This window comes from Lotus japonicus, chromosome 1 (genome assembly GCF_012489685.1).
Source record: "Lotus japonicus ecotype B-129 chromosome 1, LjGifu_v1.2".
In the NCBI taxonomy this organism is placed as follows: Eukaryota; Viridiplantae; Streptophyta; class Magnoliopsida; order Fabales; family Fabaceae; genus Lotus; species Lotus japonicus.
This window is the reverse complement of record NC_080041.1, coordinates 511,495-562,731: the sequence shown is the minus strand read 5'-3', so window position 1 is coordinate 562,731 and position 51,237 is coordinate 511,495. Positions and strand designations below refer to the sequence as shown.

Sequence of the window (51,237 nt, the reverse complement as noted above, 5' to 3'; positions counted from 1 at the left end):
AGGATAGTGGAGCTTCTCGTGAGGGTTAGTTGGAGGAGCTAGTCTTTCATTTATGGTTTAGTTAGGGGAGTCATGCTCTGTTATGTAACACCGGGGAAAACGTTTAACTTTGTATCTTGATGTTAAGAGTTATTTTATGAACTCTCTTTGGATTATGATTTATCTTGGAGTTGAAATAAATCCATTGTGCTATGCATATGAAGTTGAGACATTAAAGTTGGAAAATTTATATATTTATTATGAGCATGACAGGTGTTTTGATTTATGGTTTTGGAGAATAAGTGTGACACCCTCTGTGTTATGCTTTTTACTCTGATTTAAGCTATAATATTTATGCGGGGTTAAGAGGGTGTTACAATTGTGATTAGGGAGACTGATGAATTATTTGAGAGTTGCTTAATCAGACGGGTGGAAGAGAGCTTGTGTATACTACAATACTATGTCCTTGAGCGTTGAGCCTAATCCCTTAGCAGAGAGTTGAGCGTGTCCATTCATTGGGCTAAAGAGTCGTTGACTTCCGAAAGGGGGAGGGGGGACGTGGTTATTTTTGAAATATATCAAGTTATCCAATTGCTAATGATCGTTGGTAAGGGGTGTGGGCAGTCGTGTCTAGTAGTAGGTGATCGATATGTTTGTGTAGTTCACATCGAGACAATGGTGTGATGTTAGTCGGAAATGCCTCTGATTGAGATGTACATAGGATGACAAGAAATATACTTTTGATGGGGCCGCGGTCGACTACGAGTGATCAGTATGTCTGTGAACAAATGTTCGGTAGTTGTCGGGCTTATGCCAACGTTAACAATTAAAAGGAGATGTGCTTACGTATATATGTGGTTCTTCGACATTTGGCAATCAACGTGTGCTCCTTTATCTATCCAATGGTTGTTTAAAACTTGTTGCTTTTTGTCTAAGAATGCATGCCATGATCCAAAACCTAAGTTGTGACTGACGCACATTTCTTAGCATGACAAGTCTGTTTCACACAACTCATTTCCCCAACATAACTTTACAAAATAAAGATATTTTCAGAGTTTTTATAAAAAGGCTTAATAGCTTTTTTGGTTCATCACTTATCACGATTTGACAGTTCTGGTCCCTCAAGGAATTTATTAGTCTACAACGTTCCTCATGTTTACTAAATGTTGCAGTTTTGGTTTTTCGTCAACTTTCATCCAATATTTAACGGTTTTAATTAAAAATAAGGATTGAATAACAGTTTTATGTTTTCTAATAAACAATTTTATGGTTTTTGGTTATTTTAATTGATTTTTTTATAAAAGAATTCGTTAAATATTGAATGTAAGTTGAAGGAAAACCAAAACTGCAACTATTAGTAAACGTGAGGGACATCGTAGGCTAATAAATTCCTTGGGGGACCAGAACTATCAAACTGTGATAAGTAAGTGACAAAAAATACTATTAAACATGATAAAAATCAGCAGATTATCATCTTTATTTTCAACATTTTCAAAATAATCAAACATGTAAATAAGATTTGAATCCAATAAGAACTGCAATGATACACATATTTAGTGTCGAAGTAGCAACATAATCCATATATATAAAAAAGTAGCAACATGATCCAATACATCATAAAATGTTTTTTTTTTTGCAAGGAAGGGGATCTATCCCAAAACACAAAACTAAACAAGGCCTATAGAAGGCTCAGCACCATGAGAAGCATCCTGCTGCAAGAAGAGATGACACTCTCCAAAAGGAGAATCAAAGTAATGAGGTCCATATGGGAGATCAAGGCCTAACTTAGTCAGATAATCTGGTAGGGAGTTAGCAGTTCTCGGTGCATGTTGGAGCAGTAGGGATCCATGGTCAGTCTTCAAGTGGATGATATCTCGAACAATCTGGGCATATCTATGCGGACGATCCTCGGAGTGAAGGACATTGAAGACTTCCATGGAGTCTGTCTCTATGATCACGTTGTGGAGATCAAGACTCATGACTAGTTCAATTCCTGTCTTTACTGCTAAAAGCTCCACAAGGAACACATTCGTGGAAGAGAAGTTACCCAAGTTGCAGCTAAAACCCTTCACCCAGCTGGCTGTGGTATCTCTAATGGCTCCCCCGCAACTGGCGGATAGATTTTAAGAGATGGCCCCGTCAACATTGAGCTTGAGCCAACCTTCGTCTGGAGGGATCCAACCGGTGGTCGTAGGGGTTCCTTGACTGCAATCGAAGACTCCATGATAAGAACTAGTGGCATTGGCGGACAATGGAGAATTACGCGACAAAGAGCCAAGCTGCTCTGTGCCAAGGGATTTGAGCAGGGACCAAATTCGTGTTGAGGAGTGATGCACCTGGTTAAACACTAGATCATTAAGCATGCGCCATATTGTGTATAAGTCAGAGGAGAAAAATCTAGGCCAGTCAATACCCGCGCCACCATGAGTCTCGCCAGTAATATTACCCGCAAGCCAAGTGCTCCAATCTGAAGAAAAGAACGTCGTTATCTGGTTCACAGGAAGAGCGGAGTGCTAGAAGGAAGAAACCTCGCTGCAGTCACGGAAGAGGTGAGTATAAGTTTTTGAGAATGAGTGGCACAACAAGCAAAGGTCAGTCGTGCTCATGTGGCGTCTTTGTCGGACAACATTCGTAAGGACACCATTATTGCAAAGTTTCCATAAGAAAACTCTAATTCTTTCCGGACCTCGAATCCGCCACACTTTCTTCCAAAAGTCGTCCACGTTCCGGTTGGCTTGCGAATTGGTAATCATATCGAAAGCAGATTTGGTGGAAAAAATGCCAGAAGTTGTCCATGACCATGCAACCTCGTCCTTACCGTTACTTGCCCTCACGTCATGAAAATAAGTTATTTCCTGGACCGTGGCCTCAGGAAGAAGGTGATCGAACATAGAAGTGTTCCATCCTCTCCCCTCATCATAGAAGTGAGCGAGAGTGAGGTCTTGTTCATGAAGCGGGACTTGGTGCAACGCTAGGTTGATCAGAATGTGGTCCGATAAAATCCAAGAGTCTTTCCAGAATCTAACAGTAGTCCCATCTTCCACCTGCCAATTACAACCAGCCACCACTTTGTCCCAAGTGCTGCGGATTCCCTTCCAAACAAGAGATTCCCTGTTGCAATGTTTAACCAGCGGGAGTATGTCGTTCCCACATCCATATTTCCCTCTCAGGGCACGAACCCACAAAGAGTTAGGTTGGTGGATTAAACCCCAGCCTATCTTCATTATTTGCGCTTCATTAAAGTCGGAAGTATGCCGGAAACCAAGTCCACCTTGGTTTTTAGGGCTGCAAATTACCTCCCAGCTAACTTGACTAACTCTGCGAGTTCCATTTTCAGATCCCCAAATAAACTTCCTTTGCATCTGATCATGTTTGTCACAGACACCTTTAGGGATCAACATAATTTGCATGCAATAAGAGGGGAGGGCAGCCACCACAGACAATGATACACTTTACCCGATTTTAAATGCCAGTAATATTAGTGATTATCAGATTTTTAAAACGGGGGATGCTATTTAAATTTAAATCAAACTCTAAAAACCAAGTTTACGGAGTATAAATTGCAAAAAAAAAAGTGTAGCTGAAATAATATTTTGGAACCTATTTTGAGTTTTAAGTTTTAACCTACTACTAAGTTCTAATTCTCGGTACCTTATAACAAAATGTGTAATAAACTTTAGATTTTAAAAACAATTAATCGTCTGTAATAAAAAAAAATTAATCGGAGACTTTTTTTTTTAAAAAAAGTTTATCCAGGTAAATGCATGAAGCCAAGAGACATTTGGAAAACAATAATAAGAAAAATTAGTAGCGAAGGTTTAATTAATTATACTCTGTGGGCAGTGACGGGATTACTAGTAGAAATTTGTTATCATCGTCGTCGGATGAAGTTTCTTTCTGTGTGCTTCTGCTTCTTACCACCCCACTCCGCCCCGCCCTAATTCCCAAGCAACCAGGTATTATCTTATCTTATTCATTCTTGTTTGTTATCATTTGAAATTAACTCAATCAAACTTATCTCATAACCTGCCTGCTCCGTTTTCTTGTTTTGTTTTGAATTCAAGATGACGTCGACTAGTACTACCGCCACCGCTGAATGTCCTTGTTTTAACCGCCAAACCCATAACTTATGCAACCACCGCCGCAAACCTTCTTCCCTCACTCTCCTTTATGCCCTGCGCCACCGGGAGAGGGATTCCCACCTTTCCACCACCCTTACCCTTCGCGCTAAACCCCTTTCCGTTCCTTGTTTTAGTTCTCCTCGCGTCGATGGACCTTTACATCAACAACACTCTCTGCTCACTGATGATTCTGACTCTGATAAGGATCACCCTACAGTCCCTACTCATACTCACGAGTAAGTAAGACTAAGCTCAATCAATTCACTCATGTATCTATCAGTTACTTACTAATATTACTATTTATTGCTCTTTCTTTCAAATTCTTGATAGTCAATTAGGAATCAATCCAAATCAAGAAAAAATTGATGTCAAACGTGAGCTTTTGATGCTGTCTTTGCCTGCACTTGCTGGACAAGCAATTGACCCCTTGGCACAATTGATGGAAACTGCTTACATTGGTCGGTTAGGTGAGTTCCGTTTGCCTCCTATCAATGATCAATCTCTCTTCCTTTATAATTGCCACCATCAACACACCGTCTCATATTTATTATTCATAGGTACACTGGAGTTGGCTTCTGCGGGTGTTTCCATCACCATCTTTAACATTGTTTCAAAGTTATTCAATATTCCCCTTTTAAGTGTTGCTACTTCTTTTGTTGCCGAGGACTTAGCAGCCAATCTTTCTGCTTCAGGTTAATTTTGTTCAACTTCTCCTACTATACTATACACAATTCACAATTCACATCACTATTATCTAATGACATTAATTTGCCGAGCAGATCATACTGCTTTACAAAATGATGGCAATGGAAAACCTCTGGAAAGAAAGCAGCTATCCTCTGTCTCTACTGCTTTGCTATTAGCACTGGGGCTTGGCATTTTTGAGTCCTTAGCTTTGTATCTGGGATCTGGAACGTTTCTTCATATCATTGGTGTATCAGCAGTATGTTATCTTCCCTTATCATTGACATCTCTATTTGTTCTCACACTGGATACTTTAAGTTGTGATGTCAATATTACTGATTACAAGTCTATAACATGTCTCTTGTACCCTCCTAAAGTATGCCAATTATAATCTCCTTTATGAATTAATTCTTTTCCACAGGCGAATCCAACACGTGTTCTTGCTCAAAAATTTCTCTCATTAAGAGCGGTTGGTGCTCCTGCAGTTGTGCTTTCTTTGGCTCTTCAGGGCATATTCCGTGGTTTTAAGGATACAAAAACCCCTGTTTTATGTCTAGGCAAGTGTTTTGTTTAATGTGTGTCTCTTTGATAATTTGCTTTTTAGAATGCTTGATATATTTTTGGGGTCTATCTTCTATGCACTTTGCCTTTCTTTTATCATCTTGAAAATTTTCAACATTTTCTTTTCCTTTTGAAGGCTCTTATTATACTCATGTTTCATGAATAAATTATGATTATTATTTAACGAGCTCTCATAATTCACTGAAAAATAAATTCCCCCTCATTTGAACATTTCGTGCTTTGGCAATAAATCACTGAAAAACTTGACATTTTTAAGCACTTTGAGTGCCTTTCTTATAGTCATGATTCTTGATTTCAGACTATATTTAATTTGAATTTTCTAACATGCGCACATAAATCACTGAAAATTTAATGATCCATATTGGCCATTTTGCCCAATCTTTCATATTGCTAGCATGTGGTTGTAACTTGTACGGAGTGCTAGCTAACACAAAAGCCTTTCTGTATCAGGGGTTACTCATATAGTCATATGTTATTGAAAAAGCTAGGGGTGGGGGGTGACTGTCAATTGTTTGTACGTGATAGAAAGCTTCCTATGACAAGATGAGGAAGACCAATTTGTTTAATCATAATAGAATACGTTTATACTGATCACTGAACTTCAATTTAAAAAATAATGCATTAAGTTTGCTCAATCACGTATTCAGAAAATTATGTGTACAGCTTGAGATGGACATTTTCTTGTTAATTTTTGTGGTTATAAATTATTTTCTTTGATCCTACATTTATCATCGGTGCATGCAAGTTTAGGGGAAAAAACAAAATGCTTGTGGTATGTGTGTTGAGTGGAAAACAGGGTGGTATTTATATTTTAATTGGTTCAAATACTTGTGACTTGATCTTGAAAAATGAAGAATAAATTTATATCTTGATGTCTTAAGTGTGCTTGTGCCTATAGTTTCTTTCAAAGAATGATTAAATTTTAAAATCATATTCATGATATTGTGAGTATCTGTGTTCTAACTTCTAATATATTTATGAAATTTCAGGCATTGGTAATCTTTCAGCTGTCTTTTTATTTCCCTTACTTATGTATTACTTTCAGTTGGGTGTAACTGGTGCAGCCATTTCCACCGTTCTCTCCCAGTATGTACTTTCCAAAACCATTATTTTCTTCCTTTATTTATTATCTTGATTTATAGTTAACACTAATTGTGATTAAATTTTCATACCTCAGATATATTGGTGCCTTGTTGATGATCTGGAATCTGAATAATCGAGCTGTGTTACTTCCTCCAAAGTTGGGAAGCCTGCAATTTGGCAGTTATATTAAGTCTGGTAAGCAGTTTTCTCTTTTTTGGTGCTTTCTGCTTTCTTCTTATTTTGGCTTTCCCCCTAAAATAATATTCTCTCCCTAAAAACGTAGGAAAAAAAGGAAGTAACAACTAGATGCTACATGAAATCTCAACAGCTCTTTCCATGCAAGCTCACTTCCATTTTTTCATGCTCTTGCTTGTAAATTTAAAGGCAATAGCATTAATAGAACAAATTGTGTTTGATGATTTTTTGTTTTTTTTACTAGCTTTTTACATTTATCACCTGATGAAACACAATACTGTTTTGCCAGCCTTTTGCAGTACATTCTTTTAACAGTTTCTATCTTGCATTTTCTATCACTTTTTCTTTTAACTGTAAACAATTATTAGTTCATGTAATTTTCTCTTTTCTCCTTTACTCTGCATATATTTAACTTTTTGTTAGTGTTAAAATATAATATAAAACCATTAAAGTGGCCCTTACCCAACAGCTTAAGCTTTTGGGATTAAGTGGTTATTTGACAGTTAGGTTAATATTGTTTCTGTTATGATATGTGGGCTGCTATAGGTGGTTTTCTTCTTGGAAGAACACTTGCTGTTCTTACAACCATGACATTGGGAACATCAATGGCTGCTCGTCATGGTCCAGTAGCTATGGCTGCACATCAGATATGTATGCAAGTCTGGTTGGCAGTTTCCCTTCTTACAGATGCATTGGCTGCATCTGGTCAGGTATTAAAACTACCCCTTATGTAAATCATGTTCATTTTCTTAACTTTCTTTCATTTTAATTTTTCCCACGCGTTGTGGTTTCTTAAATTTCTTTTGAACTTGTAATACTAGGGTGTTTAACTAGTTAAGCCAACAATAGACTGCCTAGAATGGAATATGTATAAATTTCTGTTGTCATTACTTTAATTGAAACAGGCTTTGTTCCACTTCTTGGGATAAGTTTCAGTTTGTTTGAGTACGGCACTTTATAATTCAAAATCTTAGTTTCCTTTAAGCTTGGCAAATTACTTGCGTTATTGCTGTTTTCTTGTTTGCATATGCCTTTTTTCCTTATACCGAAATGCTATTATTTATAGGCCCTTGTTGCAAGTTCTCTATCTAGACATGAATACAAAGCTGTGAAGGAACTTACTAATTTTGTATTAAAGGTGAGTATTCTTTTTTGTGCATTGAGTTTTGAGCATTTGGTGCTTCATTATGTGAACCTGATGATGTCTTTCCAGATTGGACTGCTGACAGGTATCTGCTTGACTGCAATTCTGGGTGTATCTTTTGGATCTTTAGCTGGCGTTTTTACCCAGGATCTTAAAGTCTTGCAGGTTGCCAGAACTGGAGTATTGGTATGTATGATATTGCTTGTTTTCTGCAGTGTTTCTTTGCTTTTGTTTCCATGTCTGGCTTAGATATTAGTTTACACTGTTATCTGTGATTGTTGCCAGTTTGTCAGTGCTTCTCAACCATTTAATGCGCTGGCTTATATTTTTGATGGTCTCCATTTTGGTGTTTCTGATTTCCGCTATGCTGCTTTTTCCATGGTAAGTTTGTTTGTCTAAATTTGGTACAATGTTCTTGTCCTGGTACATGTGTTTTTCACAAGGTTAATTTTTATGATATTGCTTCGTAGATGTTTGTGGGGGCAGTCTCCTCAGCATTTTTGGTATTTTCCCCTTCACGTTTTGGCCTTCACGGTGTATGGTTGGGCTTGAGTCTCTTCATGGCACTTCGTGTGGTAGCTGGTTCTGTTAGGTAAGATAACACATTAACGCTGCATGCTTGCATGTGTGTGTGCATTATGAAGAAATGTTTCATGTTGTTTATGTCTTGTCAAATACTCTATCCATTTTAGATGGCTACCTTAACTTTAATGCGCAACTATTTATCCATCTTAGATTTTGGAATATTTAGCCTATGATGGATATTGGGCTGACTACTCATTTGATCTGTTGGTATTTATGTGTCCAAATATGCATGATTAAGCATACTACACCAGTATAGTTTCTTTGTGGATTGTACAAACACCATGATTTCAATCCCATTTTGTTGACATGCTCATTCTGAAATTCTGTGTCTAATAGTGGGTATCATTTACATTGGTTGTTAAATCTCGAAGTGAAATTGGAAAGCATTTGACAGAGAAAAAGATAGTATTATCCTGTCTTTTTGGTAGATTTTCTGATACTAGAAAAACATGGCTTCGTTATTGCGCTGTCTGGCTGTACCTGTAAATTTTGGTTTTTATTTTTATTTTTGTAAGTTTGGTTGAGTCATTCATGCTTTTACATTTTCAGATTACTATCAAAGAATGGCCCTTGGTGGTTTCTTCACAGGGATTATCAAATTGCAGAGGTCAGTGTATATTTGTATAATTCCTAAACCGTGTGGGATTTTTGAATTACTAAAATGTAGTGTACATTATTCCTGGCATTTGTTTTTCTATCAACTTGTGAGTATCTTATTGTTATTCTTATCTTTTTGTACTTGGCTTTACTTATCTATTTGCCCGCTGTCGATCATTACCCTGAAAAGGTTGAGGAGAAAACATAATTTAGATTCTGAGGAAAAATAACCGTTACCCTGTAGGAGTAGCATTTGTTGAGGAGATGATATAAACTTGGATCGTTGGGTCATGTCATGTGAATCAAATGCAAGATAGTTCAATTAAAGGAGGTGAAGGAAGGAAGACCCTTGAAAACTTTTGGTGAAAACGTTAATAAAGGGCTTGCTCTAGATGGAGTTATGGAAATTTTGATTTTTGATAAATTTCAACGACATCATCTAATCTACGTAGATAACTCCACCTAATGAGATAAGACTTGGCCTGAGTATCATCATTGACCGTCAGTCAATTCTCTGATTTGGAATTTTAAAGATAAACTTTAGTTTGATCGGAAATGATATTGACTGTAAATTTGAACATAATGTGGATGTTGATTAGCCTTGTGTCCTGTTTGACAATGTCGCTAAAAAGAGCAAAGATATTATTATATGGCATAACATGGCAGTGTTCCCATTTATGAAGAGGTAATTTTTGCTTCTTGCTAGTGTACTATACTCCCTTTAACAAGACACTGAGAGAAACATTGCTAATTTATAAATTCTCTCTGATGATTATGATTAACATTATGTGATGAGCTTTTCATATTCTGCATATAAATTCATATCTACCTCAGACATTTGGTACCTTTTATCTTTTAACTCATGTTTGCAGATGGTTTCGTAAGTCTTTAGATGGAGAATATGGATGAGACCGCGGATGGAGCATTTTGAGGATGATTCTTTGCATCAGATGCAAAACTTAGATGTTAACTTAGAATTTTTGTAGAAAATATCAATTTGTAAGCCGTTGCATTGAAAGCAATAAATTCTGTCCATCCATTAGTGTAATCATGGGACAATTTCTATTAAAGGACTTTTTCCCCTGTAATTGTTACTCAATGTAAAGGAAAATAGTGCCAGTTTAAATTGTTTTTGAGCCCATTGCAGATTAGGTGCAGGCGTAGTTTAGTCAAATTGTGTAGAGGTATCAGCAGACCATCCTGGTTATTTAATCCTTGGCCTAAGTACTAATGCACCCTTTAAGAATTATGTTGCTTGTAACCACATTACTTGGTTGAATTATAGTAGATGATAAGAGGCCAATTTGCTGGATTGAAACATGAGCTGTCCAACTTTTCTAACGGTTTGATTTGCTGATTACACTGCACGGTTTTTTTACTTCACCAAACCTGAGTCCACCTTTTCAGTGTTTTCACATTTAAATTCCAATTCTATCATATACGGTACGTGAGGGGGTGTAATACATGAGATGTCTAATTGAGCTATATCCAGGTATACCCCATCGTTTTTGTGAATCTATAAATTTCGCCATTCTCTTCTAGGTCTAGAGCAGTGGAAGAGTTAGTTATTAGCTTTGAAGATATTTCATAGAAGAGAATGATATGAATATATGGAGTGACGTGAGGAAAAAACATGTGAGAGAAGAGAAATAAAAGACAAATGCTAACGTATAAAAACAAAATTCTTAACGACAAAATATTAGAGAGGAATTTATTACGTTGCAATTTTTATCATTATATTGAACCAAGGATTTTGTGGCCGATTAATTTTCCGTTGCAAAAAAACCAATGTTGGTAAATTCATTTCAAACAATATTTTTTTTGATAAATTGTTTTATTTTTTACATTATTTTTTTGTTTTAAAAAAAGAAGCCCCTAGTATTTGTTTTTGCTTTGGAACATCCACTTATGGAAAGATAAATTCCAATTTCCAACACACCAAAGGAGTTGGCTCCATTTACTTTAAAGTAAACCTAACTCACATAAAAACACCAATAGTCATTTGTACATTTAAAATAAAAAAGAGAGAAATGAAAGATTGCTTTGTGATTAAGCAAAACTAAAAGGCATGTATCATTTTAATACTATTATTTAATATTTTTCTCTTTTTAAACGTAAAGGTAAAATGGAAATATTTATTGTTTTATAAAATAAAATAAAAAAAGGAATTGAGTGCATTGATATCTATCTGTTTAGGCTTAATCCTCAAATTAGTCTCTGTCCTTGTCTCACCAGTCTGAACCAGGTCCCTGATCGGAAAAATTTGTGGAAAAGCTCATCTTCTTTGTAAATCGTTTGGAGCAAGTCCTCGCCGGAGTCCGGAGCTCCGGCGAGTGATGAAGTGTCACGCTGACTATATTAAATTTGCTTATGTGGATTTTAAAAATAAATAAAAAATAAATTACACATCAGAAAATTAAAAAAAAAACCCAAATTACCCCAAATTAATTAATTAAAATTAAACTTATTAAAAAAGCTACTTGATTACATATCTAAATTCAGCCAATTAACTTGACATCAGACCAAAAAATACCACAACAGAGGCAAAACCCCCAAATAAAGGAACCCTAAATCTCAATTCATCCAATTTCAAATAGCACAGAAACCACAAAGCTACGTTTAATCATAATTGCCATCATTCAAACATTGATTTGGAATTAAGAACAAAAACACAAACTCTTCCAAGTAGAACAAGAAACAATGGCTTGATGATGGTGATTTGGGGTTCACCCTTGCTGGATCTGGACAAAAAAGGTTTTCTTTGCTCATCCTTTTCCTTGTTCTTCATCTTGTTGGAACTTGGATGAACAATGGGAGAGAAAAGTTATTATCTTTCTCAGATTTGGGATGAGAACGTGAGCAAGTAGAAGAGACGTGATGGTTTTTTTTTTTTGGGTTTTTTTTTGGATTGGGTGAGAGAGGGATTAAGGAGGAAGATGAGGAAGAAGTTGAAGAACAAAGTGGGAATTGAGTTTCTGAGTTTTTGGGTTTCTAGGTAGGATGAGGTTGAAGGGGGGAGAAATCGATGGTGGGGTTCTGACTCAGAATCTCAACACCAACGCTTCCTGTGAAATACCCCAAGTTTCTGTGTCACCACAAGAACCAAAAAATAGTGCAGAGAAAGCAGAGCACCAAAACACGAACATGGTAAGTAAAGGTGAAGGAAGATGACACTGCTTTTGAGTTAGCACAGTAAAAATATTTGAGCTTTGTAATTTGTTCATGCATGAGATGAAAAATGAAATCCTTGTAGAAAAAGGGTAGTTTGAATAGTTGAAATTTGAAGTGAGTTACCTGGTACAGAACTTCTGGGCTTTGAGTTTGAAGATGGATGAAATATTGATGAAGATTAATAAGGTTAGGTTTAATTAACTAATTTGGGGTAATTTAGGTTACTAATTTAATTTAATTTTCTGATTTTTAATTTATTTTTAATTTTTAATTTATATTTAATTTATTTTAAAAATCAACATAAGCAAATTTAATACATTCAGCGTGACACTTCATCCCTCGCCGGAGCTCCGGACTCCGGCGAGGACTTGCTCCAAACGATTTATAAAGAAAAGGAGCTTTTCCACAAATTTTTCTGATCAGGGACCTGGTTCAGACGGCGAGACAAAAACAAGGACTAATTTGAGGATTAAGCCATCTGTTTATTACAGAATAGAGATAGTAGTGAAAATCAAATCAAATGAAACAATGTGTGTGGTAACGAAGAACAGATACTGGGTTCTGAGGCATGGCAAGAGTATTCCCAACGAGCGAGGACTCATTGTTTCCTCCATGGTTAGGTTTCGTTTTATTTCGTTTCTTGTTTTATGCAAACCAATCTTATCATTTGTGATTATTAATTGGTTAAATAAATGGATTGAAATCACAGGAAAATGGCATACGCCCTGAATTCCAATTGGCCACCGACGGTGTTAGTCAAGCACAACTCGCTGCCAAATTATTCCACAAGGTATGTATGTTGTATATTTATTTATGAATTGCAGAAAAATCAAAGTAAAACTGAAGTGAACCAAAGACCATGAGATTTGATGTTGAAAATGGATCATGCAATCACTCAACCTAAGAACTCCACTCCCATGTCCCAAATTTCAATTAATTATACCACATCATCTTCTCTATATGCAATGCATTATAGAATACCAACTAGTCTTAAGGCTTAACTAACAGTACGTGTTCTGGACAGGAACTAGAGGCTAATGATGTACCACTTGCTAATGTACGCATTTGCTACTCCCCATTTTCAAGAACCACCCACACAGCAAAGATTGTTGCAACTGTCTTGAATCTTCCTTTTGAAGGCCCCCAATGTAAGGTCAGTGAGAGCCTTTCAAATTCAACCAACCAATTTGTTACTTTGGTTGCCATTTGCCCTGTATAATGCAGCACGAGAAATACCCCAAACCTCTCTGCTCATCCTTAACTACCACTTCACCACTTGCTTATTCATGTGCTTTTGCCCTCAAAGTTCATGATTTTTTATTGATGAATATCATGTATCTTTTTTCCTGTTAGGTCATCGAAGATCTTCGAGAACGCTTCTTTGGTCCTTCTTTTGAACTTCTGTCGCATGATAAAGTAAGTGATGGTCAATGAAACTTTGTCCATCCGTGTTGCACTTCACCATTTAATTCTTTGCATTATATGTGGTTGTAGAAGAAATATTGTGACTATTTCAAGGCCATTCGGCGTCACTATTTAGATATTGTGTGCATTAGATATGCTAAAACCTTTTCTGTAACATTGATTTTCTCTTTTCATTCATCAACAGTATGAGCAAATTTGGGAACTAGATGAAAAAGATCCACTTGTTGGGCCAGAAGGAGGGGAAAGTGTTAAGGATGTTGCCTGTAGACTTGCAAGAGCAATGGCTGTTATGGAATCGGAATTTGAAGGGTAGTGATTTTTGTCTTAAATATCATTTAAAATCTTGTAGCGTTATTGTTTCTTCTAGCACAAATCTGTGAAGCAAATCTATTATGGGTTTGTAGCTAGTGCAAACTGCCACAAGGGAGACTTCGATAAATGCATTCAAAATTTAGAAAAAGTTTTTTTTTTGATTCTGACTTGTCTATGAAGCAGGTATTTGATCTAAGGTTACAAAATATCATTCAACATCGAAATGTTCTTATTTCTTAAAGCATGTTTGGGTCTTTTTGTTCATATTCTATCAACTAAATCAATTCTGTTCCACATTCTGCAGATGTGCAGTTTTGGTTGTTAGCCATGGGGATACCCTACAAATCTTGCAAACAATTCTGCATGCAGCTAATCAACACAAGGAACCCGCTTATGATGACTTAGCATCAATACTAAATGCAGTTCAGGTGGCACCAGTCTTGTCACAACACCGCAAATATGCTTTGCTTACCGGAGAGCTTAGGGGAGTCCTTTGAGATTTTGACTATTTGAGGCCTAGCAGAAAGGCAACTGTTTTTTGTTGGAATTGGATCCCCTATTGTTGCTAAACTATTAAACCGGGTTAATTGTTAAATTAGTCCCTGATTTTGTAAGCGAGTTTGGTTTTAGTCTCTCGGCAAGAAAATGACATTTAGTGGCAATAATTTATGAATTACTGGCTGTTTTTTACCGCCACTAAACGTCACTTTTCTGCAAATGACTAAAATCAAACTTTCTTACAAAATCAGAGACTAATTTGATCATTAACCCTATTAAAGCAACATGTGTGCATGTCTAAGATTTTGAGCAGGCCTCGTACAAAAAATCACGTGAGAGAACTTTCTGATTACATTTGAACATACTAAACAGCCTGCAAATTTTTTGGAATGGGGATGTAAATCCATTTTGGTTGCTCCCGTTCAATTTATCGGTTTATTATCATATCCAAAACTTCAAAAGTAATTTTCTTATGGAGATAATGATCCTCTTTCTGTGGAAAAATTGCAGTTTGACAATGATTATATGTTGGATCTTTTTTTGGTGGTTTAGAGTATTATTTTACCTGATAGAGGAGAGACTAAACTCAGTTTTGAATTCATGCATTGAACAATATCACACTCTTAAGAGATCTAACGTTTTTTTTACTTGGACATATATTGGATTTAGTATGAAAAAGAAGGCTCCATTTATGTTCCAATCTGAATTGTAGTTTTAGTAACTTTAATCTCCAAAAGAATTACTTTATTTCCTATTTTCTGCTTATATTGGCTAGGAACTACTCAACACATACAGTAATGATTACTAGTAACAATAGAAGTATAACTTATAGCAACTTGCCATTTAATAGAAGTATTCTAACTTTTCACCACTTAACACAACCTGATATATCAACTTAACAGAGGTATTGTCTCTTTGATAAATAGCTTAGTGAGAGTGATTTTTTTTTTCAAAGGTGCATATTAACATTCAAAGATTGTCTTACGACATTTACATGCAATGCACAATCAGATAAGAAATTAAGCTCACAGCATGTTCACTCATGCTGATCTAAGAAACCAGACAAACTAAGAAAAATCATACAGGGTCTAAACTCCTAAGAACACCAGCACAACTTGACTTTCCGAGCAGTAGTTAATCTTCAATTATAAATAACCGCTCCAATTAGCAAATCATCCGACTCTGCCGGAGTTGCGCAAGGCCTTCAAAGAAGCGTACATCAAAGCTTCAATGACAGTACCAAGAGGAGTCCAGAAAGCACTGGCACTATGGAAGATTGGGAGGTTGTAGATCTAGCCAGTAGCAGAACAAGACAGAGGGGGAGGGGATGGTGGCAGATGCGGAGAGGAAATAGTTGAGGCACAGCGACAGAGGTGGCACGACGGGCGCATCAAAGCTTAGTGAGAGAGATAAAGATGTTTCCAAATAATTGGGTTTGAATGGCACCCTCCAAAAACTAACCCAGCCCAGCCCCAATCCCCTCCCCCTAGACAAAAAATAATAAATAAATTAGACAAGCCTGCCTGTTACTAACTTTATTTATTTAATTTTTTTTTTTGTCAATTACTACTAGTCTACTACTACTACTACTACTAACTTTATTAAAGTTCACAAATTTTAACAATGCCAGCCACACCCATGATCACCAAGCTGCCACCATCGCACCTTTCTCACTCCTTCCATGGCTCCATCACAGCTTAGTGATCTTTTTTTTTGGTCGCTACAGCTTAGTGATCATGGCCTGCCAACTTGACAAACATTGGTTGTATAGTCGTATTGGGCTGACCAGAGTGATGGTGGACCATATAGTGGTTTGGGCCGATCACAACAAGTTATTAGCTAGTTACTATAAATCAATTATTTCCTTTTCTGAAATGTCATGTGTTCATCACTTCAGCTAATCACTTTGTATTTATTTCTTAGCAAATTATGGGCACCTAAAAGCCTGAAAGTTTCCTTAACTCTACTATAAAAATATAATTAATTTTTTTCTTTCTTTTGAGCGTTGAAAATCATATTTTTTTTTTTGCTACATCGGAAAATTAACAATTAAACGAAAAAACTAAGGAAGAGCCAAACGATCCCTCAAGACAAGGATCTCTAAGTCCGACGGCGGGGTATCTAGGATACACAGCACCATGGATGAAGTGAATGCCCCTCTCCTGGCTAGCTAATCCGCTGGTTGATTGCAGTCCCGACTAATATCAGAAATAGATACCTTCCACTGTCTACTGATAAGTTCTCAGATGTGGCTAAGAATGGGGGAGAATCTGTGGTTGTCTTCATCCTCCAGCGTCCGAACCAGTTCGCTGCAATCCACACTGCAATATACCTCCCTGAATCCGCGATCCCACACTAGCTGCAAGCCAAGTTTCAACGCCCTTGCTTCCGATAGCAGAACACTGCCACCCGCAAGATAACTGTGAAAACCGCAGACCCACTGCCCTTGATGATCACGAACTAGTCCACCAGAACGCATAAACCTGCCAGCGTGATTAAAGCTTCCGTCGACACAGAGGCTAATCGATCCTTCCAGTGGTGGCAGCCACTTTCTCAGCATCCAATTTCCATCATCATCGTTCATCCCCTTCTTGATTTCATCGTGATCCTGGCACACCGGTTGAAAATCATATTATTTCTATAAAAATCATATAACACTCGTTTTCATTTCCCCAAAAATTTGTAGCCGTCCATGTTGGAGTAAATAAATAGGAGCTGTCATTGTATAAAAATTAGAATCGAGAGTGACGGCAAGGTTACATTCTTAAATGAAGGGAAATCAAATCAGCTTTTAAGGATCTGGGTATGTAAAAAAAGTGCCGCAAGTTTGGACCGGCAACAAATAGCTGTGCGACAAAGTGCCCTCGTGTTTCTCCCGTTTTTAGCACCAGAAAAATTGTTATTTTAGCCCCTTTCTAATTTTTTTAAGAAATTTGTTGTTATAGAAAACTAATGTTTATGTTCCTATAGGATAGTTTAAGTGGTAGGAGCTAGGGGGACATATATGGGTTGGGTGGGAGAGGTTTAGGTATCAATTTTTTGCGGGAACAATTTATCTTTCCGATGTACAAAAAAAGAAAACTAATGTTTATAACAACTTTTATGTATCAACTACATTCTTTTCTATTCAAAGATAAAATTTTCATTAAAAAAAAATTATAAAATTTAATAGTTGCACATAAATGTACTGTTAATAATTAATATTGTATTTTAAAACTGATTGCCGTGAAAATCATCTCTATCCAATTTATTGAATACCGCACAACAATTTAAGGAAAATCAAATGTATCATTAATATGCAATTCACTTATACTTGGCTAAAAATCAAATACGAGTTTTATAATGTCTCCCGTAGGTAAATGAATCAATAGATGTCTACTTATTTAATAGTATTATGTATGAGCTCAAAATGGTTAGTCTTATAACTGCAAGCATGAATATGTCATTAATTAAAAAACTGAACCAAATCAACCAAGGAAGGATACGAAACTCGTGAGTGAATAGAGTACTTTCAAATCTATATAGCCAGACAATTCCTTGTTCAGATCAAAGTTTGAGTATCAGATTTGATAATATAAATCTGATTCAGATGTATTTAATTGTTCTTTATTAGTCTACCTGCCAAGTTTATGTCCCTTATAATATAATTTATTATTTAAATAAAGAGGAAAAGTAATAAAAATATTTAAATAAAGAAAAATGAAAATAAATTAAATCTAGGACGTAGGCCAAGTTTTCGTCTTACTACTAATAAAATAGAAAGAACTCTTCAAAATATATAAATATAAAAGAAGAGAATCTCTATTGCATATGTAATATAGATTCATTAATATCGCCGCGGGTCCCCATTAAAGATTCAATAGTTTATGGGAAGTTTATAGAAATTTATACATGTGTGATAAGGTGGGTTGATATTTAAGAGAAAATGGTGTACTAGATTTAAAATTGGTCCAATCTATAGAGCATGTAATAAGATTTCTTTTTTTTACAAAACTAAATTCTGATTATCCTTTCAATTTATAAACAACCACATTCAGAACAAGAATCTAATCAATAAGAAATCATAAATAATACTCAATTTTAAACTAATCAACTGACATGATGATAACTCGTAAATCTTAGGGTAAACAAGCAGTCTAGCTCTCCAACTTTTGTCGTTGCCGCTGCCATAGTGGGAACCACCACCTTCATCTCCATAGCCACAGTCTTTGCCTCCACCGTAGCTGCCGCCGCCTCCTCCTCCATATCCATGGCCACTGCCACCGCCATATCCACCTTCATGACAACCGATGTCGCCTCCGTATCCAATGTTATTACAATTAACATTTATTACATGTTACTTATAATATGTTTCTTATGAGATAAGTGTCTTTTCAGAAAATCATTTTCACCAACAACAATGTTTTTTTTATGAACAATAGACAAAGTCTTACATTAAAACAATTACTAAAACAATGTCATCCATATATGTCACTAAACTAAGATCAATGGATGAAAGGGTTGTCTAGCATACACCATATGATGTCAAAATTGCTATCGAATTGTTGTGAATTAGTGACACGTATAGAAAATTCGCAGCTATTTGAAAGTTAATTTTCAGTCAACTATTTTTAAAATTACAAGTCATATGATCACCTAGTTACAAATTTCATGCATGGTTGTTAGTTACAAACGGTGTATCAGTAAACCACCCAAACATATGTGGTGGTTGCTAGACAATTAACTATAGATAAAATGTGTTCACTGATCTATCATTTAATTTATTATCGCCATGAAGTGTGAGGAAATTAATTTTTATCACTTTTAATTAGCATCTCAAGTTCTGAGTTCAGAGCATGCTGCAGGTGCCTTGGATGTACTCTGTAAAAACTCTAACATTCATATCCACAATATCTCATGTAGAGTAATGATGTTGCAATAATGATATATACACACTTCATTTTCTAAACATTCAATTTTCACCTTTTTTATTTTTATCTCTCTCCTCTTATCATCTATCACATCTCATACTTTCTCTCTTTTACTTTTTCTTTTCTTCATATCTCTCTCTTCATTCCACCTCTCTCTACCTCAAAGGGAGGTGTGAATGAAACATTCAATAATGTTGTTTTCACACCCTCTTTGGAGTAGAAAGAGGTGGAAAGATGAGAGAGATTGAAAGAAAAGAAAAAGTAAAGAAGAGAAAGTATAAGATATGATAGATGATCATAAGAGAAAAATAAAAATAAATTATGAAAATAAGGTGTATGAATGAAGTGTGAATTACATATCATTATTGCATGTGGAGTATACAACTAATATGGGGTAAAAATATACTCCCTCCGCTCCAGAAAAATCGTTGTTTTAGGCACTGATGACCCGGATTTATATGATGTTTTTAGGGTTTTTACTTGTAGGTTTTGAGTCTTTTTCTTGTGTCTCATGTAGTGTTTCATGCATTCTCATGCATTTTTACTTTTATTTGTGCATTTGCATTAGTTTAGTAATTTTGTAGTTTTATAAGGGCTTTAGTTGCATTTGATTAGAGTTTAAGAGTTATAGGCAATTTCCACTTGTTTTAGAGCCTTTGTGCAAAACTAACCTCTGAATTTCTAGATATTTTCCTAGCTTTGTCATCAAGTTTTCAGGTTGTAACAGCTGAAGGTGGAGTGTCTAGAGGTTTGGAGAATTGAAGGGAGGCTTAAAGAGGAGTAAAGAGGAGTTAAAATGAAGATCAAAAGGTTTTCCAGCGAGTCAGAGCGCCTAGGCGTGCTCCATTGGCGCCTAGGCGCCAATTGCTTTTTCCAGGGTTCTGGAATTGGCGCCTAGGCGTGCTTAATTGGCGCCTAGGCGCCAATTACCTCCAGGGGCCATATTTTCAGCATGGAATTGGCGCTCAGGCGCTTTGAATTGGCACCTGAGCGCCCGGAACAGCCCAAACTCGTGATTTTTGCCTATAAATAGGATTTTAGTCATTTTCTTTTGTAACTTTTGATACCCATTCCATTTTTACATAAGTTTAGAAGGAGAGAAACATCTAGGAGAGTGAGAGAAGGCTTCCAAGCTTGTAATTCAGGTTCTTAGCCAAGCATGGCTCTTCTTGGCTAATCTCTCTTCTTTTACTTTGGTTTTCTTGTAAGGCTTTTTCCTTTTAAGTTATAATCTTAAGTTCTTTCCCACATGTTCTTCTTCTTTCCTTGAATCCCATATCTATGCTTTATGTTTCAAGTTAGAACATGTGCTAGCTTTATACTTTTCTATAATTAGAACGGAAGTTTGATATAGATTAGGGAACTGATTTGGGATTGCCCCTTCAATCTTGGCTACTAGGAATAGAGGAAGGGTTGTGGTTTGTTGGCCTGAACTTTATAATCTTTATGCTTCAAACAAATGTTTAAGTACACAAGGAATTGGGCTTATCTTTTGGTTTGAAAGAATTATCTATGTGAGACATCGATAGGTAGTTGCTTAGGCTATAACATCAAGGAGAGATTCATGAGAACATGTGCTTAGAATGATGTGCTTGAATCGATTAGTTGAGCAAGAACCCAAAGTAAATCACTCTTTCTTTTCATTTTCTGTTTCATTTCTGAATTTATATTTTCTTTTTCCTTATTACTACTTCGACATATGTTTGCCTCAATAAAATAAACCTTCAAACTCGAGGCTTAAACCGAATCTATTCACTCACAATCCCTGTGGTTCGATATTTAAAACCCGGAGGTATTCGTACACTTGCGAATTGACAAACAGGCACTCTCCTATTTTTATCAAAAAGTTTGTTGTTTTGGAAAATTAATGTATTTGTTTCTAATTTTTTTTCCATTTATACTTTTATTTAATAAATTTTCTATTACTTATCACATTTCATATTAGGTAACTACAATTCTTCTCTATCAACTACATTATTTTTTATCCAAGGTAGACTTTACAGTTGCACATGTTACTAATAAAATTAAATAAGGGTGTTTTAGTAACATTGTAATATAAATAATTTTTATCTTACTTTTTATGTCACAACTTTAAATAACAATTTTTTTCTGTAGCGGAAGAAGTATATTTTACATTTTATTATTATTTCATGTAATGGTCAGAGACCAATTCTACAATTATTGCTGAAACAAAAGACTAGTCAATTATTATTTTAAAAAATGAAAAGAAAAAAACAATTGTTGCTAACATCCCTATAAGATATGGAAATCCAAAACATAGCTAGCAAACTGTATCTATGATTAAATGTGAGAATCTAATACATTACGATTGTCTATCTCATAACCATGCATACTTATCTTACTTAAGCAGATCTCGTTAACATTGATCGCCGGCATACTAAACTTTAGTTTAATTTGTTTCCTGTTGATCAGACATGTTGTGTTGCTGTCAAAGGTAATTTTACTAATTAATTAAACAATAAACTATAATTATGTGCTATGTCAAATCTATAGTTTCGTGTGCCTAATCTAGATTGCAATATGAGGGAATTTGGAACTCGAGGAGTAACGAGTAGAGGAGGAGATCCCAGCCTCCAAGGGGACCTTACAAGCACCTTCCAGCTGGTCCACAATTCAAACACATACCCTTATTTTAATTTTCTTGCTTTGCCACATGCACTTGTGGAACAAAAATTTCAATAAAATCATTTGCAGATTAGATTGGATTGGTTGATCATCCAATTTGATTTTAAAAGTAAAACCATAATTTATTTGAATGCGTATCATTTTAGATCGAATCAAATTTTTATTTGTTTTACATCAATTAAAACGGTATATGAATTAGGTTTTAAGGCCCTTTAACCCGAGTAAAAAATCTTGTTGTATTTCGTATTAAAGTGAACATTCTATTACAACAAATCGTTTCTCCTTTTATAGAAGTGTCGAACTCTAAATATATAAATTGGACTTTAGTACAAAATAACTCATACAAATATAACTTACCTAAAATTAAAGAGGATGAGGGTCACCTAAAACTCTCAATTATACATGAATTGTCAAATTAAGGAGCGGTGAATACACAAAGGCAAGGCGAGATCCCCCAGTTAAGAAAGAAGTCACCTCAGAAGGAGGTCGATTGTGACTAATGACCCACCAAATATAGAAGTCACAAGGCAGGTAATAGTGTTGCTTGCAAGATATATAATAGAGTCGCTTGCCAAGTAGGGGAGTCGCCAAAGAGTGGTTAAGTCACCCTGACCAATCCATAAGAGCATGAATGCGAAGTGTATCTTAAATGATATAATTAATATAATAACTTCATATTCTTATCATTTTTAATCAAAGTTTAGATTTTTTATTGTAATATGTTAAAAATTATATATTTATTATTTTACATAGATTTCAAGATGTTGACCTATATAATGATTTAAACATACAAGTCAACTTATAAATGAACTTATGATCAATTTAAGCAATTTATACTATGAAGTAGAATTTTGAATAAGTTTTCACGCCTTAAAAAATCCAACAAAACTCGGCCATTTCCGTCCCTATATGCTAACTTGTAGTGTTGTTGACCTGTATATATTAGTAATAGATAAACTTGATTTTGTGTTTTAGCCGGTTAGTTTATACACTTAGTTGGCCTATTTGCGCACATAGGTTTGTTTCCCTACTCAAATTTCTTATTATGGAACATATCATTAAATAGACTATCATGTAAGATCATATCTTCAAGAATATCAGGTCATGTCTGAAAAAACTTATGTGTTAAGAGTAAGTCTCAAATCTTGAATTTTCAAGTAGGCCAATTTTTATTTTTATTTTTTTTGAACAGAAGTAGGCCAAATTTATTTACACAAAGTTAGCCTTAGTCAATTTTCACCCTTAATCCTAATTCGTAAGAATAGTTTTAATTCATAAGAAGGTGTGGTAGGCAAAATCAACTTTGGGCTAACATCGTGTCACTTTATTTGGATGAATTTCCTAAATGGGAGGGATATTCCGATTATCTTTTTAATTTAATAATCATGCAGCTTCTGTTGTTCAAAAAATACAATTTTACGTTACTTAAATGTAGCATCAATTAAACCCATTCCACTGGCTCGTTTGGTGTTCAGGATATGATAAGAGTAGAATATGATAAATGATTGGATAATGACATAATATAATAAGAGCATGATATATTCTTATCCTATCCTGCGTTTGAGGTGGACATGGTATTAATAGGATATGATAGAAACAATGAAAAATGTATCGAATTTTCCTTTGAAATAAAAACTTCATAATATTCATAAACGGATATCCTATCATGTCAGGATAATTTATATCATAACTCTCTCCTTATGATAACTTTTACATATGATGGACATGATATGATAAGAGACATGATTGTTACCTATCCTGCTGACGCAACAAACAACATATTACAGCAGGATGTGATTACTGCTATCTTATCATGTCTGCTTATCATGTCCACCAAACGGGCCCTACATGTCATACAAGCCAACCCTAAGTTATTTTATGATTTGACTATATAGAAAACTCATACCATTTGGTTCAATTGTTGCGTCGGTTTGACCGACGTTAATTTGAATGAAAATTATCTCATGGGTTGACATTTTGCAAACTCGAACTAATTACTAATACGGCTCTTACCTAATTAACAAGTTACTTCAATCTTTAACATCCTTATCAATTTGAATCACTTTCTTAAACTCATATTCATAGTAGAAGATGTTAGTTATAAGGTGCAAACTTTATCATGAAGGGCCTATATATTATATTATATAATGCGTGCATACTGCTTACCAATCTCATATAAAATAAAATTCTCTGTTTTGATTCTCTATCTTATTACGTGAGGATCTTTCGTTAGTGAGACAACCCCGATCTTCTATTCCTTATTAATTGCTTGAACTGCAACATAAATAGACCTACTTCGGGAATTAAGTCCCACAAAGGGAAGGAGTGATTAAATAACGAAAAAAATAATTAAGTGGGTTTCAGTTGTTAATCTGACTGGGTTCTAACGTCAGTAAAAATAAATGATTGGTTAATTGTCAAATCATTGAAAGGTGCATGTGGAAGGGTCAACCTCTAAAAGGATATATCATCATAAAAAGCATAAAATAGTAAGTGGACCATGATTTGGACACCCAATACTTTATTTCGACACAGTTAATCAGCAATTCGCCGCTTATAATTTCAACATCGAATGACTTCATAGGGGAAGAGATTCTATTCTATCAACAAATTAAATAAATTGTTTAATAGAAAACACAAAAGCTATTATATATTTCCACTACAATAATTAATAAAAAGCAATTATAAATTAGGATCAACTTTTTTATTCTCAATGTACTCCTACACCCGACCGACAGTTATGAGATTAATTTTTTGAATTTCTAAAATTATATTAAGTGATATAAAAATTTCATCTAACAATATTTTTCCATACGCACAACAAAAAATCGAACTGTGAATAAATTTGGATTGATCCGCTATCAATGTAACTCATTGAATGATGTTTGTTACATCTGAAAGTAAATTCCAATTTTAAATACTTCATTCGTTCCTGATTTTTTGTTATTTAAGGTTATGCACATTGTTTAAGAGTGCAATTATTAATATATTTGTTGACATAAACACCTTTATTGAATGTTGAGTTAGAGTGAAGAGGGAGAATAATAGTTATTAGTTAAGAAACTTATTATAATTTTAATTTGTGAATAATAGGTCGTAGTGAAAAATATAATATTAAATGAGAATATACATATGATAAATTGACCGAAAAATACATTCACAGTTTAAATCAATGCGACATGAAACAATTAAATGAGAATGAAACAATTAAATGAGACTCTAAATGGCAGTACACCTTTTGTCAATTTGTTATTTCAATAAGTGAAAATCCAAGAATGGTGGCCCATGGGAGTCTATTTTAAATGTGAAAGAGTAAATTGTTCATGTAGAAGAAACACAACCTCTCTCTTTTGGCGGTCAAGTTACTTAATCACAAATTACTTAATCAACTTAGTATCGTATTTATGTTAGGTACCCTTATACCCTTTTTATTGAAAATTATTGGCTCATCAAAAAATAGTCTTGAAATGGATTAATATGTGATTATTATATTATATAGTTGGAGAATATATTATATACCTTGCCGTGCACCAAAACATTAGCATGCTTTTCTTAACAAAAAGAAAACCAAATTGTTGAAGATGATAGACTGCGACACGACTCATAATCGTGGCTGACAATAGGAGATCAACATGTATGGCAATAATCATATATTAAATTACTAAATGTATTAGCGATAACCATTATTTAATATTCTTTTTTTTATAAGCCATTATTTAATATTCTAATGTTATTAGCTTGTAGATATTTGATTATCGTGATGCCACATTGCCGGCCACAGTTTTTTTTTAGGGGCCCGGCCATAGTTTTTTGGGGGGTTTTTACGTTTTTTTTCTTCTTTCAATTAATCAAATGTTAATTTTTTTTTTTTTTACATGGAGGGGCATGGTTCCAAAAGCGAAAAGGCGCTAGACTACAAGAGCATGGAGGGAGGCTATTGCCTCATTCATGTCCTTTACAAGAAGGCTACGACACTCCGTTAATGAGAAGTGCAATACCTGAGTTCTAAAACTAAATACATGGGCTGATTTAGCTAGACAATCCGCTACCAAGTTTGCCTCTCGAGGCACATACTGAAACTGGATCTCCATCTGCGGTGGCAACTGCCGGCGAATAGCCCTCACAACTTCCAAGTATAGATATACTAGGCCCCCTGGTCCATTAACTACTGCAATGACTTCCATAGAGTCACTCTCAATCACAACCTTTGGGTAATGACACCCCGCCAGTGTCTCTATTGTTGTACGTAAAACCCATAGTTCCACTAACAAAGGGTTGGAAGTACCCCAAACGTATGCAAAACCCATATAACCAGCTGCCAGAACTGTCCCTAAGCACTACTCCACACACCGCTTCGTCGGAGTTCCAAACCGACCCGTCAACGTTGAGTTTAACCTAGCCTGAGGACGGAAATAACCAACAATGGCTGGAGCAGCTACGCGCGCGGACCAGTTGCGTTATCAATGGTGGCCAGGTGCAAGTCCTGCAGACTCGAATTCACCCACCAGTTGATCTGATTAGCATCCCACGGTGCATGTGTAAATACCATCGCGTTACGCATGCACCATATGCACCAAACGTAGATGGCAAAGCGTTGGACCCAAGCCTCCTTGTCTCTCGATGACAAACCTCCCTGCATATTCCACACCACCCATTCGCGAAGGTCCAGGTTGAAGAACGAATTGGTAGCTGCACCTGGGATGAACGTGCTCCACACTGATTTCGCGAACGAGCAATCCCGCAATGCATGGATCATCGACTCCCTGAACAAGCCACAAACCGCGCAGATATCATTATCTGATAAGTGATTCCGAACCCTTTTCCCATTCACCATGAGGCCTCCATTCAGCACCTCCCATAGGAACAATTTCGCTGAGGAGCTCCTTTCCAACGCCACAGAAGACGCCGCGAAGGATCTGAACTCACAAGAGAGTAATCTGCTGTCAACATAGCATAGGCAGATTGTGTTGTGTATACTTTTAGAACTAGCAAATTAAGGCTTCGCAATAAAATCAGGTCTGGGCTGGAAAATAATGGATGAAGCTTCATTAATTAGAAGGAAAAAAAGTTAATCAAAGAGGTGAGAAATCTCCTCTCAAACAATAAAATATTCGCCCCCAACGATGGATTTTTGTAATGAAAATAAATCCATTGTCAAATGTTGCATCGCATAATCTGATTGTATCAAAAAAAAGTTACAGTTGAAAATGAAAATCCCTCGCAATTCTGCTACAAAAGAAATCATTTTTCCATATCATTTTAGGGATAAATTTTAATTCGTTCTTAAAATAGAGATGATATATAACATTATGCCTTTGATTGAGGGTGTAAGAGAAGTAGTATAAAACCATTCATGAGACACCATTCATGTGACCCTTACTTAAAAGCTCAATAAAACCATTCATGTGACCCTTATCCAACATCTTAAGTTTTTGAGATAATTGATTTTTTGACATAGGGAAAGGTATTTCAATTATCAAATATCATCGCTATATAGCAAACACACTCATTTTCATTTTTTTATTTATAGACACTTATGTTCCCATCTACTTCCCCAAACCATCACAAGGCCTAATGTTGGGTGAATAGTTAAATTAGTTCATAATTTTGTAAGTGGGTTTGATTTTAGTCATTTGGCAGAAAAATGATGTTAAGTGCCGGTAAAAAAAGTCAGTAGTTATAAAAATGATTCTCACTTTTCCGCCAAGGAACTAAAATCAAACTCACTTATAAAATCAGAGACTAATTTGACCATTAACTTGTTTGTATTTTGTAGTTCAACAACCCAATGTGATCATTGCTAGTTATTTACTAACTACAGTTAACACATTCTATTAATTGTTGCACACTAGCTATGTTGGTTATACTGTTATAGTGTGATCATTGCTTATAACAAATTGTATTATGATAAATGAGATAAGGAAAATTAATTCCAGCATCACTACCTTTTTCATTCTAAATTCTATCTGAGCTTATATGTTAAAACCTTCTTTTATTTTCATTTTGTGAATATACACATACTGTTTACCAATATTTTTGGTAAAGTGAAAGAAATTCAAATCTTAATAAATAGGCTGCATTCTTTTATCGGGTTCTTTAACTAAATTATTGTACCCAAAATCGAATTTAAAGCAAGAAGAGAAATGATTAAAAATAAAAATAAAACTTGAACAAAATAAAACAGGGAATTGAAGTAGTAATTGCAGAAATAAAGAGTGGTTTCGCACAAGACATATTCAAAAGTTCTCAATATGCTATTAGTTATGGTTGCTTGGACTTTAAACATCTTAAGAGAATAATTTTGAGAAAATAATTGTAAACCCCTATCCAAATTACAACTTTGCTATTTATAGGCAAAAATACAAACGGACAACTAATAACGGTCAAGAAACCCTGACCTTATACGTGTTCTAAATACTCCACGTAATTCACACACGTCTGATTGATTCCCAATCGCTTCAAACCGCCGGTCGAATTTCCAGTTACAATTGCCTTAAAACATTTGGTCGAAAACTTCATCCTAGCAAGCAATCTTAAAGAGTAGACATAGACTCGACCCAAACGAGTTCAATAACCAGGTCAAAATTAACCACATCTTCAATAATTATACTTGAATTTGATGAAAATATTACTTGTATATTTCATTCATAATACTTGACTAGACTACAATATATATAGACTAACAAAGAGATTAAAACAAACTAAATCTATCTAAACATATCTCTATTTAAATAGATATCATGTCTGTTTAAATAGATACTAATCTAAAATAGATAAATAAATCTTAACAATATCTCTATGAGATAAGACTAATAATAAACTAAATCTTAATGGATATTCAACACTCCCCCTCAAGCTAAAGTTTACTTAAGCTTGTAACAAATCTAACCCAAGAAGAAAATTATCTTAATAGATATCCCTTAATAATGACGGTCTTGACGAATCTCTGAATTGAATAACCTTTCAAACTTCTAGTAAATCCATAGCGGCAAAAGACAACTTCTCATACTTAAAATTGAATAATCTTTCGAACTTCTGCTAAATCCATGGGCAGGCAAAAGACAACTTCACATACTTGATCTGGCTGAAATTGATGCAAGATAAAAACCAATTCTTCTGAAGTGTCGTAGGGTAGCTGAGCCAGCAAACAAGGGCGAAAAACCAGCAACAATACGCCCGAAACAAAACAAGGCTGAAGCAACAACTCACCAACAACAACCACACCGAAATAAAACATACTTGAGGTCGATCGATTGATGGCTTCTAAGACAAACAATGATGTCAACTTTGACACAAACAACTCTCAAACATTAGAGAGTGGGTCAGCGCAACTCGCAGCTGAAGCCCTAAAACCAAAAAACCAGAAAACCAAACAATCGAGACAAAACAAAACGAAGGTGACACTGTCACCTTCAAAACCAAATTGCATAAAGCCAGCCAAGATCAATATAATAAGAGCATCTCGAACAATGAGACGCAAACAACAACTCAAGTCTCAAAAACCAATGCGGAACTTGAGCGTCAAAACAGAGTTAAAACTCTAAACCAAACCAAACCAAACTGAACCAAATCAATCCAAACCAAACTTGGCCAACAATGAGAGATGGCACAACACACGTCAAAACATAGGATCCTTAAAACCAAACCTGGCTGATACACAAAGAGGAACAACGAGAACAAAGCAGCGGAGAGAGCGGCGCAACCTGGCTGATACACAAAGAGGACCAGCGAGAACAAAGCAGCGGAAATAGCGGCGCGTGGACATCACACGCAGAGAGATGGGAGGCGCGTGGCTTGGAATCCGGCGACGGTGGCTGACTGTAGTCTCTAAGATATTTAACAATATCTAACACTTCCTGTAACACCCCGGTTTCTCAACTGAGGAGTCACATTAGTTACCTAACAAAATCTAAGGACTATTTCGTAATCCTAAGAAAACACAATATATTTTTTTCCTTTTCGAAACAACTGAACATAATTGAATATATAACATAGACTTTATTCAACAACCCGTTCCCGACATAATAATAATAGTGTCTTACATCATCATGAACAAGTTTCCAAAATAAGTACGCACACTTTAACAGTGGCGAAATAAGGTTTAAACAACAGAGTTTTCATAAGGAAAAAGAAACTCAAACATAGTCCACCAAAAAGGGAGAAGCAACTGCTTCATCCACCTCTACTCTACCGCCCACGATCACGGTCTCCGACTCGAACAGCTAAGCTTCAGCGGAAGGCTCACCATCGCCTAATAGCGTTAAGCGCCCAAACAACAAATAGCAAATAGAAAAGGGTTAACTCCATACAATTATCATGTATGAAAGAGAAAATCATGCTATTCAAATTTAACTACCTATCATGGTAAATAAACCAGCAACATAACTAAACTCATATATCAACAACCTAATCATATAACATCAATTCGGATATCGACAACCTAACATATAACATCAATTCAAATATCAAAAACTTCAACAGTATAATATCAATTCAGATATCAATAAACCAATAACTAAAATCCAACAACATAGGGTCAGGTGTTAGTTCCCTATAATGCAACTATATGCTTCTACCAAAATGGATCGATCAGCAACGTCTCTCAAGACGGGACAATCACGCGGGACCACACCCACCTCATTGCCACTTTACGCCACTCCGGACGGGACAATCGCGTGGGACCACACCCACCTCATCGCCACTTTAGAACATCTCGAAAGATGGGACAATCCCGCGGGACCACACCCACCTCATTGCCACTTTATAACGCCTCGAAAGACGGGACAATCACGTGGGACCACACCCACCTCATCGCCACTTAAGAACCAAAGCCTATATGCCAAGTCAGTCAACAACAATCCCCAAACCAATGATTAATTCGGAGTAACCACATGTTATTCCTATTATCAACGAACATAACTCAATTCAATTGCATACCAACTCAGTTCAATGACAGAAACCAGTAAACGGCCGAAGCCTCTCAGAAAACGGAGACACACGTCTCAATAAGTTTACTCGGCCGAAGCCTTCAGAAAACATTTGGCACAAGCCTCAGAAACAGTCAATATAAGCAAGCATACAACATTGCAAGCATAATAATCATAATCCAATGCCAATCAATATAAACATCTTCATCTCAAACGCAGGCAGTGCGATAAAAGCAGGCAAGACTCAAAGACACTCTAAAACCGAGTTACCCTTACCTTCGTGAGTAGAAGTTGGGCATGGAAGTTGTGAACCTAGAACAAGGAAACACAATCATCAACACAAGCCCTACTAGAAGTAGCACTATCTAATAACGCTAATCGAAACCGGAAAGAAAGCTTTTAAAGCTTCAGAGTTCCTCTTAAGGCACGAATTGACAACGGAACTTCGTTCGCTAAAACGAGCATAACTCGAGCTACAGAACTCGGAATGACATGAAACCAGCGCCAAAATTTCGACAATCAAAAGAGCTACGCAATGGCTCAGGTCATAGAGACTCAAAAATTATTTTTGGACACGGTACCCTAAGCAATAGGTTTCGGCCACTATGTAAAATAGGGTTTCCGAACTTTTTCTTCGGTCTAAATCGATTCCTAGGTATTCCTAGGCGATATCTAGGCCAGGGAAACTCTCAGAAAAAATTATCGGGTCGAAAACTGTCGCAGGGGTATTTTGGTCAATATTTTTAGCTCAGAAATTCAAAACTGAAATTTCGAAAAACAAATTAGATGGGGTCGACACCAACGACGATTATGACGACTAATCCTACTAACGCTAAGCTCAGTCGAGAGTTTTAAGCCCAAAGGACGGAACTTTAGCCAAAAATGGGTATTTCCTACAGAAATGAATTCCGGCGGCATTTCGGCGACATTCGGCAAAATGTAATCCGCTAAACATGCTCAGGGGCACGCAGGGAATAAGTTTAGACACTAAAATCAAGTTATTTGGACAGTTTTACAAAAAGCTCAAAACTTTGAGCACATAAAGACATAGAGAAAAGCAACAAAATTTAAGATCAGAAGAAAGAAATAACATCAGTACCTTGAGGCCTACGCGTAGCAACGAACAGAGCGACGATCAGGCAAGAACCGGAAAAAATCAAATCTCTTCCTTTCCTCCAAGAAGTTCACGGCCGTGTGTGTGTGTTGTGTGATTTTTTTTTGATTTTTTTCATTTTTTGAAGTCCTATTTATAGGAAATTGAAAACGTGAGAAAATGATTATTTCGCGATTCCGATTTTTCCTACTGATTCCAACGTATTTTAGACACGATATTCTTCCCGCTGAATCTTCTAATTCTTCAAAGAAATATCAGTATGATTTTTGGTTTTCGAGGCTTGTTTTTTAATGTTTACCGGCTTAAAATGCACTTTATGCACTTTTTGATTTTGACCTCGGATGCAGAAACTTCCTTCTGAAGAAAGATTTGGAACGTCGATTAGAGTGGGCGTACGCGTGTGGAATCTTCGTTTGAAGCTCCGAATAGAAAAAGTCTTCATCGTAGGTTAATTTAATAGCTCTAGAAAAACCAGGGATTCAGTTTCGGCAAACCTCCCGGTATCGGAAATGAGTGTTCGTAAATTCCAGGGTTTCGTATCGAAACGCTTATTATGGAAGGATTAAGAGAAGTTCTAACATTTCTCTGAAGATTTTTGGAATTAGTTTCCCATCGTGTCTTTAAGTGCAAATTAGTCGTTTACTAACGGTTTTGCCCTAAGGCAGAAATGAATGAAACTCGTGCCGTAGCCTATAACGACTATGTTACTATTCTTAGTCATTTCCTGAACTTTCCTCTTCTTAATATTAATCCAAACATTAAACACGAGTCAAGTTCCTCTCACGCTTACACAGAATCCTATGCGTGAGCTGGAAATCATTTATCTATTTAATTCTAAAATTTTGGGTCTTACAATACTACCCCCCAAAAAGAAAGTTTCGTCCTCGAAATTTAAGGCTCAGTGAAGAGTTCCGGATACTGTTCCTTCATCTTCTCTTCTAGTTCCCAAGTAGCATCGCCCGTGACTTGGTTCCAAATCACTTTTACCAGAGGAACCTGCTTGTTCCTCAACTGCTTGATCCTACGTTCCTCAATCCTCATTGGTGCCACTTCAAAAGACAAGTTGTCTCTAAGTTGGATGTCATCTTCCTTGATGATGTGAGAGGGATCAGGAATATATTTCCTTAATTGTGACACGTGTAGCACATCATGAATCTTGGACAGAAATGGTGGCAACGCAATCCGATACGCTACTTTACCGACTCGCTCGATAATCTGATACGGTCCAATGAACTTCGGTGTCAGCTTCCTCGACTTTATCGCCCTTCCCACTCCGGTAGTTGGTGTCACGCGAAGAAACACATGGTCTCCCGCCTCGAACTCCAGTTCTCTCCGACGTGTGTCAGCATAACTCTTTTGTCGACTCTGTGACGTCCTCATCTTCTCTTGTATTTGTTTTACTTTCTCAGTAGTCTGTTGTACTAATTCAGGTCCAACGAGAAGATGTTCGCCATCTTGAAACCAACATAAAGGAGTTCTACATCTCCTCCCATACAAAGCCTCATAAGGTGCCATTCCAATACTAGCATGAAAACTGTTGTTATAAGTAAATTCGATCAACGACAACAGCTCATCCCGGCTTTCTTGACTATCCAGTACACAGGCTCGCAGCAAGTCTTCCAATGACTGTATCGTCCTCTCTGTCTGCCCATCCGTCTGAGGGTGATAGGCAGAGCTCAACCTCAACTTCGTGCCAAGCGCCTCGTGCAAGGCCTTCCAGAAATGCGAAGTAAACTTCGGATCTCTGTCAGAAACAATACTCGAGGGTACTCCATGAAGTCGTACAATCTCAGCGACATACACTTTTGCAAGTGCCTCCACATTGAACGTGGTCTTCACCGGTATGAAATGTGCTGACTTCGTCAGACGGTCCACAATGACCCAAATGGAATCAAATCTCTTCCTCGTAGCTGGCAAAGCTACCACGAAATCCATAGAGATACTGTCCCACTTCCACTCCGGCACATCAAGTGACTGTAACATACCCGCAGGCTTTTGATGTTCTATCTTCGCCTTCTGACATGTCAGACATGCCGCCACATACTCTGCTACATTCTTCTTCATTCCTGGCCACCAGAAATTCAACTTTAGATCTTGGTACATCTTTGTCGATCCCGGATGAATACTCAATCTACTCTTGTGACCTTCGTCAAGGATCATCCTTCTCAACTCCATGTCCAATGGCACGCAGACACGTCCTTTGCAACGCAGAATGTTGTCGGTTCCTACCTCGAAATCCGGCGCTTTTCCCAAAATGATCAAGTTTCGTTTCTCGATCAGCTCCTCATCTAACAGTTGCTTCACCTTGATCTCGTTCAGAAAATCACTAATGATCGTCACCATCCCAAAGCTCAATTTTCCAGGTGTCACTTGCATACCCAAACTGAGGTCGCGAAAAGTCTCGATAAGTTCCAATTCCTTAATCATCAGCGATGAAACATGAATTGTCTGGCGACTCAGTGCGTCTGCTACAACATTTGCTTTTCCTGGGTGGTACAACAAAGTGAAATCATAGTCCTTGATAAATTCCATCCAACGCCTTTGTCTCATATTCAGATCCTTCTGATCGAACAGGTACTTCAGGCTCTTGTGATCACTAAAAACAGTGAAAGTGCTCCCATAAAGATAGTGCCTCCAAATCTTGAGTGCAAATACCACAGCCGCTAACTCCAAATCATGCGTAGGATAGTTCCGCTCATGTATCTTCAACTGCCTTGAAGAATAAGCCACAGCCTTTCGGTGTTGCATCAACACACAACCCAAACCTTGGTACGAAGCATCGCAGTAAACCTCGTAGGGTTCCTCCTCTTGTGGTAAAGTCAGAACTGGCGCGGTCGTCAAGCGCTCCTTCATATCCTGGAAACTCTGTTCACAATCCTCTGTCCAAGCGAAAGGTTGGTTCTTCCGAGTAAGCTTCGTTAATGGTCCTGCAATCTTAGCGAAACCTTCGATGAATCGTCGGTAATATCCAGCTAAACCGATGAAACTCCTAATATCCGTCACAGTCTTAGGACGGTCCCATGCAAGTACCGCTTCTACTTTACTAGGATCCACAGCAATGCCCTCCTTTGAGATGACATGTCCTAGAAACTTTACTTCTTCCAACCAAAATTCACACTTTGCCGCGTTAGCATACAGTACCTTCTCCCGAAGAACTTGCAATACTTGACGCAGATGTTCCTCGTGTTCTTCAAGATTTCTCGAGTAGATCAAGATGTCGTCGATGAACACCACAACGAAGCGATCCAAGAATGGATGAAAGATCCTATTCATGTAATCCATGAATACAGCTGGTGCATTCGTAACTCCAAACGGCATCACTAAGTACTCGTAGTGCCCATAGCGTGTCCTAAACGCCGTCTTTTGGATATCCTCGTCTTTGACTCTAATCTGGTGATATCCCGATCTCAGGTCAATCTTCGAGAAAATAGCAGCACCCTTCAATTGATCCATCAAGTCGTCAATCCTCGGCAACGGATAACAGTTCTTTATCGTGACTTTGTTCAACTGTCGATAGTCCACGCAAAGTCGTGATCTTCCGTTTTTCTTCTTCACAAGTAGCACTGGCGCTCCCCATGGAGAAACGCTAGGTCGGATAAACCCCTTCTTGGTTAAATCCTCAAGTTGACTCTTCAGCTCCGTCAGTTCTGCCGGTGCCATACGATAAGGTGCGATCGATATAGGTCCAGTGTCTGGGACTATATCAATGGTGAACTCCATATCTCTAACTGGAGGTATTCCGGGTACGTCTTCGGGGAACACATCCTCGAACTCTTGCACAACAACTATTCCTTGTATTCCATTCTCCTTAGCTTCCATTACGGTTGTAGACATGAGAGAACTCAAAGCTCCTTTCCTCAAAGAGAGCTTCGAAAAGTACGAGTTCAGAAACTCGGCGAGTCCAGCATCGGGAAAGATAACTACCTTATTGGCGCAATCAAGAAGAACATGATGGTGGGACAACCAATCCATGCCTATGATCACATCCAATCCCTTGAGAGGTAAACAGATTAAGTTTGCTATAAACTTCTTATCTAGGTACATCCAAGGACATTCCAAACATGCAGTGTTAGTTACTAAGCTCTTAGATGCAGGGGTAGACACTGTTAAGTCAAACGGTAACTTCGACACTTCTAGCTTTAACCTTGTCGCACAAGCTATATCTATAAATGAATGCGTAGCACCAGAATCAAATAGCGCGATAAGGGAATTACCCGCAATCTCGCAGGTACTGCGGATTAGACCATCGTCTTCCTCAGCTTCAGTTCCACTGATTGAGTAGACCCTTCCACCAGCAGTAGGCCTCCTAGCCCCAACAACATTTGCAGCATCCTCAACCTTAGGAATCCTGCAATCCCTAGCGAGATGGCCTGGCTTGTTGCAGTTCCAACACATCAGAGGACCCTCGGGACAGTGGCTGGCGTAATGTCCCTTTTGGTTACACTTGAAGCAAGTCACACCGTCCAAACTCACTCCTAGAGGTCTCGGTGCAATAGCATTCCCACCCGTGGGATAAAAAGAACCAGAAGCTGTCCCCCTACCCTGGGGACGAACATACGGCTTCTTCTGGAAATACCTACCCTTGTCACCTCTTCCTTGGTTAGTCCTAGCCGGACCTCCACTTCCTTGGTTAAGCTTGTTCTGACCTTGGAATTTGCCCCTTGCATTATCAATGGCCTCAATTCCCTTGGTCTTTTCCACCAGCACTTGGTAGCGATTCAATCCTAGGGGTTGCACCGCCCTCTGTAGCTCATAACTCAGCCCATCAATGAAGCGCTCGCACATATAGCCTTCATCTATCTGTCCTCGAAAGTAGCGGAAATGTTTCGCCAACGACTCCAACTTAGAAGCATACTCAGCTACGGTCATGCCTCCTTGACGGAGTCTCAGAAATTGTGCTTCCTTGGCGGCTCTAGCACTCTTAGGAAAGTACTTCTCCAGGAAAGCTCCCCGGAAGCACTCCCAAGTGATAGCTTGATGGTCGGCTTCCATCATAGCTCTAGCCCCGCGCCACCAATACTCAGCTTCACCAGTCAGCAGGTAAGTCGCATAATCCACTTTCATCTCTGCAGTGGTACGCAGAAAGGTGAAGATCTTCTCCAACTCCTGGAGCCATAAGTCAGCTTCCTCCGGATCGAAGCCCCCAGAGAACTTCGGCGGATCCTGACGCTTGAAATCGTTCAGACCTCTGGTCTGAGCAGCAGCTTGTTCACGCTCCTCACGCTGAACACGGCGAGCATTTTCTTCAGCATGGTTTTGTGCAGCCACCAAAGCAGCAGTAGCAGCACGTTGAGCTTCAGCTTCCTCCCTTGCAGCGGAGTTGGTAACTTGTTGTGCCATAAGGGCAGTCAGGTTAGCAATAGCTTGCTCCATCGGATTCATGTTGTCTGAACCTTGAGTCTCGTCCAGCTGTGGAAACCTCCTGTTCCTGTTTTCATGAACAGTCAAAGACCACAACAGAAACTCAGGTCAGAACAACACAAAGTTCTATAATAACTAACTATGTATATACTTATATCAAATGTATAATTAACGATAACTAGCATAAGGTTATTCACCTATAAACAACCTTCAAGAATAATTTATATGAACAGTAATCAAGCACACTCTTCCTCCGATTGACACCCCATCAATCGGTCTCAGAGTTCAAACATCTTAAGAAGACACTCTACCCAAAAGCTCTGGTTTTCTCAACCAAAGCTCTGATACCACTTCCTGTAACACCCCGGTTTCTCAACTGAGGAGTCACATTAGTTACCTAACAAAATCTAAGGACTATTTCGTAATCCTAAGAAAACACAATATATTTTTTTCCTTTTCGAAACAACTGAACATAATTGAATATATAACATAGACTTTATTCAACAACCCGTTCCCGACATAATAATAATAGTGTCTTACATCATCATGAACAAGTTTCCAAAATAAGTACGCACACTTTAACAGTGGCGAAATAAGGTTTAAACAACAGAGTTTTCATAAGGAAAAAGAAACTCAAACATAGTCCACCAAAAAGGGAGAAGCAACTGCTTCATCCACCTCTACTCGACCGCCCACGATCACGGTCTCCGACTCGAACAGCTAAGCTTCAGCGGAAGGCTCACCATCGCCTAATAGCGTTAAGCGCCCAAACAACAAATAGCAAATAGAAAAGGATTAACTCCATACAATTATCATGTATGAAAGAGAAAATCATGCTATTCAAATTTAACTACCTATCATGGTAAATAAACCAGCAACATAACTAAACTCATATATCAACAACCTAATCATATAACATCAATTCGGATATCGACAACCTAACATATAACATCAATTCAAATATCAAAAACTTCAACAGTATAATATCAATTCAGATATCAATAAACCAATAACTAAAATCCAACAACATAGGGTCAGGTGTTAGTTCCCTATAATGCAACTATATGCTTCTACCAAAATGGATCGATCAGCAACGTCTCTCAAGACGGGACAATCACGCGGGACCACACCCACCTCATTGCCACTTTACGCCACTCCGGACGGGACAATCGCGTGGGACCACACCCACCTCATCGCCACTTTAGAACATCTCGAAAGATGGGACAATCCCGCGGGACCACACCCACGTCATTGCCACTTTATAACGCCTCGAAAGACGGGACAATCACGTGGGACCACACCCACCTCATCGCCACTTAAGAACCAAAGCCTATATGCCAAGTCAGTCAACAACAATCCCCAAACCAATGATTAATTCAGAGTAACCACATGTTATTCCTATTTTCAACGAACATAACTCAATTCAATTGCATACCAACTCAGTTCAATGACAGAAACCAGTAAACGGCCGAAGCCTCTCAGAAAACGGAGACACACGTCTCAATAATTTTACTCGGCCGAAGCCTTCAGAAAACATTTGGCACAAGCCTCAGAAACAGTCAATATAAGCAAGCATACAACATTGCAAGCATAATAATCATAATCCAATGCCAATCAATATAAACATCTTCATCTCAAACGCAGGCAGTGCGATAAAAGCAGGCAAGACTCAAAGACACTCTAAAACCGAGTTACCCTTACCTTCGTGAGTAGAAGTTGGGCATGGAAGTTGTGAACCTAGAACAAGGAAACACAATCATCAACACAAGCCCTACTAGAAGTAGCACTATCTAATAACGCTAATCGAAACCGGAAAGAAAGCTTTTAAAGCTTCAGAGTTCCTCTTAAGGCACGAATTGACAACGGAACTTCGTTCGCTAAAACGAGCATAACTCGAGCTACAGAACTCGGAATGACATGAAACCAGCGCCAAAATTTCGACAATCAAAAGAGCTACGCAATGGCTCAGGTCATAGAGACTCAAAAATTATTTTTGGACACGGTACCCTAAGCAATAGGTTTCGGCCACTATGTAAAATAGGGTTTCCGAACTTTTTCTTCGGTCTAAATCGATTCCTAGGTATTCCTAGGCGATATCTAGGCCAGGGAAACTCTCAGAAAAAATTATCGGGTCGAAAACTGTCGCAGGGGTATTTTGGTCAATATTTTTAGCTCAGAAATTCAAAACTGAAATTTCGAAAAACAAATTAGATGGGGTCGACACCAACGACGATTATGACGACTAATCCTACTAACGCTAAGCTCAGTCGAGAGTTTTAAGCCCAAAGGACGGAACTTTAGCCAAAAATGGGTATTTCCTACAGAAATGAATTCCGGCGGCATTTCGGTGACATTCGGCAAAATGTAATCCGCTAAACATGCTCAGGGGCACGCAGGGAATAAGTTTAGACACTAAAATCAAGTTATTTGGACAGTTTTACAAAAAGCTCAAAACTTTGAGCACAGAAAGACATAGAGAAAAGCGACAAAATTTAAGATCAGAAGAAAGAAATAACATCAGTACCTTGAGGCCTACGCGTAGCAACGAACAGAGCGACGATCAGGCAAGAACCGGAAAAAATCAAATCTCTTCCTTTCCTCCAAGAAGTTCACGGCCGTGTGTGTGTGTTGTGTGATTTTTTTTTGATTTTTTTCATTTTTTGAAGTCCTATTTATAGGAAATTGAAAACGTGAGAAAATGATTATTTCGCGATTCCGATTTTTCCTACTGATTCCAACGTATTTTAGACACGATATTCTTCCCGCTGAATCTTCTAATTCTTCAAAGAAATATCAGTACGATTTTTGGTTTTCGAGGCTTGTTTTTTAATATTTACCGGCTTAAAATGCACTTTATGCACTTTTTGATTTTGACCTCGGATGCAGAAACTTCCTTCTGAAGAAAGATTTGGAACGTCGATTAGAGTGGGCGTACGCGTGTGGAATCTTCGTTTGAAGCTCCGAATAGAAAAAGTCTTCATCGTAGGTTAATTTAATAGCTCTAGAAAAACCAGGGATTCAGTTTCGGCAAACCTCCCGGTATCGGAAATGAGTGTTCGTAAATTCCAGGGTTTCGTATCGAAACGCTTATTATGGAAGGATTAAGAGAAGTTCTAACATTTCTCTGAAGATTTTTGGAATTAGTTTCCCATCGTGTCTTTATGTGCAAATTAGTCGTTTACTAACGGTTTTGCCCTAAGGCAGAAATGAATGAAACTCGTGCCGTAGCCTATAACGACTATGTTACTATTCTTAGTCATTTCCTGAACTTTCCTCTTCTTAATATTAATCCAAACATTAAACACGAGTCAAGTTCCTCTCACGCTTACACAGAATCCTATGCGTGAGCTGGAAATCATTTATCTATTTAATTCTAAAATTTTGGGTCTTACACTTCCCCTCAAGATAGATCATATATATCATATCCATAGCTTGTAACAAATACTATTAACTCGAGAAGCCGCTGCTGCAGGAGAGAGAAATTCACACAACACTTCCCCTCAAGCTAGAGCATATATATCATATCCATAGCTTGTAAGAAATATAACTAACTCGAGAAATCATTGCTGCCGGAGAGAGAAATTCACACACAAACGAAGCACACAATGCAATGCGGTAATCATAAATTGTAGAGACTTGAAATTGCCCTTCATCGCTTACTCTGGTCGAATACTTCACATGAATTACGAAAAACTGATTTTGAGAAATCACCACAGATGTAAGGATCTTTTTGTGGTTTCCACACCGAAAATTCAGCATATGAAATCACACATTCCAACCCAACAAACAAGGACAACAACCAGAGGCTCAAATATGAGCATAAAAATAGCACCAAGCAAGACGAACAAACGTACAAGAGCAAGAGGCTTCAAGAACATAAATCCTTATAATCTCTGATTGTAGTAATCAGAGTGCAGAAACAGAAATCTGAGACGCAACTTCTTTCAATTCCAAAGCCACGCACGTTTTAAATATATCTTCAATGGCTTTACTCATGTAGGGCCGGAGGAAATTTGATTCTTCTAAATCTTGAAAAACGTTAGTAACCTTAACTCCATACAGTGATGTGGTGCTGCATATCATTGCGGCAACTTCATCAAGGGAATAAATAACTAAAATATTTTCCTTCTCCAACTTTTTCTTCAATTTTATTTGAAGAAGTAACAAAAGAGATAACCTGAAATCACACGATAAAGAGCAAGGGGCTCCAAAAACATCTAACAATACTCTGAATCTAGGCAAAATCGAAAATGGCGGTGAAATAGACCAAATCACCATGACTGTGGCTGACAAGAACGCAAGAACCAAGAGAACATGGCGAACCTTTCTGTGGAAGCAGCGTCACGAATGACGGCTGGGAAAGCAGCACATGGAAGGACGTTGATTTGATAGTGGTTGAACATTACTAGGGTTCCAAGACAAAGGGGACCATAATCAGAAAGAAACGAGGCCGTAAGAAAACAGGTAGAACTAACAAGCGGAAGCAAAGTACAAAAAATAAATCCAAGAGATTTGGAAAGTCACCAGCTTTGATACCAACTTGAATTTGATGAAAATATTACTTGTATATTTCATTCATAATACTTGACTAGACTACAATATATATAGACTAACAAAGAGATTAAAACAAACTAAATCTATCTAAATCTATCTCTATTTAAATAGATATCATGTTTGTTTAAATAGATACTAATCTAAAATAGATAAACAAATCGTAACAATATCTCTATGAGATAAGACTAATAATAAACTAAATCTTAATAGATATTCAACAATTATTTCCAAATAATATGTTTACCCTCATATTCTGTACTTAACATTCATAGAATTTTTATGTTTCCCAAATTTTTTTTTGATTTCCAAGTCCCTTATAATTTAAAGGTAGTGAAATGTCCTTTCAAAAAAAAAAGGATAGTAAAATGCGAATATGGAGAGAGAATTTCATATGAGAGTGATTTTGGAAAGTTATTTTAAAAAACTATTCCCTCCGTTCTTTATTCACTGTTCACTTTGAAGAAAAAAATTTGTTCATATATATTTGTCCACTTAGAGTTTCAAGAGAGCATTAATTAATGTTTTTTCAAGAAATACCCTTCCAGAAATAATAAATGAAGAAAGATAATACATTTTAAAGGGTGATATAGGAAAACAAATAATATTTTTATGAAAATCAACATAATTAATTGTTTTCCTTAATTTGTGAACCTTCTCTTCCTAGACAGATAAATAGGAACAGAGGAAGTATAAATTTATTACTCTTAACTAATTTTCTTAATACTATATTATTGGGTAAAAGCGACTTATAATAGGGGATAGATGGAGTAATAACTGTTCACTTACAGTATCTCCAATGCTAGTTCTTATTTCTTAGTTCTTAGCACTATTCACGTGGGCCCGTATTGCCACATGTGCTTAAGCAACTCTCAAGCAATTTTGCTCTAATCATGAGTTCTTAATCCTTAGTTCTTACCACTATTCATTTGGTCTCACTAACCACATTATTTATACTTTTTATTTTTATAAAGTAAAAAGCAAAACTAATAAAGTAATAAAGTAATTTGGATGAGAGAGAAATAATTAATATTTTAAGCTAAGAACTCAAAAAGTAAAATTCCTTATATAAGAACTGAGTTCTTATTTTTAAGAACTAAGAGCTCCATGTCAGCACCTCCAATGGTAAAATTATTAGTTCTTAGTTCTTAACTCAAAAATAAGAACTAAAAATCTTGCATTGGAGATACTCTTAAAGGAAAAAAATTATTTCACAATAACTATTCACTTAGAATTTCAATGAAACATTAATTGATGTTTTTATACATACAATAACTATTCGGCTAGAATTTCAATGAAACATTAATTGATGTTTTTATATATAACGACTCTATGAGAAGAATAGATAAGGAGAGATAAAAGTAAACTATAATAGATAAAATAGAGAAACAAATTATATGTTTTAAAAAGTTAACTGCATTAATTACATTTTTTAAGAGTATCTTTTTTCTGAACAATTATTTTAAAACGGTGGAGTACTATTTTAAATAAAGTATTTCTTGTTTAGGCTGACATTCACTTTTGTGTAGCTTCCCGGAGCATCGAATGGCAGTTAAAGAAATACCTTAAAGTCACCATAATAATAACTTTCACCGCAATTCAAGAAAGTGACCGACACAAAATTATTTAATACTCCCTTCGATCCTTATTATAAGAAACATTTGACTTTTTAGGTTCATTATGTAATTGATGTATCTAGTCTATATTTAGTAAAAGATACATTAATTATTCTATGAACCAAAAAAGTCAATTGTTTCTTGTAATAAGGACCGGAGGGAGTACTCCTTATTGAGTTGTGGTTGGAATTCTTGAACCTGCAGAATTCAATTGCAGAGCAATTTTCATGCGATGGTAACTGGTAAGTATAACAACTGATAAAAATCAAAATACTTTATGATAAACAAATTTTGTTTTTGAATTCATTTCAATATTATCTTTAATTTGTATCAACCTTGTTTTTTACGTTTATTAATTGCATTTATGAATTTACCAAAAAAATATTAATTGCATTTATGAAAACTGTATTCATATAAAAAATTAGTTCTACTGTTGAGTCCGATTCAAGAATATCCTGGATGCTAAGAGCAAAAGGAATTTCCATTTAGAAATAATCGATCATTACATACTTCAGCCGACACTATTCACACTTTTATCCTCAATCATTATAATTTTTATATATTATATTTCCTTTCGAACTTCGACTAATATAAGGTTATCCTTTTCGGCACTATATAGCAATACTTTTAAAAGTGAAATTTGCTGAATCATATATACTTTTTCCTTAAACAATACTTTATTCATATTTTGTGCTTATAAGCAAAAGCTTCATTCATATTTTATATGTATGATTTTTAATCATGTTTAAACAAATGATAAGTTTATAATATAAAAGCTTAAATATGTTTTTGGTCACTCTCAAATTAGACTCTTTTGATTTAGGTCCTCTAAATATTTTTTTTGGATATACATCCCTAAATGCAAAATAATACTGAGGTTTCAGGCTCTGTCATCACCTTGCGTCGTTTAAATGGACATAAACCAAAGAACCATAATGTTAGAGGGACCTAAGACATGATAAAATTGAATTTTAGGTCTCTTTAAAATCATGGTTCTTTGTCTTAGGTCTCACTAGAATCATGGTTCTTTGGTTTATGTTTCCTCTAAAATATGTCACGTCAGCGTCTATTAGGTAAATGTAATGACAGAGGTTTATCCCTCCATATTATTTTTAAAATAAGAGTGTATACCATAAAAAATATTTAGAAGGGGCTAAACCAAAAGACCCTAATTTTAGAGGGATCAAAAGCATATTTAAGCTTATAAAAAGTGATTTAATTCATATGCACTAACTTTGGAATGTAGGTAGGAAAAATTATCAGCTAGTGGGGATGTTTTGCATGAATGCTACTAAAAAGTAACTTTTTCCCTAGTGTATAAACTAAGGATGTCTAGAAAATCACTACCGACTGAAATTAGATTCATCCGATAAAACTGTCACCCAAGAAACTGAAGTCGAACAACCCGTAGTTACTAGTCGGTCGGAGGTCGGCGGGTTTGATGTTTTGATATTTTTCACCAGACAAAACCGACTATTTTGACCCGAGTTCGATTGAAACCAATTGATAGTCATCTCTTCCCTCAAACCCATCTAAATGGTTCACAACTCCACATTACCCTAGAACTAACTTTGTTGCCTGACTTTTCCATTCCCTCACACCTCTCTTCACTGTCTTTAACAATCATAAATCTGAACGAGTCCTTATAGGCTAGTGAGGTTTTGTCTAAGAGTTCCTTCATTTAGATGAGTGAGATCTATCCAAATAGAGTTTCATTCTATGTCAGCGTCATGCACCATCAAGGCGAAGCCAACTTCAAGTGTCATCTTTTTTTTAATGAAATTTTTCTGGATTAACAACCCACATGAACCCACTGACAAAACTTTGAACCGTGCAAACCAAACTAGACAATCGGTTGCCACTAATTAGTCGGTGGCGGGTCTGGTGTTTTGATATTATTCACCTGATAAAACTGATTATTTTGACCTGAGTCTGATTGAAACCGACAAATGGACAACCCTAGTGTAAGCTGCAAGGAGTTATATTATATATATATGTGTGTGTGTGTGTGTGTGTGTGTGGATGTGTATATATACACCCATTTTTTTCCATTTAAATATTTTAATTTTGAATTTAATTGTTAGTATGATTATGTAAAACTTTTCATATTGTTAACCCATATTTTTTTCTTTATGAGAGAAATGAATATATCATTTTATTTTCAATTCCAATTGTAGAGGAAGCCATTTTCTAAAAGAAAAAACATCTCCACCATCAACCTCATCAACACACCTATCCACCAAACTCTCCCTCCCCTCCCCATCTGTAATAATTTCATTCACCCCGAATCTTGGTACGAGTTCCCTTTGAATCTTGTCACGAGTGCCCTCCCTTGTAGTACTTGAATCCAATTACGAAGGAGAAGGGGGAGATAGAAGATATGGGAGATGACAGATCGAGGAGACTAGCCGCTCTATATCCAGTTTTTGTTTGGGGCTTTGTTCTCAGCCTCTTTGCTTGGGGGGTGAAAACCCGGGAGAAGGTGTCGCCGACGAGATACTCGTAAGAGCTAATGAATTTTGCCAAAGAGAAGAAGTCACCGGAGGAGAGGGACACGACGAAGAATAAGAATTTTCCAGAGATTAAGGACGCGACGGAGAAGAAGAAGTTGTCAGAGGGTAGGGATTTGACAGAGATGAAAAATCCATCAGAGGGGGAGAGAGTAGACCCAAGAACTGTTTACTTAGTTTAAGAGATTATTAAAGAGGAAGACAAAGCACAATAAAATAATTAAGTAGCTTTTTAGAAAAAGTTAATCATATACCCCCTACTTGGGAGAGTTTTGTTCCCAAGGCTTCCCTTTTAAATTCATGATCTTTGTTTCTAAAAAAAACATCCTTGCTCTCAATTAAATATATAATATTAATTTTTGAAATTGACAAAAACTTACTGGCCTGTCTTTTATCACTTAATGCACTAACTGTATGCTGAATGATCAATCTCACAACTACCAAATATGTAAATATCTTGATCAAGAAAAAATATAATTTTTAAAATAGATTACATTGTCTCTAATCTTAAAAGTTACATGCTATACTTTATTTCACCGTAAAGCACATGTTCATAGTGGTAAGCAACTACAAATAAATTAATTTACAGCTAATTTTGATCACACTTTATTATATTAAATTTATGAGTTCAGGATATAAAATAAAAAATTTAACCCTCTCATATGATTGGTTTTTAAACTTCACTCGAATTTTTCATATTAGTAGTTTGAGTTTTAGCATGATCGAAAAATCTGATTCATAAACTAAAATTATTTTTTAACATAAAATAAACATATTGTAAATAATAATATATACTAAAGGAAAATGCTCTCTCACAACCATATCACGACTCTCACGACATGTTTGTTTTGATTGCCATAATATATTATTTTATTATATTTTAAAAAACTAATTTTGACCTGTGCAACGCACGGGGGATTTTTTTTAATTTTGTATTGTGTTTTTTATGATTTTTTTAAAATTATTTATTCGTATGAAAAATGAGTATAAAGAATATTTTTTTATAATTAGATTTTTTTATCAAAGTGTTAATTTATATTTTTGATTGTATATTTTTTGTCGTAGGTTTTTTATGAGTGTATTTTTTTTGTGCCGTTTGTCCTTGTTTATATAATTGATGCTTTTGATATAACAATTTATTGTACTTTATAGATAGAAGTGATCTTTTTTTAAAGATTTTATTTAATATTAAGTTTGTATTTTTAAGTTTCATAACTCATATGAAATAAATAATATTAAATTTATTTAAAATAATGTTGTAGTTTTTTTTTTTTGATATTAATGTTGTAGTTAATAGTATAAGTTCATATAGTGACATTGATGAAGGAAGATCAAGAGGAAGGGTTAGGGAGTTTTTTTGTTGAATGATCTTTAACTTTTATGGTTTTTTTATTAATATTAATTATTAGTTGATTAATATTTCAACAAATCTAAATTTAAACTAATAAAATGTGTCTTATGGAATTCATAACTAATATCATATTTAATATTAATTTTGACCTATGACATTCCATAACTCATATAAATTAAATAATAATAAATTCTTTTAAAGTAATTTTGAGCTTAATAGTAGAAAGTTAACATTGATGGAGGAAGTTCAAGGGGAATATCGAACGACTGAGATTAAAAGTCTGCTAATTATCGAACAGTTATGAAAAATCACATCTCAAATAATATGTATAATTACTTAAAAGTCCATAGGTAAGAAAAATATATATGAAACATTGTTTAATGATAGACTATTTTACCCTCGAGGTTGCTAAACTTTATATTTTATATAGATATAGATATAGATAGACAGATAAATATAGATATACATATAGATACTAGATAGATAGATAGATATAGATATATATATTTTAAATATGTTAATTAATATTTATCTTTAAGACTTATTTTCGTAATATTTTAATCAATTTTCCTTTTTTAATTTTAAAATTACATGTTTATTTTAAAATTACATTTTTATTTTTTAATTTATAAAGAAAGTGAAGTACCAAGTTAAAAATGCATATTTTGTATCCTCTTAAGCTTTGTTCTCAAAGTTGTGATTAATACATTTTTTCCTTTCTAAAAAATAAAAGGACAGTAACCACATCTACATCTGATTGAGATTGTAGAAATGAAAAGACTTTTGTCCCATAATTATAAACTTTGAAGTGTGATTTGAATTAAATCTTTAAGGTTTTTAATTTTCTAAGTTTTGTATAACTAAAACGATTTAATGTATAATATATAAAAAATAATTTGATGTTTATATTTTTATTTTTAAATATGTTAATTAATAGATATATAACCGATATGAAATTTTAAAACTTATTTTATTTTATTTTATTTTTTCTTTTATTTTTATTTTAAATGTATATTCTTTATTTTTGTGTTAAATATGATTTTTGTCTCCTAAAATAGTCAATTATTGAATATGGTCCCCATTTAATTTTTCATTGATTTTAGTCCCTCTAAAATACATAATTATTAATTTTTGTCTTTCATCCATTTTTTATACGTTTGCCTTCATGATATATAGGTCTAAAATCTATATGTATTCTTTTTTTTTATGAAAGCAAATACTTTCATTCGTTTAGAAGAAATAAGTTGAGAAACAATCATTCTCAATTGGACAAAGAATGCCAAAAATTAACATAAAACATATGGATGACACCCAAGGAAACAAAAAATCTTCACAATTGAACAAAGAAAGCAAAAAAAAGAAAAAGAAATGGATGCCACCTTACAAAAAATACATGTTAGAAATTATCCAATGACAATTCAGATGTTAAATGGTGATATGAATGAATAATTGGGTCGCTAGAAACCAATTTGTCAAGTGTGGCCAGCCCCTTGAGGATGTTTACAAAAGCTTCTCTTAGTCATATACTGAATTCTTCAAGAAAAATCAAGAGGAAATGAATATATCAGCACTAATGCATTATAGAGTGGATCTGCAACAACAATTGACCTCAGATATAAAGATACAATTTAAAGAAAAAAAAAAGACTCAAAATTTGATCACTCAATACATACCTCTTGAATTGGTTTTGAACCAAGAAGAACAGATATAAAAAAGTAAATCATAAAAAAATGAAATTGATAAACATGAGTTTCCCTTATTTTATAGGCTCGAAACATTAAAAATATCAAGGTTTCAACCAAATTCAAGTCGTTGTTCATGAAATCCTGACATCTTACATCCTTACAAAAAATCTAAAGAAAAAAATAAAGAATAAAACAGAACATGAACATTAAGTGGAAACTCCTTTGATGTTTTGTGCAGGGATTTACAAACCTTGGAACCTAAAACACATAAGCTAGTTGATTTCTGATATGCAGTCATTGCTGGAAGCCATGTATACTTTAAACAACTCTAAAGCTCAAAATGTGGATGAGGTTAAAAAGATTTAGACAAATCAAACAGATGAAGAGTATTTATACATTTGGAAAATAAACCATGAAGAATGTGAAAAGTTTCAACAATTCTCTTCCTCAATCCAATTATTGAATATTTTTCATTTTAGAATAAATTGAAATTATGAAGATGAGTTTTGGAAAATGAAAAGTCATAAAATCATTAAATTAGAAAAGTTGTAACAATTAGAATCGTGAAAGATCGATACATTGTTAAGTCATAAAGTGTTCTCAAGGCATAGAAGAAGCAGACGGAAGATGAGAGGTTGCAATGGAATGGACGATTATGATTGCATCTTTAGAAACTAATGTGTATTTTTACTTAAATACCCATGTAAACAATTAGATTATAGTGTAATAATTATTGAATGACAAAGTTGCCCTCAAGATTGCAAAAACTCTCCCTTTATATATAGTATAGATAGATAGATAGATAGATAGATAGATAGATAGATAGATAGATAGATAGATAGATAGATAGATAGATAGATAGATAGATAGATAGATATGCGCTAAATATGGGGTTGTCTAAATGACCCATGATAAAGTTTGGGTTAAATAACCCACCATCCAATCACATTGGAGATAAGTGAGTTGGAATTTCTATATTTTATTTATTAATTTATTTCTAACTCATTTATCTCCAATGTGATTGGATGATGGGTTATTTAACCTCAACTTTATCATGGGTCATTTAGACAACCCCGCTAAATATTAGTAGTAAAAATATAGTTTAAATATTAAAAAAAACACAGTTCGTAGGTGAGATAGTTTTTAAAATGTTATGAATATGATGACCATATGGGCCAGGCCCATGTATTCTTATCTGTATTTACTTGGCCCATTGAATAATGCTATAATTATAGAGGAGGTTGCATCAAGCAACCTAACCCTCATTCTATAGTATTACTTGTGTAACTCTTGATTCTCTCTTCTCCTCTCCCTTTAATCACTTACTTAGACTTTATTTCTAACATGTTATTAGCACAAAGCTCTAATTGGGTATAGTGAAACTACCATGGAGTCCATGTACTGTTTTGGATTATTAAGTACGATTTCTCTTCATCTATTTTTTTTTTCTGTTCCTCGGTATCCAGTCTTTTGTTAGCAAGTTTTTTTTATATGAATCCTGAAGATTTATTAGAAGATCCGAAAGAAAATTATTTTTATGAATCCTGAAGATTCATTAGAAGATCTGGAAGAAAAATTTCTTATGAATCCTGAAGATTCATCAGAAGGTCTGGAAGACAATTTTTTTATGAATCCTGAAGATTTGGAAGACAATTTCTTTTTTATGGATCTTGCAGATTCATAAGAAGATTCATAGCATAATATAAACTATGAGTCCAGAAGAACCATAGTATGATGCACTCTAGCCATGGATCCGGAAGATTCATAGCATAATATGAACAATGAGTTCAGAAGGCAATAATATGTTGTACCCTAGCTATCAATCAAAAAGATTCATAGCACAACACAAATTAACATAGAACATAGTTCTAAAAATAAAGAGTGAAAGTTAAATTCGTTGATGCTCGCAATGTTAAATGCTAAATTCGGTTCCTGACTCATTGATGCTTCAAATGTTAAATTTATTTTGGTTATTTCATTATGTTAATCTATTACCATTCTCCCTTAACATGAGTATTTCACTCATCAAATACTACTCTAAGGTAGCGTTTGGTAGACAGGTGCGAAGGGAACGGAACAGGACACATGGGTTCCGTTCTGTGTTTGTCGTGTTTTTAAGATGGAACGGAATGGGACAAAAGGCTCCAGGAACGGGACATTTTGGTTCCCTGAAAAAGGGTGGAACGGAAG

General features: G+C 35.8%; 2 protein-coding genes and 1 long non-coding RNA gene across 6 annotated transcripts; 2 read left to right on the top strand and 1 right to left on the bottom strand.

Annotated features, from left to right (window-relative positions):
• Positions 1-3,775: 3,775 nt before the first annotated feature.
• Positions 3,776-10,097, top strand: LOC130732837 (protein DETOXIFICATION 45, chloroplastic). 3 transcript variants are annotated; one of them, XM_057584828.1, is made up of 15 exons: positions 3,776-3,935; positions 4,044-4,336; positions 4,431-4,567; positions 4,658-4,792; positions 4,880-5,043; positions 5,206-5,341; positions 6,356-6,452; positions 6,544-6,644; positions 7,191-7,354; positions 7,711-7,782; positions 7,858-7,974; positions 8,074-8,169; positions 8,259-8,380; positions 8,923-8,980; positions 9,215-10,097. In XM_057584828.1, the coding sequence occupies exons 2-15, from the start codon at positions 4,044-4,046 to the stop codon at positions 9,218-9,220; spliced, it is 1,698 nt and encodes a 565-aa protein (XP_057440811.1). In that variant the 5' UTR covers positions 3,776-3,935; the 3' UTR covers positions 9,221-10,097. The 3 variants fall into 3 exon arrangements, with proteins under 3 accessions (XP_057440811.1, XP_057440809.1, XP_057440810.1); XM_057584827.1 differs by having other exon boundaries at positions 3,777-3,935; positions 9,843-10,097; XM_057584826.1 differs by having other exon boundaries at positions 8,923-10,097.
• Positions 10,098-11,576: 1,479 nt separating this feature from the next.
• On the top strand, positions 11,577-14,880 carry LOC130732835 (uncharacterized). 2 transcript variants are annotated; one of them, XM_057584824.1, is made up of 7 exons: positions 11,577-12,117; positions 12,565-12,756; positions 12,851-12,931; positions 13,166-13,294; positions 13,495-13,557; positions 13,751-13,875; positions 14,183-14,880. In XM_057584824.1, the coding sequence occupies exons 1-7, from the start codon at positions 11,971-11,973 to the stop codon at positions 14,373-14,375; spliced, it is 930 nt and encodes a 309-aa protein (XP_057440807.1). In that variant the 5' UTR covers positions 11,577-11,970; the 3' UTR covers positions 14,376-14,880. The 2 variants fall into 2 exon arrangements, with proteins under 2 accessions (XP_057440807.1, XP_057440808.1); XM_057584825.1 differs by having other exon boundaries at positions 11,975-12,327.
• A 22,930-nt stretch (positions 14,881-37,810) lies between these two features.
• LOC130731479 (uncharacterized) lies at positions 37,811-40,113 on the bottom strand. The gene is made up of 2 exons (XR_009016693.1): positions 39,859-40,113; positions 37,811-38,083 (listed from the first exon to the last, which is right to left on the bottom strand). It is a non-coding gene; the product is annotated as an uncharacterized LOC130731479 (long non-coding RNA).
• Positions 40,114-51,237: the final 11,124 nt, after the last annotated feature.

Coding starts and splice junctions, on each gene's coding strand:
- LOC130732835 (XM_057584824.1), top strand. CDS start 11,971: ATGAGGTTGAAGGGGGGAGAAATCGATGGTGGGGTTCTGACTCAGAAT. Junction 12,932..13,165: donor CTGCCAAATTATTCCACAAG/GTATGTATGTTG, acceptor TGTTCTGGACAG/GAACTAGAGGCTAATGATGT. Junction 13,295..13,494: donor TTGAAGGCCCCCAATGTAAG/GTCAGTGAGAGC, acceptor TTTTCCTGTTAG/GTCATCGAAGATCTTCGAGA.
- LOC130732837 (XM_057584826.1), top strand. CDS start 4,044: ATGACGTCGACTAGTACTACCGCCACCGCTGAATGTCCTTGTTTTAAC. Junction 5,044..5,205: donor ATATCATTGGTGTATCAGCA/GTATGTTATCTT, acceptor TCTTTTCCACAG/GCGAATCCAACACGTGTTCT. Junction 7,355..7,710: donor CATTGGCTGCATCTGGTCAG/GTATTAAAACTA, acceptor TATTATTTATAG/GCCCTTGTTGCAAGTTCTCT.